This window comes from Temnothorax longispinosus, unplaced genomic scaffold, assembly GCF_030848805.1.
Source record: "Temnothorax longispinosus isolate EJ_2023e unplaced genomic scaffold, Tlon_JGU_v1 HiC_scaffold_13, whole genome shotgun sequence".
Taxonomy (NCBI): Eukaryota; Metazoa; Arthropoda; class Insecta; order Hymenoptera; family Formicidae; genus Temnothorax; species Temnothorax longispinosus.
This window is the reverse complement of record NW_027269815.1, coordinates 435,575-506,946: the sequence shown is the minus strand read 5'-3', so window position 1 is coordinate 506,946 and position 71,372 is coordinate 435,575. Positions and strand designations below refer to the sequence as shown.

The 71,372-nt window shown below is 45.7% G+C and overlaps 6 protein-coding genes and 1 pseudogene across 6 annotated transcripts; 6 read left to right on the top strand and 1 right to left on the bottom strand.

The window, feature by feature from the left end:
• Positions 1-33,597: 33,597 nt before the first annotated feature.
• On the bottom strand, positions 33,598-40,318 carry LOC139823549 (uncharacterized). Its single transcript, XM_071796091.1, has 2 exons — positions 40,000-40,318; positions 33,598-39,925 (listed from the first exon to the last, which is right to left on the bottom strand). The coding sequence occupies exon 2, from the start codon at positions 38,542-38,544 to the stop codon at positions 33,598-33,600; it is 4,947 nt and encodes a 1,648-aa protein (XP_071652192.1). The 5' UTR covers positions 38,545-39,925; positions 40,000-40,318.
• A 318-nt stretch (positions 40,319-40,636) lies between these two features.
• On the top strand, positions 40,637-42,700 carry LOC139823548 (uncharacterized). The gene is made up of 2 exons (XM_071796090.1): positions 40,637-41,150; positions 41,352-42,700. Exons 1-2 carry the CDS (start codon positions 40,637-40,639, stop codon positions 42,698-42,700), a joined length of 1,863 nt encoding a protein of 620 aa, XP_071652191.1.
• A 1,616-nt stretch (positions 42,701-44,316) lies between these two features.
• LOC139823547 (uncharacterized) lies at positions 44,317-48,456 on the top strand (annotated as a pseudogene).
• Positions 48,457-51,213: 2,757 nt separating this feature from the next.
• LOC139823546 (uncharacterized) lies at positions 51,214-53,477 on the top strand. Its single transcript, XM_071796088.1, has 3 exons — positions 51,214-52,217; positions 52,315-52,614; positions 52,889-53,477. The coding sequence occupies exons 1-3, from the start codon at positions 51,214-51,216 to the stop codon at positions 53,475-53,477; spliced, it is 1,893 nt and encodes a 630-aa protein (XP_071652189.1).
• A 43-nt stretch (positions 53,478-53,520) lies between these two features.
• Positions 53,521-54,912, top strand: LOC139823545 (uncharacterized). Its single transcript, XM_071796087.1, has one exon. The coding sequence runs from the start codon at positions 53,521-53,523 to the stop codon at positions 54,910-54,912; it is 1,392 nt and encodes a 463-aa protein (XP_071652188.1).
• An 8,234-nt stretch (positions 54,913-63,146) lies between these two features.
• On the top strand, positions 63,147-63,698 carry LOC139823543 (uncharacterized). Its single transcript, XM_071796086.1, has one exon. It carries the CDS (start codon positions 63,147-63,149, stop codon positions 63,696-63,698), a length of 552 nt encoding a protein of 183 aa, XP_071652187.1.
• A 5,644-nt stretch (positions 63,699-69,342) lies between these two features.
• LOC139823542 (matrix metalloproteinase-19-like) lies at positions 69,343-70,104 on the top strand. Its single transcript, XM_071796085.1, has 2 exons — positions 69,343-69,595; positions 69,695-70,104. Exons 1-2 carry the CDS (start codon positions 69,343-69,345, stop codon positions 70,102-70,104), a joined length of 663 nt encoding a protein of 220 aa, XP_071652186.1.
• The last annotated feature ends 1,268 nt before the right edge of the window (positions 70,105-71,372 follow it).

Genomic DNA, 71,372 nt, shown 5'->3' with positions numbered 1-71,372 from the left:
TGGCGCTGTAATTTAAAAAGAGATATCATTTCTTTTTTGTAATTGTAATAGATCACTTGAAGCACGACTCATTTTTGATAAGGTAACGTAATTTTGTGATGTGTATCACTTGAGTTATAATTTTTTGGAAATAAAAATACTATTGCTTAGGTTTTTTCGAGATTTTTCGAGATACAAAGATTACGTCTACCACTTGTTACTTAGGTTTTTTCGAGGTATGATAATACTACCACTTTGGTTTTTTTTCGAGGTAAAGATACTACTGCTTAGGTTTTTTCGAGATTTTTCGAGATACAAAGATTACGTCTACCACTTGTTACTTCGGTTTTTTCGAGGTAAAGATACTACTGCTTAGGTTTTTTCGAGATTTTTCGAGATACATACAAAGATTACATCTACCACTTGTTACTCTGTTTTTTTCGAGGTAAAGATACTACTGCTTAGGTTTTTTCGAGATTTTTCGAAATACAAAGATTACGTCTACCACTTGTTACTTAGATTTTTTTGAGGTATAATACTACGACTGTTTTTTTTTTTCGAGGTAACAACATATTCACTACTATGCGTGTACTTGGCGCCTTTCTTTACCTTTTTTTTAAAAAAGATAATTTTGTACAGATATCACGCCTTTTTGTAGTATTACGCATTGTATAAACAGTATGTACAGGGTGTTATTTCGAGGTATAATACTACCACTTTGTTTTTTTTCGAGGTAACAACATAATATATATATACTACTATGCGTGTACTTGGCGCATTTTTTTACCTTTTTTTTGAAAAAGGTAATTTTGTACGGATATTACGCCTTTTTGTAGTGTTACGCATCTTAATCTTAACAGAAAAAAATTACACCTTATAAAGAAATGTGTCTGAAGTTGTAAATATATATATATATATATTGTTGCGCCCGTGCCGCGCGCTTCATGCGAGTCGCCCGGTAGTAAATGTCGCGCCGCGAATCGTCCTTAGTGACGTTTGTTTATGTGAATATTGATTTTCTCTGATGCTCAATTTATTATTGATTTTCCTACTAGATGTTCAGTTATATCAGATGTTCTGTTTATACCCGATGTTCAGATTTGCTCTGGGTCTCGTCTCGTTCGGACGTATCAGCCCGAGCTCTTCTTTAATAACGGGAGATTAATAAAAGAGTTTCCTTTTCTAACAACGTGTCCTCTTTTCTTGTGAGAGTCCTGAGAAACGCGCCGCGAGTAAGTGAGTGAGTGTAAACGTGCGGCTGACGTTTGACGAGCGTAACATTTTGGGGGCTCGTCCGGGATCGGACGAGCGAGAGATACGAGCGACGAGCGACGATACGACGGCCATGTCCAGCACAAGGAAGCGGCTGAGGGAAGCGACTCCGCAGTCGGGCGCTACGGAGACGTCGGCGGAAGTTGTGACTCTCCAGGCCATCATACAGGAGATCCGCCAGATGCGCGAGGAACACGCACGTAGGGAGCGCGATTATGCAGAGACGTTCCGCCGCCAGGAGGAGGAGCTCTGCCGTCTCCGTGGTATGATCGGGGGCGCGTGACGCGAATTTCGCAAGGGCGCGGAACGCTCGCGAGGGGGGCGCGGTCGCGGATAGCGCGGCAACGCGAGTTGCGGACGGCCTCGGCGCGGAGACGCGAGACGCACACGCGGGCGAGAGAACTGCGATCATGAGCGGCGCGGAAACGCGAGACGCGCACGCGAGAGAGAGAATCGCAGACGCGTGCGGCGCACAAGTGCGGTCTGTGCGCGCGAACGAAAGTGTCACGGTCGCGAGTGCAAAGCTCGGGTATAAGTTAAAACCCGACACGTACGATGGGACGGTTTCCTTAAATGAATATTTTTCGCAATTAAATTTGATCGCGCGAGCAAATCATTGGGACGACGCGACGAAAACGATCGCGCTGGCGTCAAGCTTGAGGGGAAAAGCGCGTTCGGTGTTGGAAACAGTACAAGATGTCGAGCGTTTGGACTTCGCGGAATTGAAAGCAAAACTTAAATTGCGTTTCGGGGAGGAGCGGCAATTGCAGAATAGTTACGCCGCGTTTACGAATCGTAAACAGAAATTCGGGGAGGATTTGGCGACACTCGGCTCTGAGATCGATAAATTGTCGCGTCTGGCGTACCCCGAGTCCCCGTTCGAATTACGCGACAAGATCGCTTGCGCACAATTTATAACTGCCGTCGCGGATAATTTTATCAGACGAGCGCTACAGATGGAAGGAATTACCTCTCTGTATACAGCCGTTGAAAGAGCCAAGGCATTAAAGATTATTCAAGGGGATAATTGCGAGAGATTTAGGGAAAATTTCAATAAAAATTTCTCGAAAAGGGGAGTAGGGAACACGGTCGAGGAAAATAAAAAACGAGGTGAAGAAAAGAAAAGCGAAGGGAAAGAGAAAGGGGGGAAGGGCTCGAAAGGGAATTGGCGAGGCAGCAGGTTTAGCGCCAGCCGGGGGGAGGAGTGCTGGACGTGCGGTAAAACTGGGCATTACCGATCGGAATGCCCAAATGAGGGAAACGCGGTTTAGTTGAGCTCGAAGGGGTGGGCTCAACTTTTGCGAGAAAGCCCCCAAAAGTTTTTTCGTGTGGAAATTTTGTAGTTAATAAGAATAATAAAAATGATTATTGTTGTAATAAAAATGATTTTCGTTATGATGGTTTATTGGATGGTAAGAGGTGTTCTTTTAAGATAGATACGGGCTCCGATATTTCCATTGTAAATTCCAAAATAGTTGAAGAAATAAAAGAAAGAATTAAAGTAGAGGGTAGTTATATGAGATATCCAACTGGAGAGAGAGTTTCTTTAGAATCTAAAATCAAGGTTGATGTGCAAATTGGTAAATATTCTGTTGAAATTCTTATGTTTGTAGCAGAAATTTCTGACGAATGTTTATTGGGTAAAGATTTTCTGGAAAAAGTGAATTTAAATCATGTTTTCGAATCTTTCTTTTGTTGTGCCGTACCTCTGATTCGAGGGGTCGGCACTGAGTTCTTTGGATCCGCCGGGAGGAAAGGAGGAATAACGTTGCCAGAGTTTTTGTCCAACGATATTTTAATAAAGACCCTTTTCACTTGATACACTAGTTTCGTTGATTTCGTTGCCCTGACTCGCGGGCGTTCACAATTGGATAGGTTACGTTGGTCGTGCGCGATTAGCCTTACGTTCTAGACTGCCCGCCGCTTCTTGGAAGGGCGGGCTTTTTATCTCTTCGCGTATTACTTCCGCGATGCTGACTTAGCTGTCAGCGCTTTTGCTTCCGGGTGAGCGACCTGGAAGCCGCTTGCGACACCCGGAATGCCACCTCAGGTGAGTTTGGCAATATTCGGGATGTGCGCTGACAGCTATGTGTCGCAATTTGGGCACGGCGACTTCCGCCTCACAACACTTTGCTGATTCTGTTTTCAACAAGGAGAAAATATTTAATTGTTCTTGAATAGAGACTTCTTCTGATGGGGACTCATTTATCTTGAAAGAACTTCTTGCGAATAATTCTTTATATTTGAATGAATCTCAGAAAGAAATTTTTGCCCATTTTCTGAGAGATTTTCAGGATGTATTTTCTGAGGAAATAATTGCAGGAAATTGTGATATTATTAACCATGTTATAGATGTGAAAGATTCTTCTCCCATTAAACAGATTCCCCGACGTATTCCATTTCAAATGCGTGAGGAAGTGAATAAAATTATAGAGGATATGAGGAAACAAGGGGTGATTGAGGAATCGCAGAGCCCCTGGGTATCACCCGTAGTTTTTGTTAAAAAGAAGGATGGCTCTGTTTTGTTAATACGCTCGAGCCTGGGTGTCGTGCGTCTCCGCGGTAACCTTCGGTGGGATTCTCGTGGTTGGCGGGGTCGAGAAGGAATAGTGCCTCTCTTAGTTTGAATTCTATATATTTCACGGAGATTGTTCACAAACTGTATTGCGCAAATGCCCGCGCTATTCACAACTGAGTCGCAGCGCGCGAATGACGCAATAATTATAGTCGAATAGTACGCTCGTAACACGCCTGCTTATGGTCACGTCCGACCACGATCTGCCGGAAGGAAACGGTCTCTCAACAGCGAAGGGAGACGAGCAAACCCGAAAAGACCCGAAGGGCCGAGTCGTCGCGACACGTGCGCCGCGCGCTGGTGGCAACCGCAGTGCTCACTAAAAAGAACGAACTTAAAGGTGTCGCGAAAAGTAATGCCCTCCCTTTTAATAAATACGCAACAGGCTCCATCAGATTTTGTGTGGATTATCGTAAAGTAAATGCTGTAACTAAAAAGGATTGTTTTCCTCTTCCCAGAATAGATGAAATTTTTGACCAATTATCAGGTAACATCTGGTTTTGTACTTTAGATTTAAAAAGCGGATACTGGCAGATTAAAATTCGTTCCGAAGATAGAGAAAAGACAGTGTTTTCTATCGGTAGCGGTCTCTGGCAGTTCACTGTTATGCCTTTTGGCCTTTGTAACGCCCCCGCTACGTTTCAGCGTCTTATGGAGAAAGTTCTTAAAGATTTGTTATTTAAAATTTGTTTAGTTTACCTAGATGACGTAATTATTTTCGGTAAAAGTTTTGCTGAGATGCTAAAGAATCTTGAGACAGTGTTTTTGCGTCTTAGAGAAGTGAATTTGAAATTGAATCCTAATAAATGTACTTTTTTTAGTAAAAGTGTAAAATATTTGGGACATATTATTTCGGCGGAAGGCATAACTACTGATCTTGAAAAGATAACTGCGGTGAAAGATTGGCCGGTACCGCATACGAGAAAACAATTACGGAGTTTTTTGGGTTTTTGCTCGTATTATCGGAAATTCGTTAAAGGTTTTTCTTCCTTAGCAAAGTCTCTTTACTCCCTCACAGGAAACCAAACCAAATTTGTTTGGAGGGAGGAGCATCAAAGAGATTTTGAAGTGTTAAAGCAGGTTTTATCTTCTCCTCCGATTCTCTCTTTTCCTAAAAAGGAAGGAGAATTTGTTTTAGATACCGATGCTTCGAATATCGGTATTGGCGCGGTTTTATCGCAAAAACAAGAGGGGAGGGAAAGGATTATAGCTTTTTATAGTCGGGTTCTAAACAAGGCAGAGAGAAATTATTGTGTCACTCGCCGAGAGCTTTTGGCAGTGGTGGACTCTGTGAAATTTTTCCGTCATTATCTTTTGGGACGGAAGTTTGTTATTCGTACTGATCATGTTTCTTTAAAATGGCTTATATCTTTTAAAGATTTGGAAGGCCAGTTAGCCCGATGGATGGAAAGACTCCAGCAGTACGAATTTGAAGTTATTCATCGTAAAGGGGAGTCTCACAAGAATGCTGATGGTCTATCTAGGCGACGGTGTGAAAAATTTGGCTGTTCTTATTGTGAAAAGGTTGAGGAAAGGAGTATCAAGGAACAGGATAAGATGGTTGCTCGTATAATTCTTCAAGGAGAGAGCCCAGAAGTTTGGCGTAAGGAACAGACTGAGGACGCAGAAATTGCATTCTTTCTGCGAGCCAAAGAAACAGGGATCCGCCCACCACGCTCTGAAATTCCTGGTGGGGACGTTTCTTCTCAGATTTATTGGTTACATTGGGACGCTCTGGTTTTAAAGGAAGGAATCCTCTATAAGAAATGGGAAGCTCCAAATTTGAAAACAAGCTTTCTTCAGCTTGTTGTTCCCCGAAGTCGTGTCAAAGAGATTTTGGAGGAAGCTCATGATTCTCCCTCAGGAGGACATTTTGGTGTTAACAAAACTCTGGAAAAGATCCGGCGGCGTTTTTACTGGGCAACCTGCAAACAGGATGTGGAGGAGTGGTGCAAATCTTGCACAGTGTGTATTTCCAGGAGGGGCCCTGCTGGAAAAGGGAAATCCCCTTTACAGATTTATAATGTAAAGGCACCATTTGAAAGAATCCAAATGGATATTCTTGGCCCTCTTCCTATGACCGCATCCGGAAATAAATATCTTCTCGTTGTAGTGGATTGTTTCACTAAATGGGTGGAAGCTTTCCCATTAAAGAATATAAGAGCAAGAACTGTAGCAGAAATTTTTGTTAGTCAATTTGTCTCCAGATATGGAGTTCCTTCGGAGGTGCACACAGATCAGGGAAGGAATTTTGAATCGAGACTTTTTGCGGAATTAATGGATCTTCTTGGGATTAGGAAGACGAGGACTACTGCCTTACATCCTCAATCGGATGGGCAAGTCGAGCGTCAACATCAAACTATTACTAACTATTTAGCGAAGTATATTTCTGGAAATCAAAGGGATTGGGATCAATGGATTCCTATGTTCTTGTTAGCCTATAGATCTTCAAAACACGAAACCACCGGTTTGACTCCTGCGGAATTATGTTTTGCTCGAAATCTTAGACTTCCTTTAGATTTGTTGCAGGGAAATCCACCGCAGCCTCATGGGGAGGAGGAGCAATTTGACGGATTTATTGGAAATCTTAAAGGAAAACTGGAAGAGATCCATTCTGGTGTTAGAGCACGCATGGACGTTAAGTCTTCTCGGATCAAATCCTGGTATGATCGGGGAGCCAGACGAATTCTTTTTCAGGAAGGACAGAAAGTCTGGTTCTACAATCCCCGTAGGATCAAGGGGAAAACCCCGAAATTGCAGAGCAATTGGGAGGGCCCTTTTTGTATTGTGAAGAAACTGAGTGACGTTGTTTACTGTATCCAGAAATCACCTCGTCATAAGAGGAAAATTGTTCATTCGGATAGGTTAGCTTTATTTTCTGAAAGAAAATTGAGTTGAGGTTGTAAAAAAATCGGAGTTCGGATCAAAGGGGTTCTAAAAGCAATAATTTTAGTTTACAAATGAAATTTATAAATATGTGTATAATTAAATAAAGAATTCTGAAACAATGAGTTTTGATTTGATTACGGTATTCTATTTATTCTCAGTTACTGTGTGTGTTACTCTTGTTTTCCTAGAGGAAGTCAGCGGTACTCAGAGAAAGAGATTACTACGGCAGAACATCGGCCGAAGACTCCTCTAAGGAAGTTTTTCTAAGAAGACTGCCTCGCCCACGGTTTTTGAGCTGTGGTTTTCCCGTGGGACGTAGAGCAAATGCTGAGGCAGGGACTTGGGGAGTCTGAAAAGACGCTGGGTCCACACAAGTTTCCCCCCCTTTGTCTGAAGAGTTAGTGGGACGGCGTCGTGGAGGTCGGCAGCGGGGGAGCACATCAAGAGAGCAGAGCTTCTTCTGGGTCTTCTGAAACCGGCGGAGGGGGAAGTCTGGCCAGCTCCCTCCGGAAGAGGAACGGTTCGGGGACCTGTTGTGTGGCTTCTGGGGACCAGGAAAGATGGGGTCCAGAAACTTGGAGCAGCAGCTCAAGTAGGACAAGTTAACCATTGGGTGCCCTGGGGTCCATGGAACAGAAGTTAGACTGCAAGAGACTACCCTCCCGGATTGTCGGGACGACAATCTTGGAAGAGGGGGGGTAGTGTTGCGCCCGTGCCGCGCGCTTCATGCGAGTCGCCCGGTAGTAAATGTCGCGCCGCGAATCGTCCTTAGTGACGTTTGTTTATGTGAATATTGATTTTCTCTGATGCTCAATTTATTATTGATTTTCCTACTAGATGTTCAGTTATACCAGATGTTCTGTTTATATCCGATGTTCAGATTTGCTCTGAGTCTCGTCTCGTTCGGACGTATCAGCCCGAGCTCTTCTTTAATAACGGGAGATTATTAAAAGAGTTTCCTTTTCTAACAACGTGTCCTCTTTTCTTGTGAGAGTCCTGAGAAACGCGCCGCGAGTGAGTGAGAGAGTGTAAACGTGCGGCTGACGCTTGACGAGCGTAACAGTATATATCCGTTTACTCCGCGGTCTCTGTACATCGCCACCGTCGTAATCACACCCGCGATCTATTGTATATATCCGTTTACTCCGCGCTCTCTGTACAGCACCACCGTCGTAATCCCGTCCGCGATCTATTGTACCGTCTCCGCGATTATCTCGATGTATTCACGGTAACTGAATAAAATCCTATTTTGTTTTGTTATATCTTAACCAAGTCTTGTGTCTTCCTCCGCGCCTACTCCGAACCCTGACCCACCGCGAGCTAGATCCGCGCTTCGGAAGCTAGGTTGTTTTATGGCGCCCGAACAGGGACTGGACCGAAAGGCTCAGGCACAAGACACGGGTAAAATGAAGGCGTATTATTACCGGCTGACCAAAGTCGAGCTAATAGTCGAACTCCAGACCCTCGGACTCGACACCGAGGGCACGCTCGAAGAGCTCCGCAACCGATTAAGCCAATTTATCGACGCCCACCCCGAGATGTTCCAGAAAACCGCGTTAGAGAACGACCCCCCGCCGCCCCTGACACTGGTCGTACCCGCCGCGACATCACCGGTGACCATAATTTCGGCCGACCGCCCGGCGCCCCCCGCACCCCTCACCACCCAGATCATGGACCAAATGCGGAAGTGGGGGCTACACTTTGAAGGAAAGGATCCCTGGGCGTTTCTCGAGCGCATCGACGAACTGCGCGCCGCGTACGAATTCTCGGACGAACACTGGCTCCGCGGATTACCCGAACTCCTGCGAGGAGACGCGCTCCTCTGGTACCGCAACAACCGCGACGGATGGTTCGATTGGCACGATTTTATCGCAGACTTTAAGGAAACATTTCTACCGCGCCGGTACCGATTACAGCTCGTTAACGAGATCCGCGACCGTACGCAGAGGGACGGGGAGGCCTACATGAAATACGCGACACACCTACTCACGCTCATGCGACGGGCGGGGGGATATTCCTCCGAGGAGCAGGTCGAGCAATTATATGAAAATTTGCACCCCGACTACCAGAGCCGCATCTGGCGAGGCGACGTCAATAGCCCTCGCGACCTCCAGCAGCGAGCCAGCGAATACGAAAGGCTTCAGCAAAACCGAAAGAAACGCGCCCCCGCGAAAATCAATACCGCCGAAACACCCATCGCCGCCGCCGCGTACAACCGACGGGAATGCTGCTGGAGGTGCAAACAACGGGGACACACCCGATTCGATTGCCGTCGCCCCGCACAGAAGTTCTGCTCCCAGTGCGGCAAGGATGGAGTCTTCACCAAGGACTGCCATCCCCCGCCGGGAAACGCCGCCGGGACCGCGGAAACTCCGGCCGCCCCCCGGTCCTCGACGTAAAATTTTTTCCGCAGCCGCACCTAGAAATCCGAATAGCCGATAAACCGCTTTTAGCGCTGTTTGATACGGGATCCGAAATCTCATTCGTAAACGAGAAAACCGCGCGGCTCGCGCAAAACCTAGGCTTCACGATCATCCCTGACGAAGAGGAGGTGCAACTGGCCAACGGCCACCGCATCGTCCTCCCCGGCCGCGTCCGGATACCCGTCCAAACCACGAGACGCACGATTTGGCATGAATTTTCAATCATGCCGAACTTAGCGAGCGCAGTGCTCCTCGGAGTAGATTTTTGGGCAAAAATCGGCCTCGCAGTACCAGCACCAGCCAAACCGATAACTCCGCAAACCACCCCCGGGACGGCCGCGAGAATACAGTTGCGAGAATTCCTCGAGCAAGAATTACCGCTTTTCGAAACCCTCCGCGGGCCCACCGACCGAACGGCGCACGACATCCGCCTGAAACCAAACGCCAGTCCGATCAAACAAAGATACCGGCCCCGTAACCCGGCCATGCAGGCCGTTATCGACAGCGAAGTCGAGAAAATGGAGCGAGACGGAGTAATAGAACGCTCCCACAGCGCTTGGAGCTCGCACGTAGTCGTGGTCCGAAAGAAGGACGGCAGCTACCGATTTTGTATAGATTTCCGGAGGGTCAACGACGCAACCGAGCCCGACGCCTACCCACTCCCTCAGATTACCGCCACCCTCGATAAACTACGCGGCGCGAAATACCTTACCACGCTCGATCTAAAAAGCGGCTACTGGCAAGTACCGCTCACACCGTCCAGTCGACCCATCACCGCGTTCACGGTACCCGGGAAAGGGCTCTTCCATTTTAAAGTAATGCCGTTCGGCCTGCACTCCGCCCCCGCCACGTTCCAACGGCTTCTAGACTCCGTGCTCGGACCCGAATTAGAACCCCACGTGTTCGTATACCTAGACGACATCATAATAATTAGCGAGACATTCGAAGAACATCTTCGAATCTTACGGGAAGTCTTCCGACGGCTTTGCGACGCGAACTTCTCAATCCGGCCAAATGCCGATTCTGCGTAGACCGCCTACAATACCTAGAGCACATCGTCGACCGCGAAGGAATACGCACCGACCCCGAGAAGGTCAAAGCCGTCGCCCAGTGGCCGCGGCCACAAACCGTAAAGCAAATCCGACAGTTCCTAGGCGTCGCCTCCTGGTACCGGCGATTTATACAAGACTTCGCGACCGTCGCCGCGCCTTTCACCGCGTTAACCCGCAAACACGCCCGGTGGGCATGGGGGCCCGAGGAAGAAAACGCATTCGAACGATTAAAAACGACCCTGACTACCGCGTCGGTTCTCGCCTGCCCGGATTTCACTCGTCGTTTTATCCTGCAAATCGACGCCAGCACAACCGGAGTAGGGGCCGTACTAACGCAAAATTTCCCGGAGGACGAACGAGTCATCGCATACGCAAGCCGAACTCTCAATCAGGCCAAACGGAATTACAGCGCGACCGAGCTCGAATGCCTAGCCGTAATATGGGGAATCCGCCGCATGCGGGACTATCTCGAGGGGTACCCATTCACCGTTCTCACGGACCACCAGTCGCTCCGGTGGTTGCAGAAAATCGACGCACCCACCGGGAGACTGGGCCGGTGGGCATTCGAACTCTAGCAATACGACCTAAAAATCCGCTACAGGAAGGGAGCCCTTAACCGGGTGGCAGACGCGCTATCTCGCCAGCCCACGAGAGCCGCCGTTACCCCCCCGCCCCGCTGCCCCTGGTATCGCCGCACGTTACACGCCGTACAACACGCCCCACGCGAATATCCAGACTACGAAATAAAGGAGGGCAAACTACTCCGTCACGTACTCCACAATCTCGACTTCAAAGAAACACCCGCCGACGAGCAATGGAAAGAGTGCGTAGCCAAAGACCGCCGTCCCGAAATCCTTGTGACGACAGCGACGATGTCCTCACGGTCTCGCCGGCCGTGAAGGAGCGCGCCGTCGCTTTGTTCACTAAAGATCTTACGAAAAATCAATCACGACAAGACTCTCAGAAACCTAGATGGTACACGGAGAGAACTGTTCAAGTTTCACATTGTAGGTTACTTATTTACAATCATACCAACCGCTTTCGCTCGCTAGTATACTGTTGTTGACTGGTTTCCGAATTCAGGATATGAAATACCCTAGTGTAGTTTTTTCGTAAGGATAGGAACTAGCAGAGTATGGTTTAATACCACCACTCAGTAGATGTGATACTTACCAAATATCACTGCAAAAGTGTGATCGGAGCCATACTTCCATCCTAACGCATTCACAGTCTGAGACTGTGAAACGCGTGGATTGACCATTCGTGTCCATGTCCGTCCGTAGACACCGTGTGGCAATGCGAATTACATTTTACACTGTTGAATTACATTTATTTTTCTTTTTAACGAGGGTTGGTTCAAAATCTTCAAGAGGCACCAGATTGATGGCAAACAAAGATGTTTTTTAATGAAGTCGGTAATTCTCATAAATCTTAAAGTATCAAACTCACACTGCTAATCGGTAAGAACCCAATCTGGTGCCTCTTGAACATTTTGAACCAACCCTCGTTAAAAAGAAAAATAAATGTAATTCAACAGATATTAATCTTTCAGTCAAATGTAGGATTTATCGGACCTCATCAAAATTACATCTTTTTAGAAATATATTTTTAAATGCAATAAATATATGCTTGAATTTACATACGTTCGGTGCCTAGCAAAAATAAATATTTATTTGGTTTTGAGTTTTTTTTTCGTACATCTGGGATGTAGGAACAATGTACACGACATACAAAATTTCATTCGACCGCCAGAACACCCTCCAAAAGGGGTAAAATATTTTTCTTTACATAAACCCATTGCTTAGGGTCTCACTCTGTTTAGAGGTTATGTTATTTAATATTATTTCATAATCATTCACTCCAATTTCACGAATTATATTAAATAATTAAAACTATTAACGCTATTTAAAGAAAGTAACCGAAAAAAACCAATACTCGTATTCGCATTGCCACACGGCGTCTACGGACGGACATGGACACGAATGGTCAAACCACGCGTTTCACAGTCTCAGACTGTGAATGCGTTAGGATGGAAGTATGGCTCCGATCACACTTTTGCAGTGATATTTGGTAAGTATCACATCTACTGAGTGGTGGTATTAAACCATACTCTGCTAGTTCCTATCCTTACGAAAAAACTACACTAGGGTATTTCGTATCCTAAATTCGGAAACCAGTCAACAACAGTATACTAGCGAGCGAAAGCGGTTGGTATGATTGTAAATAAGTAACCTACAATGTGAAACTTGAACAGTTCTCTCCGTGTAGCTCGACTAAATAATTCCTCGAAATATTGGGCGCCAGGTGCGATTCCTCGCACCACGATCCACAAGATCGCAATTCTCTCAGGTGTGAGTTTCTTCGGGTAATCGCGGTCGGAGGAGGAGAGGGAACGTAGCGCAGTTAACACACGCAAATAACAATACAAAAATAATGTATTTGACAGAAAAGGTTACGTCAGAATAAATCAGCAAGTTGTTGCAGACTGAATTGGTGAATTACAATCTTAAAGATTACTTCAGAATAAATCGGCAGGTTTCTTAAAAATAAATCGGCGAATTACAATTTTTCTCTCGAACATTTTTCTGCGGAACGCGGAAACTATGAAATACAATAACGCGGAAATTAGCCTAAGGACGCAACTTATAAGACGCAGTTACACGACCGCCATACACAATACGCGATTACACGAACGCACACAATACCTACGCGCGACGACTTCCCAACTGCCGATCGTTCCCAGTTGGTAGTCCCGAAATGACCATCCGCAACGTCTCGCAAATGGTCCCAAAATGGCTAGACGCGGGCCTCCCGCGAAAAGCCCCAAAGCTCCAAGACAGGTGCCTCACGCCCCGGGACGTGATTGCGCGAACATTACTCCCCCGTTCTGCTTCAATACGGTCCACCTCGGCGCGAAGGACACCTCGCTACATTACGCACCATGGTTACACAAAACGCTATTACACGAAACACGAAGACACGACGAAAACTACAACGAATCACCCGGTGACTGTCGGCCGCGTACGATTTTTCGGGCAGGGCGATCCCACATTACTCTGTTGGCCGGGCCCTCCGTCAGTCTTCCATTTAATAATTACTTACTCGGTAATACTCATCTGCACAAACGCGATGCTACAAAATACTTCGCGACACAGTACGCGATTCTCTAAGCATGCGACTCTACACGGCTCTCGGAAGGGCTCCGGCCGTCAGAACGATCTTACGTGTACCCAAACGTGGGTTACGAGGTGCTCGAGTAGTGGCCTTACAAATTCCGCAAGCTCGGCTGCCGGTCCTCTCGGGATGTTGTCCCTCGCCACGCCAACACGACAGTGACGATCCTCTAGCCCGGCGGGATCACGTCGCACAGTGGGCTGAACGGTAAAAAAAACGGACGTATTTGTAGAAAATGATGAAGTTCAAAAATTCAAAATTGCATTAATGGTTATAGTTATTAGTTCAAGTAAGGCTTAAAATTAGTTTTAATAATTTTTTATTTTAATTTTTTCAAACTCGAAGAAAGTTTTCGTAGTTGAAAATAAACACCTTTTATTTACGTGTTGAAATGTTTTATTTTACCTTCATTTCAAATAAGTGCCATGAACACAATTATTGTCCGATTTCAAAAAACCAAAGCTTGTTTTAAAGAAGTGCATGTACGGAATATGAAAAAAAATAATTTGTATACAGTTTTAATATTTAAACAATATTAATATGTAAATTACTTTTTAAACGGAAAATGTTCAAAAATTCGAACAAAATCTAAATTAGCAATTGAATATATGAATGCCTCCGATTCGATCCAAGAAATTCTGCACAGATACTTGTTCAATAAGTATCTGACTACAAGTGCCTATTAATATTTTATCCAACTTTAACCAATTCTTCTCAAAATTAACGCTTTTCGGTTCCTACTCTTCTGTGAGAACTGGTATATCAAGCTAGTCTTTTATATTAGAGTTTTCCTCACTCTCTGTCGAATCCAGAACCACGAACGCGGACGTGGTGAGGAAGCGGTTCCTTTTCTTTTATTTTTTTTAACATTTTAATTTTTTTTACTTTTTTACTTTTGTTTTAACTTTTTTTGTACTTTTTAAACTTTAAGAAGACCATAAAAAGACCTATAAGAACAATAAATTATATGAACAAAATCCACTCGTTGTAACCAAGTAAAAAATACATGAGCGGCAGTTAACCCCTTCGTTGGCATTGACGCAAAAGTGCGTCAAATTTTTCCGTGCCCTGTGTGGCATTGACGCAAAAGTGCGTCAACCTTTTTTTCCTATAACTTGCTTCAATTTGGCATCCAAGTCTTACACGGGGGTTTTTGGGGTCGCTGATTACGAATCTAAATTCAAAATTTGCAAATTCAAAATGGCGGATCCAAAATGGCGGATAAAAATGCAAAAAATTACTTAATTGGGATGAAATTTGCCATTTTGAATTTTCGAATTTTAAGTTCAGATTCGTAATCAGGGGCCCTCAAAAACCTCAGGGTACAAATTTTCAGGATAAAAAATTTTCCTGCCATTTTGGCACTTTTTGTTGATTCTCTCTGCCAACGAAGGGGTTAAGGTTCCCGCCGCGCGACTTTTTATCTTGTACGTGTTAGGATCTTGTTTTTGAGAGAGTCGCACTCCCGCGGGCCACCTAGCGGCAGCCATAGTGGGCTGCGTATGCAGGACCTCGCGGGACGCTCGCGCACGAATATACAGGGTATCTCTAAAGTTTGACCTAGCCCCCTGAATCTCGGAAACGGCTTTAGATATGGAAAAACGTCGAAACATGTGTGCGATTATTTGGAGGGGTTGCTTATTGTATGCCAAAAAATTTCTTAGCCTTCCAGGGGGCGAGGGTGCATCAGATTCGTAATCAGCGATTCAAAAACCTTTCAAATACCGAGTTTTACGTGAATCAGGCGACTTTTAGTAACTTGGGACCAACATTTCATATCCGCCATTTTGGATTTTGAAAATTTAACCTCAGATTCTTATAAAATGACCAAAAAAACATTTCGATACCAATTTTTAGACTGTTTTATTGACATTCCAATGAGTTATTGACATATGTCCACAAATTTGACAATTCAGCCCACTGTGCGTCGGGCCCGCGCCTGCGCGCGCCGTGCTTGCAAGCCCTCCTTGCCGATCAGCCCTATGCGAGCCGAGCGCCTCCCGCTTCCGTCGGCGCCCCTCGTGGCTTCCTCGCTCGCCGGCGGCAAGTTTGAAAAGCCTATTCTCGAGTCCGGCTGACCGGGCCGCGACTCTGGTGCCGGTGTACGACGGCCAGGCTGGCCAGGCCATGGCTCTGTCGACCGGTAGGCAATGCTCCGTGGCGATCTCCCTCCTTCGCGATTCGGCAGGCTTCATCCCGGCGAACATCGGGGCTGATGCGCTCGCCCTGCGAGACGCTCCAAGCAACGTCGGCATATGGGCCCAATCGTGACCCGCCCGCCGGCCAACTCCTACGTAGAACGCCTCCCGTAAACTCCCTTGGCGCGACTCAAGTCGTTACAATTTCCTCCTGGCCATCTACTCGATACCTGAAATCCTCGGAAATAATATAATGCACCGAATTCTAACGCTGTCGTCCCGCCTCGCTCCGGCGGAGACGACATCTCGGACGTTCCCCCCGGTCGAGCTATCGTCTGGACAGGGGACGTGACTATGTCACGTCACATCCTATACCAGAATCACGACGCTCCTACAGCTGGACATCTCGGGATCGCGAAAACAATCGCTCGGGTCGCGCAGTACTACTATTGGCCCGGCATGTTTCGGGAAATAGCGCAATACGTCCGAAACTGCCCAAAATGCTTAAAGCATAAAGTTGCGCAGACACGACCAGCCGGTACGTTACACGCCACTTCCGTCGTCCGCCCCTGGCAACAAGTCACGTTAGACTTAATAGGGCCGCTGCCGCGCTCAAAGGGAGGGCATACATGGCTCCTGACCATGCAGGACCGTTTCTCAAAATGGCTGGAGATGCGTCCCTTTCGTTGCGCCACCGCGCCTGCCGTCACGACGAACATTGCCGAAGCGATACTGTACCGACACGGATGCCCCGAGGTAATCCTGTCAGATAATGGGACGCAGCTCCGGTCCACGAAACTCGAAAAAATGCTAGCCGTACATCACGTGCGGCATGCATATACGCCCGTGCACGCGCCACATTGCAACCCGGTAGAACGAACGAACCGCGTAATAAAGACAATGGTATCCCAATATGTAGACAAAAATCATCGAAATTGGGACGAGCGAATACCGGAGTTGCAATTCGCGTAGAATACGGCGCGGCACGAGGCAACCGGATACACCCCTGCATACCTGGTCTACGGTCGCGAACCGGTATCCCCTCTCAATCGAGACGCCGCACCAAAAACCGTCGCACCGCCGCCCTATGAAACGCGCCGACATCTCGAGGAGGCCTTCGAACTCGCGAGAATACATCTCGCACACGCGTTCCAGCGACAACAAAAGTACTATAATCTACGACGACGAGCGTGGACACCGAAAGTTGGAGACTGGGTATGGAAGCGCGAGTACCCACTCTCCAATAAAGCCGCAGCATTCAACGCGAAACTCGCGCCGAAATTCAGAGGCCCCCTCGAGGTACGACGTATAGTGTCCCCCGCAATTGTGGACCTGCGCGATAAAAGCGGGAAGTGGATCCGACATATCCACGTTCAAGATCTGAAACGCGCGCCAGAAACCCTCCCTCCAGGCGACGAAACCGAAGAAGAAGATGCCGCCGAAACAAACAGCGAGAGTAACGGCGAAACCGACGCCGAAAACAACAGCGACCCCGACAACGACACCGAGGATGACAACAAACCTTGAACATCGCCGTATACCCCCCCCCCGGACACCCGCTAAACAATAAACAGAAAATCGGCTATATAAACGAGCCCCGCAAACGAGATATCACACTCGAGGCAAATTTTCTGCGATGGAGACATCAACGAAAGGGAAAACCATTCTCGAGGAAATCGAGGAACTCCTCGTCGAGCCCGTCGCCTACGACCCGGCCTGCCCGGACTTCGGGGCAACCTGGACGAAGCTATTCGCCACGGGATCCGCCGCCTCCGTTGCCATCGCCGCCGAGACCTCGGGACCCGCAGCCGCTCCGCCGACACGCAAAAACGTGCCGACGGTCGGATGCATGGTTCAAAGGTCGGATCAGCAGCATAAGTGAAAAATGAAGTGGCTGATGACCCCGCCACCGTCAAAGCCTGCTCGCCGCATTTCAGCCGCGACATACCTGGCGCGCAAAACCGCCGCCAAACCGACGCCGCCGCCGATCGCTCCACCGGCCATACCACCGGCCGAACCACCGGCCGCCCTACCGGCCACCCCGCTGGCCGCACCGTCTGCCGCACCACCAGCCGCAGACGCAGGCACTCCGGCCCGTGGGCTCACAGGCAACTCCAAAGATCCCGGTACTCGTGGAGCCAGGCCACGTGATCATGGTGCCCCATGGCGCCGTACACAATACCCGGGAGTGGAAAACCACCGAAAGGGGCTACAGATGGCATGTCCGCTTTAACCACGAGGGGACCGTCCGAAAGATTCGGAAATTACCAGCAAAACCGAAGACCCGGACCTGAAGCGCCAAATTCGCGCTTAAAAAGGAGGGGGGTGATGTAACGATGCGCCCCAAAACGCATCATTCCCGGCGAGCATCAGCCGGATGCCGCCCGGCCGAACACCCGCCGGGCGAGACAACGCACGATGTGCCCTTTTTTAAACTATTCATCTCGCGTTGCATCAGTCCGCAAACGGACTTAGCGCGGCAACCGACTCGGAGCGCCGAGCGGTGCCAAAAACGGCCGAGAGCCACCGAACGCAATCGCGGCGTCGGGGCGCCGTACTTCCCGAACGCTCCGCCGCTCCATCCCGGCGCGCGCGATTGCCGTCGCGTATACCCCCGCCACGCCGACACGCCACCGCGGGCGTATATAAACCGAGCAATGTTGCTAAGTTTTAGATTCCGCCGTGAGCCAGCAAACCGATCCGACTGATTCTCCGCTGCTCACGAATCCCGAAATCCCACAGTCGAACAACCAGGAGGTAGAGAGTGTTCTCTGCCTCTGCCAAGTGAAGCATCTGGGCGGTTGATTCGAACTTCCATCCATGCACCTGTGACACCGGAGTGAACCAGGGTAAGAGAGTCCTTCGCTTACTCGCCAAGGGTCTTGGCCACCCGGTGCCGCCTTCCGCCTACACGATTCGATGCGCCAGGAGATAGAGAGTACTTCTCTATCTCCGCTAAGGGTTTTAGCCGCTCGATATCGCGTCTAATCACGCTCCAGCGCCGCGCGCGCTTACCGCCGACGCTATCCAAGTTTACGATACCGCGTTGTCCACACGGTGGTCGTACACCGTGCCTCAGTGAGCCCGCGCGCCCGCCGATCCGCGAACGCCGCGATCTCTCTATCTATCACCGCCACCGTAACCACGTCCGCGATCTACTGTACAGTCCTGTATATCCATTTCCTCCGCGATCTCTGTATAACATCGCCACCGTCGTAATCACGCCCGCGATCTATTGTATATATCCGTTTACTCCGCGCTCTCTGTACATCGCCACCGTCGTAATCACGCCCGCGATCTATTGTATATATCCGTTTACTCCGCGCTCTCTGTACAGCACCACCGTCGTAATCCCGTCCGCGATCTATTGTACCGTCTCCGCGATTATCTCGATGTATTCACGGTAACTAAATAAAATCCTATTTCGTTTTGTTGTATCTTAACCGAGTCTTGTGTCTTCCTCCGCGCCTACTCCGAACCCTGACCCACCGCGAGCTAGATCCGCGCTTCGGAAGCTAGGTTGTTTTAAAGTTAACAATTGTCCCAATTATTTAAGTCCCGATATTTGCGTTACACTTAAAAGTCGCTTAACGATTATAATGATTTATATTAATGTGTTAGTTATTGTGACGCACGTTTAGATGTTGATTAGCGACTGCCCGCCCGTTCTTAAAATTCGGCGGTGTTTATAATATCGGAGTCGACATTTTGTTGCCAACTCGGGGGCTCTCGAGATAGCGTTGACCTCTCGTTGTCAGCGCCTTGCGCTGACCTTCGCATCAGCGCTTTCGGTCGTCCCGGAGTTGAACGCTCTTGGTTCTGGTGTCGGTTTCCATCGGATGATCGATCGTCCGATGCAATTGTCAGGTTTTTCGGCGGATTTTAGGAATGACTTTAGTCGCTAGGGTCGGATTACACTAATAAATAATTATAACGTTGTGCGTTCACAACAGACCTCTGTTTTTAAAGAAGTCACAAAAGGCATGGATCTGCTTGTTTACCTGCGTGTTTAAAGAGGAAAGAGTAAGCTCGTAGAACAGAGCTCCCGAGTCCGTAAGCACACACGCACACACCCAAATACGCATACACACACGCGCGCTAGAAGCACACACACGAGAATAGAGATATATAGAGATAGAGAGAGAAAGGGAAAGAAAGATCCGGGCCCTAAGCGAGGCCGTAGCACAGCCCACCGCCGCGGCACGGCTAGGAGACCGTTGCGCACTCGTCGAAGCGCAGGGCACTACTTTACTACGCGCTGCCATCGCTTGGAGACGGGACGAGTCACCATCATTCGTGGACGGAGAGCTTCTCTAAAGGCAGCATAGAATGGTTGTCTTACTACGCTCATTATCGAAATATCGACGGAATCTGTTCTCTACGGAAACATATAACAGCAATCAGCTACGTATCGATCCAAGTCAGAGATTGCCTAAATACAAGAATTATATCCACCCTGGAATAAGTAAACGGAACCAAACAGAATAAAGAAAGAAGGAAGGAGGCAATTAACGACCGCCATTTATACGAAACGAGGACTTGTTTTCCCCTTGCTGTACGGTCGAACCTTCATACTGCATTTAAGAAAGTATCTAAGAATACTTATGAATCGAGTTATACGGCTCGAGGTAAGTCACAGATTTTTTTATTGATACCAGGGATTAAATTACAGTAGACTCTCGTTAAATTTGGCCCCCCGTAATCTTTGCATTCCTTCACACATACTTTCACAAACACTAATATCGTGCCTCTTCCATGTCACAATGGGCGGGACTTAATTCGCTATGCAACGCGCGCATCTACACTTAATTGCACTTAGTCACACAGAGTGCAAGTATGTATGTATACATATGTGCAGATATGTAGTAAGGTTATGACAGGTTCTGAGTATCAGTAAGGTTATATTTATATATCTTATTTATCACGAATTTTTAATATTAAAAAAATGGAAAATAATATAAGTAAAAGAAAATACAAGAGTTATACCGCAGTGGATAAAATAAAAATTTTAAAAGAATGTGGAAATGCGTCAATGGCTAAAATTTCACGAAAGTACAACATTAGTACGCAAACCATAAGAAATTGGAAGAAAAACAAGTTACAATTGGAAGAATTAACAAGAAATAAAAATAGCTCAAAAATAAAAAGAGTAAGAAGACCAACCTCTGAAGTTTTTGATAAAGCTTTACACATCTGGTTTCAAGAACTCAGAATGCGAAGCATTCCAATAAGTGGTCCCATTATTAAAGGTATAGATACATCTCATATAAATTAACCTCTGTGTACATACTGTTACATATTTTTCAAAATCTTTTTCAAAAATCTAAAGACTAAAAAAATATTCTTATTACGTACTACATATTTTTCTCAGATCTTAAGTTTTTTTTTCTTATTCTAGCTAAGGCATTAGAAATGTCTAAAGAATTGGATTTTCAAGAAAATTTTGTAGCCAGCACTGGATGGTTGAGCAAATGGAAAGCTAGACATGGAATTCGCCAATTATGTACTTGTGGCGAAAAAAAAAAGCGCTGATACAGATGCTGCTAATAAATTTAAGATAACATTATCTCAAAAGATAAAAGATGAGAATATTAGTTTATCACAAATATTTAATGTAGACGAAACAGGGTTATATTTTAAAATGTTACCAACTAAAAGTTTGGCAGATAAAGAAGAACATGAAGCGTTTGGATTTAAGCAAAGTAAAGATCGTATAACAATTATGCTTTGCTGTAATGCAGATGGCTCTTTAAAATTACCTATAGTTGTAATTGGAAAATATCAAAAACCGCGAGCCATAAAAAATATTTTACACATACTTTCTGTTTATTATACACATCAAAGAAGTGCATGGATGAACAATAATATCTTTGAGTCATGGTTTAAAAATGAATTTGTGCCTCAAGTTACTTCTTTCTTACAAAAAAGAAATTTACCTCTCAAAGCGCTACTTTTTCTTGATAACGCATCATGTCATTCTTCCGCCGAAACTTTACACATTAACGATATTACAGCTTATTATTTACCACCAAACACAACATCATTAATTCAACCATTAGACCAAGGTATAATCGAAAATGTAAAGAGACGATATAGATCCAGGCTTTTATCATCAGTTATAAGTGAGCAGAATAGAAATATTGACATTATTACATATTTGAAATCTATAAATATTAAGGACGCTATATACTGGATAAGTGAGGCATGGAATGATGTTACTGCAAGTACAATTTTTAAATGCTGGAGAAACATTTTACCACAAGAATTTTTTGAAAGCAACGATCAGAGTTTGGTACAAGAAGTCAATAATGAAGAGTTTATTTCTTTTTTTCATCAAATTAATAATTATGAGAATATTACACAAGACGATGTGCAAGAATGGGTTCTACAAACTGATGACATATTTCCTGAATTACCATCTAACAACGAAATTATAAAAAGAGTAATTGCGGATAATACAGAAGGTAAATTACTATCCTTTTAATATTATATCAACATTTTAAATAGATTTTTATTAATCAAAAGAACGATTATAATTATTTTTTTAATATTTAAATTTTTACTTAATTTTCAGACAGTGAGAATAAGGATGAAGTAGAAATAGAAGTAATAAGCACTGCATATGCTATTTCATCAATGAATACGTTGCTATTATTTTTAGAGAAGAATAGCTCATTAATAACCAAAGAAGATTTATCAACATTAATAAAGATTAAAGATAAAATTACAAAAATGAATATTACTCGTACATAACTTTTTTGATTTAATTTTATTCTATACATTTTACTTAATTTCATTTCTTTAATGGTGCAATGTGTAATTGTTCATTAATACTAGCATCGCATTTTTTCGTTCTAAGTTGGTGTGCAATATTATTATTTACATATACCTAATATTTCTTATGCTACCAAAGAAGAAATTATATATTTTCGTTAATACTTTTGTGTCTTTTGTAAAATTAATGTGTTCAATTTCAATGATTTTGTTTTTTTGATTGACACAGTACAACACAAACATTATAATGTAATAATAATTAATATATTTATAATAATAAATATATATGTATATTAATGATTTAAATTGGTGTACTTTGTTTTTTTATTATGCTCATTTATTTGTAGATTTATTAATTTTCTTTTCATTTATATTCATTTATATTAAATTTAATACATGTCAATCTAACCTCTTTGTGTATAGAGGTTAGATTGACGTAGACTGGGCTTTACACCGTAGCGCATAGTGCAGACATTGTGCGCAACTGCATTCGCGCAAGTACACGCTGATTGGCAGTCCCATGCTGTGGTGAGGGTATTCCATAATTTTGGCATTCCGCTCTTATCGCCCCATGAGGTCAAAATTAGAGAGACTCTACTGTACTATGTTATCCGACGATTGTAATCACGTTGCAGTCCCTTCTCGATCTGCTGGTTAAAGAGATCTCGTGACAACGCACATCAGCAATTCACACATAATTCATGACGGGACACGTGGAATAGAATACTTTCTTCTTGCCGTTTTGTAAAATCTATAAGTCGTCGAGTCATTAACCTATTAATATTTACGTATTCAAGTATTTGTATAATCACCGTTCTAATAGTTCTCTCTCTTAATAATTAACGATGTAATATTACGTTTAATACGTTTCTCGAGTCTTTGTATATAATTTAGCGTTATAATTAAGTCTTTCATAATTTCTATTCACATATTTAAATTTGATAAACTAGGATTAATGCGTAATTGCTTTATACTTATTTTCTATCGATAACATCTCTATAAAAGTACGATTGCTTAATTAAAGAGACATCCTTTTCAAAATAGTAAGAGACTACCCATGATATAATTACGCATTGATTCCAAGGCTTTATAATTGAGAATTGTTTAATTTCTTATGTTCTTGTCTTATATGAATATTGATTGATGTGTTCATCGATGCGGCGATCTATTGTATGTGTTATATTATAATATAAGTACATCAACGTTCTATAACACTAATACAACCAGCCTTTAGAAATATTTGATAATTATAAAAATACAGTCCGCTTAATATTTTGAGAATCCAAATTTTTTTTTAAACACTGCGCTATTTATCGAGCAGTTCATTTGAAGCTTACCACATCCCTTTCTACTAAAGTCTTTATGCAGGCCCTGCGTAGATTCATCGTACGAAGATTTTAATAGTATATACGGACGGACTTGGTTAGTGGAGCGAGTGTGTTGTGCATGCGTGTGAGAGTTGCGGATGAATTAGACGAGAGTTTAGTGGGAAATTGGATACGAGGTAGGCGATAAACCGAGAGAAAGGTAGGAAGAAGAGCTTAAATTTAGGATAGGATAATAGATGCAGTAGGAAAGTATTAATTAGTGTAGGAAAAGAGCGTTAAATATTTTAGAGAGAGGAGAGGTTAGGTGAGAGAAAGCGGGAGAAGATCGCTGTGCGTTCCAAAAGGGAGCGAGATTTGCGCCACGCATAGAGTAGGTAGCGACACTAGACACTAGACGGAACGGCCTAAGCATAGAGGTAGCGGTTAAGGAGAGTGGCTGGAAGAAGAGCGTGCACGAGGGGCGCACAGGATGGAGGGAGAGACAGGTGAGAGTGAGAAGGCAGCAATAACGAATAAAGATGAGAATCCGGCTACAGTGTCGGATTGCTCATGCAGTGAGAAAACGGATAAGGAAGTTTTTGCCACACCAAAAGAAGAAAAAAGAGGAAAGGGAAGACTTACAAAGGAGGAGTTAAGAAGGAGAGAAAGATCGGGCTCGCTCAGCATACTGGAGTTTATGACAAGTGATAACAGTACGGCATGCGAGTTAGAAAAAGCCAAGAGAAAAAGAGAGGAAAACGAACAACGTACGATGGAAATTTTCAAGAGAGATAACAAGACAGTGAGAACGCCACCAGGTATGGACAAAGCGAAGGATGGAGCCGGTGGGGTAGGTAAGAAGAAAGAAGAGGAAGGAGTTCTGTCAGCAACAAAGACGGATAAGGAGGACGGTTCGCTACTAGCAGTCTTGAGAGAGATTAGAAACGAAATGAGGGACCTGAGGGAAGAGATGAGAGAGATGAGAGAGAGGATGAACGTCTTAGAAGAAGGTCGGAGAAAAAGGAAGAAAAAGTAGAGGAAAGGATGGATAAGATAGAAGTGAGGCTATCGAAGATCGAACGAAGAAGTGAAAACATAACGGATGAAACGACCAGCGGCAAAATGGAGGAGATCGTGGGAAAGGTGGCGGAGCTGGTGAGGAAGAGAGAAAGAAATATGAAGGAAAGGAAGGAAAAAAAAATAATTTAGTGATCAAAGGACTACATAAAGAGGAAAACAAGAGCTTAATAGACACAGCAGAGACGTTTCTGGAGAGGGAGTTTGGTGCAAGAGCGCGAGTGAAAAAAATGCGGCCAGCAGGCAGAGCAGGAGGAGAGATAATAATAGTCGAAATGGACTGCTAGGAAGCGAAGGATAACATCATGAAGGAGAAGAAGAAACTGGGAAGTAAGAAAATTTTCATTGATCACGATTTGACCTTTGAGGACAGAGAAGTGCAAAGACGGATAAAAGAAAGGGCATGGAAAGAGAAAACAGAAGGGAAATGGGTGAAAATAGGTTTTAGGAAGCTAGAGATACAAGGCAGAAAGTATGTATGGAGCGAGGAAGAAAATAAACTAATAGAAAAGGAAAATTTCTAGAGGACTGCCAAGTTAGGAGAAGAGTATCAGTAAGTCGAGGCATGCAAGAGGACAATAGGCAAACACGAATGAAGGATGGAAAAGTGAAGAAGATGAAGAAAGAAAATGGGCGAAAAATAATTTTTTGGAATGTAGCAGGTATAGAGAGGCAGGACAAAGATTGTTGGAATTACATAGTAGGTTTTGATTTTATAGGACTATGCGAAACATGGTTAGAGGAAAAGGGATGGGATAGAATTAAGGGTAGATTACCAGAAACGCACATTTGGAAAAACATCAACGCTGTAAAGGAAAAAAGGAAGGGTAGGGCAAAGGGAGGATTACTAATAGGTATTAAAAAAGGCTGGATGGCGGAAGTGGAGAATTATGAAAGTACAATGATTACAGAAAGAATTGCGCGAACGAGAATAGTAAAAGGGGAAAAAGGGCTAAATATTTTTACAGTATACAATGTAGGAGCAAAGAAAGACGTTGAAGAAATAATGGCAAAAATAACGGAGCAATGCGAAGGATGCGAAGGAGAGGATATTATTATAGGAGGTGATTTTAATATTAGAATAGGAAACTTAGGAGGTGGTTGGGAGGAGGAGTATGACTTTGAAAAGGAGAGTAAAGGTAAAGTTATAGGAAATTGCGGCGAAAGTTTTGTGGATATGATAAATGAAAAAGGATGGTATTTTTTGAACGGATGTACAGAGGGGGATTGGGAGGGGGAATATACGTATGTGGGTGCGAGAGGGTGCTCGGTAATTGATTATGCAATTGTAAACGATAGTGCGCAAGAGCAAGTGTTGGAATTTAGAATAGGGGACAGGGTGGACTCGGATCATTTGCCTCTGACCTTGTTACTAGAGGAAGAGGAGAATACGAGACAAACGGAGGGGTGTACTGAAGAGGAAGAAGAGGAACGGAATATGTCAAAGAAGATCATAGTTTGGAACGAAGAGGCAAGGCAATTATACAGAGAGAGGACGGAGGAATGGAATGAAACCGAGGACCAGGAAATGGAGTCGGTGGATAGGAAATGGGAGAAATTAAAAAACGGAATCCTTGGAGCCTTAGTGTATAAGGATATTAAGGTAAAGAAGAGAAGGAAAATAGGGCACAAAGATTGGTGGAATAGGAGTTGTACCAGAAAGAAGAGGGAGGTGAAAAGAAAGTACAGAAGGTGGAGATGTGGAAAGGGAAGTAAGGAAGACTATTTGGAAGAAAAGAAATGCCTGAAGGGGTGGTTAGAGAGCAAAAGGATGGAGAAGAGAATGAGGGAAGAAGAGGAATTAAGAAAACTGAAGGACGAAAAGAAAATTTGGAACTATATAAACAGTCGAAGAAAGAAAAAAGAATGGAAAGAGAATAATATTCCGAAAGAGAACTGGAGAAGTTATTTCATGGAGCTGTTAGGTGGGACCGAGATGGTAGGAAGAGAAGAGGCGTTGGAGATGCGTGCCATGGGAACAGAAGAAAGAAATGAAGAGCTGGTTCAAGATACAGATAGTGAGCTGCAAGAAGAGGAAATAGTGAGGGCAGTCAGGAACATGAAGCTAGGCAAAGCTGCAGGTGTCGATGGAATCCCAATGGAAGCATGGCTGTATGGTGGCGCAGCGGTAAGAGGAGGTCTAATTGATCTGCTGAAACTCATTTGGAAGGAAAGCAAAATTCCGACCGAATGGAGAACAAGCATAGTTGTCCCCCTTTATAAAAGAGGGGATAAAGAGCGAACAGAGAACTACAGAGGGATCTCGCTGCTGTGCACTGCATACAAGGTTTATGCCGAAATTCTAAGGAACAGATTGGAGGAAATAATGGAGAGGAAAGGGATGATACCTGACAGCCAAGCCGGCTTTAGGAAAGGGAGGTCCACGATGGATAATATATTTATCTTGAACCATATAGTGCAAAGGGAGAAGGAAAAAAATACGGCAACTGGGAAAGACAAGATTTTCGCAATGTTTGTGGATCTAAGGGCAGCATTCGACAACGTGGACAGAGAAATTATGGAAGATAAGAGATTTTATGGAAGATAATGGAAGAGAAAGGGTTGGATCGCAGTTTAATAAACAGGATAAAAGAAATTTACAAAGAGACGGAGGTGACAATAAGGACGAGGGATGGATTCACAAAGTGCTTCAAGACGAAGAAAGGTGTAAGGCAGGGTTGTGTGATGAGTCCCGCCCTGTTCAATTTATACAACGCGGACATAGATAAAGTTTTAGAAAAGCGTGGTATAGGAGGAGTGGAGCTTGGAGGAGTGAGAGTATGGTCATTAGCATACGCGGATGATATGGTTTTGGTAGCGAAAAATAGAGAGGCTTTACTAGATATGATGAGCATGTTAAAAAGATTCTTAAAAAATAGGAAGCTAGAATTAAATACAGAAAAAACCAAAGTGCTAGTATTTAATAGTAAAGGTAAAAAAGGCAGAATGACATGGAAATGGGACGAAAAAATAATAGAGGAAGTAGATAGGTTTAAATATCTGGGTTTCACGTTTAATAAGAAAGGTAATTATGTCGATCATATAAAAGAGATGAAAAGAAAAGGAAGGATCGCTGCAAATAGGGTATGGGGCTTAGGAGAAAGATTATGTAAAGATGATTTTAGTAGGAGATGGACGCTTTTTAAATACCTAGTGAAAAGTGTGATGGAATACGGAGCAGAGATATGGGGGTGGAGTGAAAAAAAAGGAGTTGGAAAAAGTCATGTTAGATTATGTAAGATGGATATTTAGACTAGATTTTTGCACACCGAGGTATGTAATACTAAGGGAACTAGGATTAGAGAAACTTAAAATTTGTTGGGGTATAAGAGCCATGAGGTTCGAGAAAAGAAGCAGAGGGAAAAAAGATGGAAGTTTAGTAAAGGCATGTTGGGATGAAAAGGACACACGGGATAAAAAGAAAAAAGATTTATATAATTTGGAACGGGAAAGGTTTTATAATAGCAATGGCTGGAGCTCTGAAGCAATAAAAGAATTAAATAATGAAGGTAAAAATACTGAAGGCTTAGTAAGAATAAGGGAACAGGATATTCAAGGACAAATAATAAACAGTAAAATAGTAAAGGCGAGGTATAATATAAGGTACAAAGATATAGAGGTGACAAACAAAACGCCGAGTTATTTATTAAAAGCGAACTTGGATAAAGTGAAAACAGGAGACGAGATTAGAGCGATGGTAAAATTAAGGTGCGGTAATTTTGAGGATGCAAATAAATACTGGCTTGGCGAAGAAGATACGAAGTGTAGATTCTGTAAGTCAGGTAGGGACAATTTAGAGCATTATATAAGCGAGTGCAAGATCACAAGTATGTGGTTTGAGAATTTAGGTAGGAATAATAGAGAACGATTAGAGAACATATGCGATGACAAATTTAGAATGGAAAAAGGAAAGGTGCTAAATAGATTATGGAAAAGGAGAGAGGAATGCTACAAAAAAGATAACGATGTAAATAATGTAAATAATAATGTATTGCGGCTTGTTTTGTAAAGAAGAATGTTGTTTGATGTGTGGATGGATGTGTGAGTTAAGTAGAATTCTAAACCAAGTCCTTTCTTGGCGCATAGCTGAAATAAAGACATATATATAATAGTATATACGGACAACGGAACAAATATTGTTGGAACTCATAACTTACTCCGCAAGATCGACTGGAGTAGGATCCAACAATTCAGCTTGGTGCAGAAGATAGACTGGTGTCTGAATCCTCCTTCGGCTGCCTGGTGGGGAGGATGGTGGGAGTGTTTAGTAAGGATAATAAAAGACCTTCTCAAAAGGACACTTAGGAAAGCTTGTTTATCTTATGAAAAAATGAGCACCATTCTGTGCAATTGTGAGGTTATTATCAACTTGCGTCCCTTAATGTATGTAGCAGAAGACCCAACGCAGCTGAAACCGCTGACACCGATGATGTTTTTACAAGAAACTTCTCAGAGTGAAGTACCTGATTTAATCAAACTAGATGTTAATTTGACTAGAAGGATGCGTTATCGTCAGAATTTGCGAGACGATCTACAGAAGCGTTTTCGTTCAGAGTATTTAGGACAACTATCTCAACGCATAACCAAGAGACATTACGCTTTAGTCAAAGAAGGAGATATCGTTCTGTTAGGACAAGATAACCTGAAATGATTGGATTGGCCGTTAGCACGAGTAGTTAAAGTCCCTGGCCGAGAGACGGTGTAGTAAGGGTAGTCAAAGTAAAGACTGCAGCCGGTGAGCTCGTACGACCTATCCAAAGGTTATATCCATTAGAAATGTCCTCGACGACGAGGACAACCGAGCATTTTGTCGATGCAGCAGACCAGAACAAGGAGAGAGACAAGGACCCCACTTCTCAAGAAATTTCGAAGAATGTCTGGACTAAAAGTGGTCGACTCGTAAAAACACCAGACAGATTAGGCTTTTTCTTTTCTTTTATTTTCTCATAATGTACTTATTTGAAAGTGTTTGAAGTTGAAAGAAATACAGAAAGAGAGAGAGAGAGAGAGAGAGAGAGAAATTGTGTCGGTGCAGCCATCTGTGGCTTTTGTATTGCGGTAGGTCAGGCCGCGCGTTTTGCGTAGGCACATGTGAGTGCGCCAAGAGGCGCCGACCGCGTTGCGTCCCAGGCGTGTGATGCGGCCCGGCGGAGGGAATTCCACGCGTGCGTGAGCATGTCGGGAGGGGGCGTGCAGCCCGGCGAGCGAGCATTCGTCTTACGACTGTCGTGCGATACACTCGGTTTTCGATAGACTTCGAGATAGGCTTCGAGATACGCAGTTTCGTGATTCTTTCGCGTTTAATAATTGTACGCGAGTTGTTGGTGAAGCGAGCACCGCTTACGTGTGTGATACTGAGAACATATAGATTGAATACAATACGCTGCTGACAAAGAAAGTCGACGATCATCGCAGAAAGGCATCCATGGTGGAACGGTCTTGCGAATCATTCATACACGAGGAAGGCAGCCATGTTGAGAACGTGCGAGAAATCCTGTCGAGCAAAAGACGAGAAGCCATTGACGAACTGAGGAAAAAGTCTGATTCTGGCTTGTTTTTTGAGGCCATTTATTATTACTCGCATATCTGAGGTGATGAGAGCTTCGAATACAAGGTAACCGTTTTTTCACATTCATGAGCAGGGACGTTAGAAGTTTGTCTAACGTTACACGAGTGATCCGCAAGGAATTTTCAATTCTCTAACGGTTACGGATTTCTGCTTGCTAAAATCAGAGAGCAAATTGATAGGAATTATTCTCAATTCATTTAATAGTTGTGCACATCTAAAGTCGAGTCAAATAGTAATACTGAGCTCAGTTTAAAATCACTGTAATATCTATTTCTTTGGTTGCAACAAGTTCATTAACAATTCACGGTTGTAAAGATCTCATTTTGTGTAATTGCTATTACTTGATCAATACGAAACATGTAAATTCTTTACGTTATTTCTTTCTTATGCGTACGTGCTTTGCACTTAATAATCGTTTCACATTACATTGTCTGCGATCAAATATATTTACCGTTTGCTTGCGTTTCAGAGAATATCTCCCAATAGATATTGAATTATATTTTCACGTGATAACATTGCGGTGCGTCTTTGCGTAGCATTCACGACTCGTTTATAATAACGTTACTTGTGATAACATCTGTTACCCGTTTTTATATGTTTGATGATATATCTCGATATACTATTCTATGTATTATCACAATGATTATTTTGCGAATCATTAATTATCAATATTGCGTTTGTTTTATGTCGAATTAATGTGTCAATCAAAGATTGAAGGCCTACTACAATTTTAATTCAGTAAACTCAGTGGAAAACTTACTGCTCGTGTCGTATTAAGTGCTTTTGTTGTATTCATTGCCTTTGTCGTTGCTCGTGTTATATGTATAGCTCGTGTTGTAGTAATCGCTCATGATGTAATATATTACTTTGCCGTGATTTATACACAAGTTCTGTAATACTCATAAGTGAGCTGAATACTAAAATGGACGCCGAACGAAACGTCAAGAGACTATTAACAGTATCAATCACTTCATTGATATTTTCAAACAAAAATGATGAAAGTGATAGCTCGCAATCGAGCGAGAGTGAATTTGAAGATGAAGACATTTCCTTAAGGGATATGCAAACATTGTATTGTATACTATAATATTGGGGAGTAAAGTACGTGGAAAAATGATTGCAACCGAAAAAATTACAGATTATGTTGATCGCGTAATTTCCAATTACTCCAATATTACATTTAAAGAGCATTTCAGGTAAGCATTTCAATCTAAACGTTATTAAGTTATAAAGTTGAAATATTATCCATTAACATTCTAGAATGTTTCCGGCAACATTTGAAATGATTTTATCATTAATTGGACCAGCCCTCAATAAGACAAATACCACAATTGGCAGAAAACGTATTTCAGCAGAAAAACAACACAAAACAACTGTATATTGCTTTGTGGTTCATGGCTACTCCCGATTCGTACAGGTACGTAAAATTCCACTTGTATACACTGTTTTTATTTTGTATGCGTGTAACCACCACTATCGTTACATTGTTCGTTACAGTTATTTCATTTTTTATAATGTGGCTTATTGTAGATCCATTTGCGTCAAATTTGGAGTGGGCAAAGCAACAGCTTTTAGAGCCGTAAGACATCCCTGCTTAAAATTATGGATAGAAAATGATAGAAATATGCTCCTTTACGAATCATTTGTGACTTTGGATCCGTTATTTCACATATTATTCCAATAGATCAATTCTACATTATTCCATAATATTCTGTTCTTTCATTCAATAATATTCCATAATATTCTATTCGTCTATTGTACAATATTCCATAATATTCTATTTTCCTATTCTATGATATTCCATAATATTCTATTCTGTTATTTTATAATATTTAATAATATTTTATTCTCTTAGTATATGACATTTAATAATATTCTATTCTTACATTCTATAGCATTTTATAACATTTTATTTTTCTATTCTATAATATTCTGTACTTGTACTGAATGATATTCTATAATATTCTATTTTCCTATTCTATGATATTCAGTAATACTCAAATCTCCTATTCTATGATATTTAATAATATTCTATTCTCTTATTGCATGGTATGCCATAATATTCTATTCATCTATTCTATAATATTCTATATTATTTTATTCTCATATCCTGTGATATTCATTAATATTCTATTCTCCTATTCTATGATATTCCATAATATTTTATTCTTTTATTGAAAACAAATATGAAAGATATGACTACACGGGTCGCGTGACTCACGCGGAGTGGAGGACAAGTAAAAGTGGTGCTGCACGGGGGGAACGCGTTCAATACAATTCAAGGAATAATATTGTTCTTGAATTTATCAGTTCAATTGAATCGCGAGGAATGGAGGAATGTCGGTGAGAAATAAGTTCTGATTGTTCAGTTTAACATTTAATAAAAGAAAGGTAACACAACTATTATTACAACTATGCACTCTATTAATTATAGTAATATGAATCTAAGAAACGGCTAATGCGGAATTTTAGCGAAAGACTGCCACGAGCGTCGCTCCGTTGGGTTCTTTTATCGGTTCTGACCTTCCAGAAGGTTCCCCGTACAGGGAGGGGTATTTCTTGCCGTTAATGAACCTTCTAGAAGGCCAGAGACAAATTGCGCGAATGAGCGTTTGCCAAAAATATGGTTTTAACACGGCGCGCGCTTGTAATTGGGCGAGCGTCGGGGCAGGCTTAAGCTCGCGGTGAGCTCACGTTGCGAGAACGTGTGGTCGCTACGTCACGCGCTCGGGAGCGCGCGCTCGCTTCAAGCGATTCGTCGGCCGCGATATCTGCAGCTTTGTACATCCCGCCCGCCTCGTTAAGTGGAACGAACGAACCGATTTCATTGATAGACGATTCACGATAGTAACGCTAGGTTCGAGGCTATCGCCCACAACACTGCGAGAGGTTACGTCGCGTCGTTTTCTTGTCGATGATAATCAGTGATAATTCTGAGACGAGTGATTACCGCGTATAATGTCGTGGCGAGTGATTTAAGTGATCGAGAATTAACTGAGTTGACGAGCGAAATGACGGCGCGGGACGAACACGGCGGCGGCTGCTCTATTATTTCCTTGAATTTACGGTAAGAATTGATTGAAAGTAAAGCGTTCGGCAGGTGAAATTATGCGTTTATTAATTGGAATTATCTTCTTATCTCGCGAGCTTGGATAGGGAGTAAGACGAGCTTCGCGATGGGGCGTTTGAATTCCGACGTGGCTGTTTTAATTGAGACGACCCGAACGAGCCCGTCGTCACCCGGGTGGACGGCAGTTATACGCGCGAGTGGCCACTTAGCCGGGGACGTATTCTCGTTCAGCATCAGGCACATCTGTCCAGGTTGGTACGCAGTCGCCTCCTTCCACTTGGATCGCTGGGTTAAGCCCCTAAGGTATTCGGTCTGAAACCCGCGACCAGAATTGATCGCGCATTTGCTGCAGGAGCTGCCAACGCGAGAGCCGGCCTGCAGGCACATCTAGCAGAGAGGGCTCAGGCACAGCTGTGAGAGCCGTCCCTACAAGGAGATGCCCCGGGGTGAGCGCAGCACAGTCCTCCGGATCATCCGTGAGCGGGCTCAACGGACGGGAATTGAGGCATGCTTCTATCTGGGTGAGTAAAGTGGTCATCTCTTCGTAGGTAAGTGTGGCATCGCCGAGGACTCTTCGCAGGTGGTGCTTGGCTGATTTAACCACTGCCTCCCACAGACCGCCGAAGTGTGGAGCTCCAGGGGGATTGAATCGCCATCGTACTCTATTGTTGGCCATCTCCTCCGCAATGGATCGTCCTTCCTTCGTGCTAGCGGAAAAGAGTTTGCGGAGTTCAGCATCGGCACCTACAAAATTAGTTCCGCAATCACTAAAAAGTTCAGTGCACATTCCTCGTCGAGAGACGAATCGTTTAAAGGCGGCAATGAAAGCTTGTGAGGAATAATCAGAGGCCACATCGAGGTGTACCGCCCTCGTGCTTAGGCAGACGAAGACCACCAAAAAGCCCTTGGTCGCCTTGTGGCCCCGTCCGGGCGCTGTCCTCAGAAGTATCGGTCCTGCATAATCGACGCCTGTGTATTGGAACGGCCTCGCTGGAGTTACTCGTGGTCGAGGCAGATCGGCCATCTTCTGTTCGGCCAATGCCGCCCGCCATCGCACACAAGTGATACAGCGACGGATGCATTGTTTCGTCAGGTTGCGTCCACGTGGTATCCAGTAACGCTGGCGTACGATACCTAGTGTCAGTTGCGCCCCTCCGTGCAGTGCTCTCCTGTGACAGGCTTCAATGATTAACTTGGTGAGAGCCGATTGAGGCGGCAAAATAATTGGGTGCTTCTCGTCGAAGGAGAGGGTCGCATGTCGTAGGCGGCCTCCCACTCGCAGCATTCCTTCTTTGTCCAGCAGCGGGGAGAGATTGGTAAGTGATCCCTTGCAGTCAACCTTGGAATCTACGGCAATTAAAGATAGTTCCCTTTTGTAGTGAATAGCTTGAACATGGCGAATCCACAATTTTTCTGCGTCGTCGATCTCCGTGGCGGATAAGGGGCGACGGTGCGCCTCTCCTGGATCTCGGCGGCCGGTTCCATTCGACTGGTGCTCCCGAGGTAACCATCGTCGACACCAGGCAGTGACTCGCAGGAGTTTATGGAGTGTCGAGTACTGTGATAGCAGAGGATGTTCCTCGGGGGGTTCGCCAGTGGATGTGGTCAACGTGTGCGCTCGCTGCTCTGTTTGGCACTCGTCGGGCGCTTCGATCTGTTCCACTGCTGCCGAGTTCGCTCCTTCATGCAAGAGGCTCGGACCGTGCCACCATAGTTCGTGGTTGACTAGCTCACTGGGAAACAGACCTCTAGATGCACAGTCCGCAGGGTTGCAACGTCCAGGGAGGTGTTTCCATTGAGCTTCTGGCACTAAGCGCTGAATTTCGGCGACTCGATTGGCCACGTAAGTCTTCCACCGCGATGGATGTCCTTGAATCCAACCGAGAGTTACCTTTGAATCCGTCCATAGGTGCAGCGGTAGATCCTGCAGGCGTAGAACGTCCACCGAGTGTCTCGCGAGTCGCGCCAAGAGCTCCGCCGCGCTGAGTTCCAGTCTCGCCAAGGTCACCTGCTTAAGAGGAGCAACTTTACTTTTCGCAGTGATCAGTGTTACCTTGATCTCGCCGTCCTCGCCTTCAGCTCTCAGATAGAGCACTGCAGCGTACGCGCGCTCTGACGCATCAGCGAAGCCGTGCACCGTCCTCAGGTAATTTGTTGTTCCCTTGGCTAGCGCTCTTGGGACCCTTATGTTTGAGAGCACCGGCAGCTCCGCCTTGAATTTAACCCATCGAGCAGCTTCGTTTTCCGGTAAAGGTTCATCCCAGTCAAGGCCCAACAACCACGCGGACTGGATGAAGATCTTCGCTAGAACGATCGTTGGAGTGAGCCAGCCGAGTGGATCAAAGAGCTGGGCAGTCTGGGATAGAATTGAGCGCTTCGTCACGGCACCCTCCGCCGGTGGTTTGACGGCAAAAGAGAAGCAGTCCCCCAGCGGATCCCAAAGAAGTCCCAGCGCAGAATGCGTGATCCGCTCGTCTGTACAGGCGCGAGACTGGCGTGGCAAGCGATCGTCCTCGGGTATGTTCTCGAGTAGTTCGGTAGAGTTGGCTGTCCACTTCTTCAGGGGGAAGCCGCCCGCCTTGCAAAGACCTCCTAACTGTTTCTGCTTTTCCAGGGCTTCCGCTTTCGTGTCGGCCCCGAAGTAGAATTCGTCCATGTAGGAGTCCTCGAGCACCACAGAGACACCTTTCGGGAAGCGGGCCTGTTCATCGCGCGCAAGCTGACGAAGGGAACTGAGGGCGAGGAATGGTGCGCAAGCTTGTCCATAGGTAACGGTGTTGAGCCGTAAGTCCAGTATTTCGCCGTCCGGATCCTTTCTCCATACGATCCTTTGCAGGTCCCGATCTTCCTTGTGAACGAGGATCTGCCGATACATTTTCTCAATATCGGCTGCCATCGCATAAGTATGCCATCGCCAACGAAGAATTCTGTCGGCTAAGGCTGGCAGCAAGTTAGGTCCGACATGGAGGTGTTCATTGAGCGATGTGCCCGAGGAGACGGTCCAAGATCCATTGAAGACTACTCGGAGGCGCGTCGAGGTGCTGGCGGCTCGGAACACTCCGTGATGCGGGAGGTAGCAGACTCTTGCTGGCAGGTGAGACGATGTCGTGATTCGTGACATATGATTTAAGTCCTCATATGTGCTTATGAAGTCCGTGTAGAGTTCTCTGAACTCAGTGTCTCTCAGGAAACGCCTTTCGGTGCGGAGAAGAGAATGGATCGCCGCGGTACGAGTCTCCGATAGGTCCGGCAGGGTCGAGCGTACAGGCAAGCGAACGACATAGCGACCGTCGGGAGTTCGTTGGTGTGTTCGGGTGAACCATTCTTGGCACTCCTGTTCTTCGAGCGTGAGAGGTGTGGGTGAAATCGGAAGCTCCTCCTGCTCCCAAAATTTCCTGACGAGGGTAGAGAGGGATTCGCCGAGTAGGCACTGGTGACTCGACACCCTTTGATCCTCCTCAACTGGCTTGAATTGACCCAGTAGGATCCATCCAAAAATTGTCTTTTGTGCAACGGGTTGCAAGCGGGTCCCCTTGCGTAATCCCTCGAGCACTATTGATGAATAGACGTCCGCGCCAAGCAAGACGTCGATCGGGTCAGTCGATGTGAGGTCCGGATCTGCGAGCTCGAGTCCTTGAATATGAGGCCATTCATCAAACGGTGCGTCTGAAACACTCGAATATTCGGTGAGCCGCGGTAATATGATCGCGTGTGACGTCACTGATTCTCCCCCCGAGCGCGGTGAGATCTTCAAAACGACACTGCCCCTCGCGACTCCCGTCTGGTCGCCTCCCACTCCGAACACTGCGACTGACGTCTGTCTTCGTGGAAGTTTCAGTCTTTGAGCGAGATTTTCCGTTATGATTGTCGCTTCCGAACCCTGATCGATTAAAACTCGCGCGTCGATTGATCTCCCGTAGCGATCAAGAATCTGAACTCGAGCGGTAGCGAGAAGTACGGACGGTTGAGTACGCGGAGAGTTTCGCGCGACATGCGCGGTTGTCACGCTTTCGGTCTTAGCGGCCTCGGGCTCCGTCGGAGTTTTTCGGAAAGCATCGTGCAGTGAAGTGTGATGTTTTTCGGCGCACACCGAACACAGTCTTTTGGACGGGCAATCGTTGACCTTGTGTCGTCCGAGGCAGTTCTCACAAAGGGAGTTACTGTCGACGTACTGTTTTCGTTCCCGAGCGGGTTTGCCCTTGTATACATCGCACAACATCAGAGCATGCTCCTTCTTACAGATTCCGCATCGCGAGAAACCGGGCTCTCGTTTTTGCACATGATGAGATCGCGAGGCTTTATTTCCCGTTTCCGTAGATTTATTCGCAGGCGTCTCTGATCTTCCCGGCTGAATTGCTTCCAACGTTTGGAGCCGGCGATCGAGGAAGCGCTTAAGAGCTTCATAAGTCGGGGGATTCGGCGACTCGCTGATGGAGTTTTCCCATTCTCGGCGAGTGCGAGCGTCGAGCCGCTCTACTACAAAAAAAACGAAAAGGTCCTCGCTGCTCGATATCGGACGACCGATGCTCTCCAGCGCGCCGGCAGTCGTGGACGCGCCGTTTAGTACTTTCCGCAATTCAGTAGCCGTTTCAGATTTCATTTTTTGCAACGCGGTAAATTTAGTTAAACAAGATCGCACTAGTAGTCTTTTGTTCTCGAACTGTTCGCATAAGATCTTCCACGCGCGTCGATAATTTTCCGCCGTTGTAGGCAAGTTTTTAATTAACGCCTCTGCATCTTCTTTCAGGCTTACCTTGAGGTAATGAAGCCGCTCTACCTCGCTTAGACTGCTGTCCTTGCCGATGAGGGACTGAAATAAGTCTCGAAAGGCGGGCCAGTCTTCATACCTCCCCGTAAATTCTGGCAGCTGGATTCTGGGTAGCGTGGTTCGTGATGCTGACGGATCCGCTCTCGATTCGGCTTGTGGAGTGCGAGAAAGTCGAGTGGAACAGTCGAGTAAGGTCCCCTTCTGATTGAGGTATACCTCTTCCACGAGGCTAAAGAAATCTTCCTTCAGGTAAGAGGTACCGCTCACAGCTTCCCGGTGAACCGTACGAAGAGTTTTATCCTGCTCTTCAAACTTGTTCCAACAGCTCTCGAGGCTGGCCAAACGGGATTGAACGGCGCCAGCGGTGATGTTGGCTTGCCCCAGCTTCCGGAGATTTTCCACCACGCGTGAGATCCTCCCATGTAAATCTCTTTGTCCTTGTATTAAGTCTTCCATTTGATTTTTCTTTTCAGGCATTGCACGGAAGCACAGTTCACAACGAACAGCAAGCACGCACTTTTTATCGCGAAAAGAGGACCGAAGCGGAACTGAATCCGATAGATCCGGCTCGAAGGACCAAAAATGTTCTTGAATTTATCAGTTCAATTGAATCGCGAGGAATGGAGGAATGGCGGTGAGAAATAAGTTCTGATTGTTCAGTTTAACATTTAATAAAAGAAAGGTAACACAACTAATATTACAACTATGCACTCTATTAATTATAGTAATATGAATCTAAGAAACGGCTAATGCGGAATTCTAGCGAAAGACTGCCACGAGCGTCGCTCCGTTGGGTTCTTTTATCGGTTCTGACCTTCCAGAAGGTTCCCCGTACAGGGAGGGGTATTTCTTGCCGTTAATGAACCTTCTAGAAGGCCAGAGACAAATTGCGCGAATGAGCGTTTGCCAAAAATATGGTTTTAACACGGCGCGCGCTTGTAATTGGGCGAGCGTCGGGGCAGGCTTAAGCTCGCGGTGAACTCACGTTGCGAGAACGTGTGGTCGCTACGTCACGCGCTCGGGAGCGCGCGCTCGCTTCAAGCGATTCGTCGGCCGCGATATCTGCAGCTTTGTACAAATATTAATAATGACATATCTAGAAAGCAAGAGTGTTTTATTTTTTAGTGTATTTATTAGATTTCAAGAATACAAATTATATTATTATTTCTTTTAGAACAAAAGGTATGGGCGAGGACCCCCTTCTCAATTTAACGACATTTTTGTAGTAAGGGACGTTAGCGAGTTTAAGAAATTACCAAAGTAAAATGTTGTGTAAATAAAAAAATCATGTTTCACAAAACCTGCGCTTCTAATGTGTGAATAATATATAAACTATTAATAATAATAAAGTTAACTAAAAACATTAGTTCTTTTTTAACCTTTGGCATAGCAAATATTCTGAATATTTTTTAAAAGCCGTAATTTATACCATAAATTAACGTTTCTTAATTGTTATCACTCGATTCGTCAGCACTATGAATAGAGTCAGCACTATGAATAGAGTCCGATGGAGAATAATCATTATTATTCTCATTTTCATTCTCATTTTTTTCATTACTTTTTTCTTCAATTTTTCCTTTTTCAGCATAACTTGTTTGTGAAACTTTACATGGAATTTCACTGTTATCAGAAATATTTTCAGTGTATTGTGCTTCCTCACTGTCATTATTTGTATCGGTCATTACAACAGTACATAACGCAGCTTTGATTTCCTGCTTATTTTTTGAACTTATAGATTGTGGAGTTCTATTCAGTTCACATATTTTGTGTGCAATATGCGTTTCAAAATGTTGGAGTTCCATATCAATTGAAACTTCATCTAGATCACGTTGAGTTATTAAGTAATGTTTGGCTGTAGCTGAAACAAAACAAAAATATATGTAGGAATAATGAACGTTGACGGAGTATTCGGTGTTTGAAATAAAATGTTACCTCTAATGGCTTTTAATTTCTAGGAGTTGCATTTCCAGTCTTCTGTTTGAAACAATACCTGTTACAGTGCTTTCTTTAAGTACGTTGATGCCATAAATAGCAACAGCTAAGTTTTTTATTAACTGCGGTAATGTTTTTGAAATGACGAGAACACTATCATATGTAGATTTGGGTATGTAGACATCAAAGCCAAGATGTACCTAACAATATATTTTAGTATGTAACAGCATGATTTTAATTAACAAAGAATATGTTCAGGTTTTCAGTACACTGGGTGTGCCATAATTCGCGATCAATATTTATATAGCGCTACTCGTAAACAGTGGCACCATAGGGAGTAGTGAAGTGCACCGAATGGTAGATCTTTGGAAATGATACCTCTCACCTCTCATACTCCACCCTATCTCGCCTTCAAGTGGTGGTGCTGTTAACCCCCGTTGGAGCCAGGGTAAACAACCCCTAGGGAAGACGGGGGAACGAAAGAGAAGGGAACTGGTCCTCCAGGTTGGGGGTTGGGCGTGGGGCTAACAACCCCACCTCGGAAAAACCTCTTATTACGAAACCCTCAGAGATGCCTCGGAATGACGGATTTACTGGTGACGGACACAGCAAAAACTTAAGGACCCGAAAACGGAATATGGTATTGACCTTGGCGACGTGGAATGTAAGAACCATGCTACAGGCAGGAAAAATGATGGAGGTTGCTGAAGAAGTACTGAGATACGGATTGGACGTGGTGGCACTACAAGAGGTGAGGTGGAAGGGTAACGGAAGGATAGACAAGAAAAACTACTCCATGTTCTATAGCGGATCCAAAACAAGAACGGGACAACGCGGAACAGGCTTCATCATTAACTCCAAAATGAAGAAAAGTTACCTTGGATTTGAACCACTAGGAGAAAGAATGTGCAAACTAAGGCTTAAAGGCCGATTTAGAAACTTATCCATTATCTCGGCTTATGCGCCTACAGAAGATGCCAATGAGGAGGAAAAGAACGCTTTCTATGACGAACTGGACAGGGAATGCAGCAAGATACCTAAGTATGATGTGCTGATTCTTCTTGAAGATTTCAATGCAAAAATAGGTAGAGAAAATTTTTTACAGCATGTAGCCGGAAAACACTCCTTACATGCTAACACAAATTTAAACGGTAAGATGCTAGCCCACCTAGCAGAAAGCAATGAGTTAATAATCAAAAGCACTTGTTTCGAAAAGAAAAACATATACAAAGGAACGTGGAAAATGCCGGGTACTGGAGTAATCAATCAGATTGATCACGTCCTGGTGTCAAGAAGGCACGCATCGTCGATTATTGATGTGAGGTCAGCATGAGGCCCAAACTGTGACTCAGACCACTATTTAGTAAAGGCTCGACTCAGAGAGAGATTGTCGAATGTTGAATGTGCTAAAGGACTCAAGAAACCGCATTGGGACATAGAAAAGTTGAGGCAACCAGAGATTCTCAACCACTATCAGGACACGCTGAACGGAAAACTGGAAGAAGGACAAGAGAATCTGATAGAAAACAATGTGGTGAAGAGAAAATGGGACGAAATCAAGAAAGCTATCAAGGAGACCGCCAGAGAGACCATAGGAGAGAAGAAGAGAATGAGGAATGAGGAGTGGTTTGATGATGAGTGCAGGGCAGAAATTGACCGAAAGAATACAGACAGATTGCTTATGATTCAAAGGAAAACAAGGCAAAACTATGAAAAATACAGGGAAAGTAGAAGACAAGCAAAGAAAACACTCCGAAAAAAGAAAAAGGCGCATTTGAAGAGATATATGGAGAGAATTGAGGAGCTGAGCACACAGAATGAATGCAGAAAGCTATATCAAGCAACCAAACGGATGATAAAGGAATTCCAACCAAGAACAAACTCATGCAAAGACAAAAATGGGAAATTGATAGGGGAGGAGGAAAAAGTTCTGGAAAGATGGGCGGAGTACTTTGCAGAACTACTGAACGTCCAAGAGAGAAGCGAAGAGAATGAAGAGAACGAGGAAGTGCACATGAAAGTAGACCCAGAGATTACTATGCCTCTACTAGAGGAAGTAGAGGAAGCGGTGAAACGCCAGCGGAATGGAAGAGCTCCAGGAGAGGATCAACTTACAGCTGAGCTATTAAAATATGGGGGGCGAGCTTTAACTAGAAAAATACATAGTCTGATCTGTGAAATCTGGGAAAGAGAAGAAATGCCGGAGGAGTGGAAAATTGGCCTTATATGCCCTATTTTTAAGAAAGGGGATAAGTTACAGTGTGAAAACTACAGAGGGATCACACTACTTAACGTCATCTATAAGATCTTCTCAAGTATACTACTAAAAAGATTGAACGACTATGCTGAGGAAATCCTTGGGGAATACCAGTGCGGTTTTAGACCTGGAAGAAGTACAATCGACCAGATCTTCGTAATGAGACAGTCCATGGAGAAATGTTACGAGTACAATGTCGACCTGCACATGTTATTCATCGATTTCCGACAAGCCTTCGACAGTATCAATAGAGGAAAGATGCTGAAAGCCCTAGAGAAGTATGGGGTTCCCAGGAAGATCATTAAGTTAGCTGAGATGACTATGAAAGGATCCCAAGCTAAGGCCTACATTGGAGGAAAGACCAGCGGAGCCTTTGAGGTAACAACAGGAGTAAAGGTGCTTTTTCATGGGCGTCAGTTGACGCTCGAAATCAAGTTCGGGTAAGTTAGATTAGTATAATGACGCCGATATTCTGACGCGCAATGAAAAAGGTTTTCATGCGTCAATTTTTGGAACTCGCGTCGAGATGCCAGTTGACGCTAGAGGTTGGGAAATCTGAACTTCTCAGCGTCGACGCAGAAACAACATGACGTCACAAAATCGTCTTGACGCGCGACAACTGACGCCCATGAAATCGCACCTTAAGACAAGGAGACGCCCTTTCTGCAGCACTGTTCAATCTAGCCCTGCATGCAGCAATAAAAAAGCTGGAAATGAAAGAAACTATAATAAATAAGTCCAAACAGGCTTTCGCTTATGCTGATGACATAGTACTAATGGCACGGAACTTAGACGCTCTCAAGGAAATGTTTAAGACCCTCGAAGAGGAGAGTCGAAAAATGGGACTTAGAGTTAACGAGGAAAAAACTAAATATATGAAGATGTCAGCGCAGGAACATAGAAGAATGACACAAAACATTTCCTTTGGGCAGTATCACTTTGAAAGCGTAAAATGTTTTAAATACCTTGGTACTGATCTAAACTGCGAGAACTCAATGACAGAGAAGATTAAAAAAAGGATAATGGTTGAAAATAGAGCCTATTTTGCCAATAGTAGACTCTTGAAATCGACCCTCCTGTCCAGAAATCTGAAGCTCAAACTATACAAGACACTTATCAGGCCGGTAGTAACCTATGGAGCGGAAACGTGGACTCTGTCAGCTGACGATGGGAAAGCTCTACGTATATTTGAACGGAAAATCCTAAGAAGGATATATGGCCCTGTGAAGGAAGGTGAAGTTTGGAGAATAAGAACGAACAGAGAGATAGAGTTAGCCATTGAGGAGAAAGACATAGTAAGATTTATAAAGTCACGCCGGCTGGCTTGGCTGGGTCATGTAGAGAGGATGAGTGAGGAAAGACTGCCAAGAAAACTACTCCATGGAAACATGGAGGGAAGAAGGGGACGTGGAAGACCAAGGAAAAGATGGATGCAAGACCTGGAGGAGGACCTGAAGACCATGAAGGTTAGACAATGGTGGGAGAAGGTGCGAAGTAGGGACGGATGGAAGGACGTCGAGAGGGAGGCCAAGGCCCACACCGGGCTGTAGCGCCGAGATCATCATCACTCGTAAACAGTTTTGAGTTAATTTTTTCTTGGCGAAATTGTCGAAGCATCAGTTACAGTTTCGGAAGTACAAGCAACCGAAAAATCAGGTATTTTGACGAACTTAGTTTCGGACAATTAAATAGATAACAAAACTATTTTCTTGGACCAACTTTAAGTGCGAAGTAGGGACGGATGGAAGGACGTCGAGAGGGAGGCCAAGGCCCACACCGGGCTGTAGCGCCGAGATCATCATCATTCGTAAACAGTTTTGAGTTAATTTTTTCTTGACGAAATTGTCGAAGCATCAGTTACAGTTTCGGAAGTACAAGCAACCGAAAAATCAGGTATTTTGACGAACTTAGTTTCGGACAATTAAATAGATAACAAAACTATTTTCTTGGACCAACTTTAAGTAGACTTTAACGGAATTTTAATTTAGAACTTAGTTACAAATGCCTGTTACATTGAAAATTGGGAAAAGTAGCCATAAATAATAACCTCCTTCGACAAAATGGCTCAGGATTTTTCGACTCAATTTTTCATGAAGAATAGAGCTAGGTAAATAGTGGATGCAATCTACCGGACACTCTGTATATTACCTCATTTCGTGCTTTATTTTCATATCCAATTGGAGGCAAACCAACTTGTTCTTGCGGACGTGTCGGATTTTTTTGAAAGTATTTAGAAACAACGTCTATAGAAATAATTATTTTAATAACTAAAATTATATATTTATAAATATCGATAAAAACCAAACTCACTCAACAGTTCATCAAAGTTACTCAAAACTTTTGTATCAACTTCTTTGTTTATTTTAAATATTTCCGTATACTCTTTAATCACTTTTTTTGAAGATTAATGTTTAACGTCATTAAATCGGTAACTATTGCTTCTTTATCTTCTAGTTGCTTCTTCAGTTTCATCTTTTGAGAACGCAAATATTCATTTTCTTTCTGCAGCTTTTCAATCTGTAATATAACACATATGTATAAACATCAACTTATTCATGTACTTACTTTTCATTTCACTGAAATACATACTTTCTTTTCCATATCACTTCCATTATGATCTTTCTTTTGAGCTGGACAATTCTAATAATTAAAAAATTATTTTATTGTTGCAGTCATTTTTAAGAGAAATAAGAGTAGGGGGGATAACCTCCACTTCTACACTCAGGCATGCGCTTGCGGTTAGGGGGGGTCGGGGGGTGCCTCGCTGCCGCGGGGGAAACGCCATAAGCGGTGGGCGAGGGGGTCGAGGGACGGTGTTAAGGGTCATCGGAGGGGGGGCTACGCGGGGGGAAAAGTCCCTATAGGCAATTTACTAGGCAAGGGGGGGAACGCGACGCGGGGGGACGGCTGTTTACTGGTATTTGTGGGGACCTTGTTGGGAGTAAATTCCCTAGGCGGGTAAATAGGGAATATCGCGCCGCAGGGCCGCAAACGGGGCTCAGCGCAGGGACGCGGGCGTTCCGAGGGGGGGCGCTCGGAGCGGCGCTCGCGCCGTTACCGACCGTTTTGGAAAATCGCGCGCTAATTTTTTTCGCTCGCGCGCGTCCGGACTCGCCCGAACTCGTTCGAACTCGTTCAAGGTCGCTCCTCTCGACGTTCCGGGAAAAAAATGCGTTCAAGGTCGTTCGTTGCGTCTCGATCGCCTTTCTTCATTGTTGTTTTATTCTCGGTTCGAAGGTCGTTTTGATCCGCGTCGCGACGGGCTGGACGTGGTTTTCCGGCCCATCCCGGCGTATCGAGATCGAGGGAGACGACTCGTCTCTTCGTCCGCTCGATTCGTACGAATCGCGATTATTTTTTTAACGCGTGTCCGAACTCGTTTGAGGTCGCTCTCGTCGTTTCCTCCTTTTGTTTTTTTCGGAGGATGCGTCGAGCGGTTGTAGTCATTCCGGGAAAGAGCGCATCCGGCAGGGGTACGTCCTCCGTTGAGATAACGAACGGGGGGTATAAATTGAACGGGCGCGCGAACGGCGCGGCAAACGGTGACGCGGACGGGCAAATGTATCGAGGAGAGAGTGGCGCGACGACGCGAAGCGCATCGGAATTTTTATAAGTTAGTGTTTTTTTCTCTTTTAACGTAATATGAGCGACGAGTATGTGCGACTTTGTAGAAGAAGATACGGTCTGGCGGAAAGATACAATATTGAAAAAATCAGCGAACCGCTCGCAAGGAATGAGAATCCGTCCCCGAGGTATGGGGATCCGCGGCGCGTCGACGTAACGAGATATCTGATCCGTCGCGAAATCGGAATCGCCGATCTCCGATCGCAGCGGAAGTTTCTCGATATTTATGTATATGGTGAAATATTAATTTGGCGGGACGAGTATGGGAATATACCAATCTTTGATTTCGACAAGATACGCCCTTAGCGGCGGAAGTGTAGCATTAGCGATGCGTACTCGCTAATGAACGATCGCAGTTATTAAACGCATCGGAATAGTATAAGTTAATGTGTTTTCTCTCTTAACGTAATATGAGCGACGAGTACGCAGAACTTTGCAAACCAACGTTCGATTCTGAAATCAGGAAACCGATCGTGAAAATCAGCGAACCGCTCGTAAGAAATGGGGATCCGTTCGTGAGGAATGGGCATCCGCGACGCGTCGACTTAACGAGATATCTGATTCGTCGTGAAATCGGAATCGCCGATCTTCGATCTCAGCGGAGGTTTCTCAATACTTATGATTACGCTGAAACATTAATGTGGCGGACTGAAGATGGAGATTTTAATTTTGATATAGACGCGTTAGCGGTGCAAATGTAGCATTAGCGATACGTACTCGCGAATGAACGATCGCCGTTATCCATCGTTCGAGGAATCGGACGACGAACTGCGCTGTCGCGAGCCCATGCCTAAAGACCGTGTCAGACTACGCATTGCGGACGCGGATCGGATTGAGATTGCGGATCATCGAATTTGGATTCCTTGTTCACACTACGGATTCAGTTTGCAGTGTGCGCATTTACTCGTTTGCTGTGAAAATGTTTAATTTACAAAGTTATAATTATAATCGATATATAAAAAAAAAGAAATTTATGTTCATGTCTATTGTTATTAATAATGGCTGAGTACGAATCGTGTGAGCAGCGGAGTAAATGGGTTTATAAGTGGATATTAAGAAGAAAAGAAAAAGGTTTGCACCATAATCTTTTTCTGGAACTCTCACTGGAAGACCCTAATCGGTTCAGAAGGTTTGTTATAAATTGAAAAATTTACAACTTAAAAGGGAAACTTAAAATTTGTAACAATAACAACAATTTTTATTACCAATAATCCGACTACCAATAATCTTGGTAGTCAGGTAACATTTCTTTTGAATTTTTATACTTCAAAGTTTTATTTTAAAAAAATTTGATTATTTAGATGTCTCAGAATGGATGCAGACACTTTTAAATTTTTCTTGAAAAAAGTTACTCCTCTAATTAGAAAACAAAATACTCATCTACGGGAAAGCATTCCACCTAGTGAGAGGTTATCAGTTACTTTGCGACATTTAGCAACAGGTAAAAAGCCAAATCGATTAATAATAGTATTTTTTGTAATTAAATCTTTATTTTGTATGTCATTGTAAAAGAGAAACTCAAGAATCGTTAGCTCTCACATTCAGACTTGGTAGAAGTACCATTTCAAACATTGTAAAAGAGGTAACAAGAGCAATAATTATAGTTTTAAAAGAAGAGTTTCTTCGCTTTCCCTAAACTGAGGATGAATGGCGTGTGGTTAGCAATGATTTTGGACAGCAATGGAATTTTTATCATGTAATTGGAGCAATGGATGGAAAGCATTGCGTTATTGATCCTCCTTTACAATCTGGATCTATGTTTTACAATTATAAAGGAGATTACAGTGTAGTATTATTAGCCTTGGTGGATGCTCAATTACGTTTTATTTATGTTGATGTGGGGACTAATGGCAGAGTTAGTGACTCTGGCGTTTGGAACAAGTGCTCTCTAAAAAATCATTTAGTTAGTGGTACTCTGCACATTCCTTCTCCTGCTCCATTGCCATTTACACAAGATAAGTTTCCCTTTGTAATTATTGGAGATGTAGGTTTCCCATTGTCAGAGAAACTTTTAATACCGTATCCAGGACCTCAATGTAGTGGGATGAAAAGCAGGAGAACATATAATTATAGGTATGTAAACTATTCATACTATTTTTTAAAATTTTATGTCAAAAGCTACAACAGTACTGAAATACTTGTTTAATCGTGCGTTGCAGATTATCTAGAGCTCGACGTTGTTCGGAAAATGCTTTTGGTGAGTTGGCTGCTCGTTTCCAAATTTTTCGATCCGCAATGCGCTATAATCCCGATGATGCATCTAAAATTATTTTAGCTACATGTTGTTTGCATAACATGCTAAGAAGCCAGTCTATTGGACGAGCTATGTATATACACCACCTTTCTTTATTGATAGAGAAGATGAAGTTTCAGATGAATTTTATCATGGGGATTGGAGAGCCGAAAATGCAAGAGGCATGATAAATTTAGCTCACCAAGGTGGCAATCGTCATTCAAATCAAGCAATTGCACTTAGAGATAGGTGGTGTAATTATTTTAATACAGTTGGTGCAGTTCCGTGGCAAGAGAGAATGGTTCAGTAAAGTGTTATAAACAAGTTTTAAAATATGTACGTTCCTCTGCTTTAAGAAATTAAATATATTTGTTCATTATTTTATTCATCTCTTATTGCTAGTACAGTTTTAGTAAGATTCTTATTGCTAATACAATAGAAGTTTAATATTTGAATCCACCAACGTAGATTAAACACAAATAAAATAATAATAAAAAAATAAAATAGTTGAACACAAATAGCTTTGACCTTTAACAATATTTAACGTTTCTAGAAATACATAAATACATACTACGATACTAGAATACATTACTGAGACAATTACATAAAATCACATTGTTATGAATGTAGGTTAATGTATGAAATAGTTAATCCTCTGTTATTACAATGAATGCGTTCGGAAACATCATCTGAGATCTCTTATGTATCATTTTTCCTTGTTTAACATTTGGTGATGTTTTCGAACGCAGCTAATGTAATATAATATATGAACATATAATCTTTTCTTTTTGGCAACAAAAAGTATAAATAAAAATTTATAATATGATATAAAAATAAAAATCAACTAACCAAGTATAAGCTTCAAAGCAATATAAATTTCTGTTATATGAAAATTTTTTTAAACCAAACATAATTATTTATTACAAATAAATATGTCTATCTAAACACAACTTTAATATAGATATAAAATTAATATCACAAGCGCTGATCACATTGTATATGACAAGAGTATTATATGTTTATCATTAGCAAGGTACCAAATTACTGCTTATATTGTTGAGTTAGTCAACACTTTCAGGATCTCCTTTTCATAGTGCGCTTGATCCGTAGAAGTCATTGATCGAAGTCTAGATGCAATGTATGCACCAAGCATGTCAAATCTATCCATTTTTGGAGGAGGCACATTTTCTTGAGCCATATTTTTTATAGTATTCACAGCGTCTTGCAGTACTGTAGACTTTTTTGAACTTCCTCGTTTTACATATAATGATTTTCTCAGTAGCATGTTTAATATTCAATGGAGCAGATACAGATCCGGGTGGAGAAGTAACCATTGAAAAACGTGATGTATCATTTATTGCTGTTTGGCACTGGCTGGCACTGTTGCATATAGTCGCATTTGAAGTTGAGTTCGAAATAAAGCTAGGTTCTGGTGAGATACATGATTCAGAACGTACAGATGATGATGTTTTATCATTGTTTGTATTTGTTGTATTGTCAGTTTCAGATACATCAGATGGAATAATCATGAATTGCTAAAAAAATCAAAATACATTGAACAATATTTATAAAAATTAACATTTATTATTATTATATACATTATATATCATCATTATTTATTAATTAAATTAATGAAATAATAGAAAACAATTTAACAAAATAGCATAAAGATGAAAGTTTTACACTTACTTCCATGTTTTCATCGTAATAAACATTTGTAATTCTTGATGAATTTTGCACATCGCTATAAGGATGAGAAACAGGTGAACGATTCGTCTCGCCCCTGGCTACAGGAATATGACTTTGTAAGGAAAGATTTATATTATCAATACTATCAGTTTGTGTGCAAGTTCTTTTTAAAAACAAGAGCAAATCATAATATTCCCATTTTGGTTTGTACATCTCATCTGTTCCTTTCCCACTACAACGAGCTTTCGATTCTTTTATCTTCCTTTCATTTGCACGGAAAGTACTTTCCATATTTTGAAACCGTTTGTGAACCATATCTCCCAAAATAATAAAATTAAAAAAATTTTTTGACAAAATGATTTGTACATAACCTCAACATCTTGGCTCCATATTCAATAACTAATTATTGTGATATACATTTTCACACAACTGTTTTTTTCAAACTTACAAAGTAATCTAACTGTTCGTATTATCATTTACAAAACAATAATGAAATAAGAAAATGAAATAAATAAACTTGATATATCTGTAAAGTTGGGACCTAGAGCTTCCGCTATTTGATCCCAGTGCATTCGCTTTAAATCTGTTCGACGATATTGTTCTACAGTTGTGTCCCATAACAAAGGACGTTGTTTTATTAATTCAATCATTATGCACTCAATATCTTTTGTAAAAATATTACTTTTTGGACTCATTGAACAGAGGATGATTCTGCTTGTGCATAAACAACGAGTCACGTGACTGAAACTCTGCACTTTATTGGCTCGGATCGCGGATTAAGGATCACGAAAATAGAGAGTCGCCTATCTATCGACTTGCAATCCGGATCCGAAGCTGCCTCAACCTGATTGGCTGAATTCTAATCCGCGATCCGCAATCTCAATCCAATCCGCGTCCGCAATGCGTAGTCTGACACGGGCTTAAGTTTTCGTCCGATTCGGACGACGAATCGGCGAGAGTCGAAGCACCGTTGTCGTCAAACGCGTGCGCGTCGGTGGTGAAGGAGGACGCGCGATGGAATCTGGCTACCCATCATCTGCGAAGGGAAATCGGAGCGCGAACTAATCGCGAGCGAGAGTGGATAGAGACGACGGCGGCAAACTCCGAGCGATTATACGCGTTGCCTGCCGCTCGAGTATTATCTTTATTACGAGACGGTGTACGGAGGAGAGAGGATACGTCGGATTCAAACCGCCGGGTCTCGTCGTCTTTTCGACCGAGTGAAATTCAGCGTTCCCGAGGGTGAACCCTTCTGGACGCGATGTGGAAAGAGTGCGACGAGCTGCTCGCCGCGGACGTCCGCGACGCGGACGGGTACCACGCGTGGAGACGACGATGCGACGAGTGTCTCCGGCTCCTGCGGGAGGAGTGTCGAGTCAAACGCCCTGGGAAGCGAGAAAACACGGGAGCCATGACCGCTCTGGTGGCTCTAATAGCGCGATTGGAAGGTTCGAGGGAGGATCTGCGTCGACGATTCGAACGCGCCGTAGGTGCCGGCTTGGACGGAGGGGGCGGCGGTAGCAGCAGCGGCAGAGGTTTCTCGTGGATCGAGATCAACGCGGCGTTCCAACGTCGCGTACTGACCGGCGCTGTGACGAACTCGACGTACATCGAGCCCGCGCGATTTCTCGACGATGCGAAGGGCACCGTGCTTGAAAAAGTGCGGGATAATATGACCGGACACGGGTGTCTGAAGGTCAACGTCATATTCAATGGGGAATTCGTAGCGGACGTTAAGAGCGATGTGAAGAGTATCGCTACGCGGAACGAACAGCTCCTCCCGGGGTCCGATCTGGGCGAGTGGTACGATAGGCACGTGTGCGACGCGATTCTAACGCGGTTGGACGATTTTCAGGAACGCGATAGCGGATGGGTGTTGTCGCGGATACTGAACCTAATCGTGAACGTGAACAAGTGTAATCCCATGCGTGTGGGATGTTGGATCAAATTACCGCTAGGTATAAGACTTAAAAAGGCGGTGGTCAACGTGCGATCGGAGAACGACGCGTGTTTCGCGCGCGCGGTGGTCGCCGCTCTTTATCCCGCCAAGCACAACGCGGAACGATGCGGCTCGTATCCCGATTACGCGACGGTGCTGAATCTCGACGGGATCGCTTTTCCCATAGATCTGAAAAAGATGGGAAAATTCGAACGTCAGAACGACGTATCGATCAACGTGTTTACAACTCGGGAAGGAATTGAAAAGAAAGCTAAGTTTGGACGGGGCGCCGACGACAACGCGATCGTGCCTCTGCGGTTAACCGACGATAAGAGGGACAGGCACGTAAATCTGCTGTATCTGAGCGATACGCTACGCGGCGTCAACAGGGGCCATTTCGCCTGGATAAAGAATCTGTCGCGATTGGTGAATTCGCAATTGACCGCGAAACGGTGCGCGAAGCACGTTTGCGATCGGTAGGTAAAAAAATGAAAAAAAAACATGAGGAATAAGGAAAAAACGAGGTGTTATTTTTTATATACGCATAGTAATCGCTCGCACGTTATTTCGCAGATGTCTACACTATTTTTATACGCGCGATAAGTTGGCCGCCCACAACGTCGACTGCGGCCGAATGAACGACTGCGCCATCGTTCTCCCGAACGAGAACGATAAGTGGCTGTCGTTCGACAATCACGACAGAAAGGAGCGACTTCCCTTCGTGGTGTACGCGGATCTGGAGTGTCTTCTCGAACAACGGGAGAGGGAAAATGTCGAGGGGGGCCCGAGAACGGAAAGATACGCTTATCAGCGTCACGTACCATTCAGCCTGGGCTACTATCTGTGCTGCACCTACGACGATACCGCGTCCGCGTACAGATATCGTCGCGGCGAGGATTGCGTTTTGTGGTTCGTGAACGAGCTTCGCGTTCTCGCGCATCGCGTTAAGAATAAATTTTCCACCAATATAGCGATGGTAGAACTTGCGGAGGACGAGAACTTACGGAGGACGCGAATTTCGGCTCGCGACTCATTGTCACGTGTGCGGGAAATCGTTCCAACCCGAGGACAAGCGCGTGCGAGATCACTGTCACCTAACCGGACGCTACAGAGGTCCGGCGCATTCTCGTTGCAAACTGAATTACAGAAACATTTACGTGATTCCCGTGTTCTTTCACAATCTGTCGGGTTACGACGCGCACTTCATTGTCAAGAAAATCGCGAACGATTTCGAGGGCGGCGTCGATCTGCTGCCGCTCACAAAGAAAAGTTACATATCTTTCTCAAAGATCGTTAAGGAGACGCAGACGGACGGGGGATGGGATCGGTACGTGAAGCTTCGATTCGTGGACTCGTATAAATTTTTAGCGGCGAGTATCGAAACCCTGGCGTCCTATCTGAACAAGGACAAGCTGAGAATAACGCGTTCGGAGTACGCGGATTTGAGCGCGGAGGATCTCGATCTGCTCACTCGCAAGGGAGTGTTTCCGTACGAGTACGTCGACAGCGCGAACAAACTGCGGGAGATCGAGTTTCCACCGCGCGAGGCCTTTTACAGCTCCCTGACCGACGAGACCGCGAGCGAGAGCGACTACGAGCACGCGACGAGGGTCTGGCGACGTTTTTGCGAGCGAGATCTCGGCGAGTACAGCGATCTGTATCTCAAGACCGACGTGCTTCTTCTGGCGGATATATTTGAATTTTCGGGACGCGTGTTCAGCGAGTTATGGGCTTGATCCCGCGCATTACTACACGTTACCGGGGTACACGTGGGACGCCATGCTGAGGTACACCGGCGTGCGTTTCGAGCTGCTCACCGACATCGACATGGTGCTCTTCGTGGAACGCGGAATACGCGGCGGCCTCAGTCAATGTTCGCTCAGGTACGCGCGAGCCAACAACAGGCACGTACCGACGCACGACTCGTCCCAGCCCACTACGTATCTCATGTATTACGACGTGAACAATCTGTATGGCTGGGCTATGAGCGAATCGTTGCCGTACGCGAATTTCCAGTGGCTTGACGACCCTGAGAATTTCGACGTGACGACCGTGCCGGCGGACAGCGACGTCGGTTACATTTTGGAGGTAGATCTCGAGTACCCGCGGGACCTGCACGACGCCCACGCGGATCTGCCGTTGTGCCCGACGCGCGACAAACCGCCCGGTAAGCAACAGGAGAAACTGCTCGCTACTCTCTACGACAAATCGCGCTACGTGACGCACTATCGAAACCTGCAGCAATGTTTGCGACTAGGTATGCGTCTAACGCGCGTTCATCGCGTTCTGCGATTCGCTCAGTCGCCGTGGCTTCGCGTCTACATCGAGCTGAACACCACGCTTAGGACGCGCGCGAGCAACGAGTTCGAACGGAATTTGTACAAACTGATGAACAACGCCGTCTTCGGCAAGACGATGGAGAACGTGCGCGATCACGTGGACGTGCGTCTCGTGACGCGATGGGACGGGAGATACGGCGCGGAGGCGTTGATCGCTAAGCCAAACTTTCACAGCAGGAGCGTCTTCTCGGAGAATCTGGTGGCGATCGAGCTGCGAAGGCTCGAGGTAAAATTCAACAAGCCGGTCTACGTGGGTGTGTCTATTCTCGAGATATCTAAGACGCGTCTCTACGAGTTTCACTACGACTACATGGTGTCGCTCTATCGTGACCGTTGTCGAATTGCTTACACCGATACGGACAGTCTGATCTATTCGCTGGAGTGCAAAGACGCGTACGAGCGTATGAAACGCGACATACACAGGTTCGACACGAGCGATTACGCGGAGAATAACGCGCACGGTATGCCGCGCGTCAACAAGAAGGTGCCCGGTTTGATGAAGGACGAGAACAACGGCGCGATCATGACGGAGTTCGTGGGCCTTAGAGCGAAGATGTACACTTACAAGGTACTCGGACGCGACGACACCAAGAGAATAAAGGGCGTTAAGAGAAACGTAGTCGCGAAGAGGATCACGTTCGAGGATTACGTGGCGTGCCTGCGGAACGCGCGCGAGCTGAAGACGCGCCAGTCCTGCATACGCTCGACGCTGCACGAGGTTAACACCGTGTCGGAGCAAAAACTAGCCCTCAGTCCGCACGACGACAAGCGATACGTGACGTTGAACGGCGAGGAGACGCTTCCGTGGGGACATTACGGAATACCGTTGTAAAAAGGAAACAATATTATATGCTTTAAAAATTGTTTTATCGTAAAAATCAATAACACGTAAGAAACAAACCAACGAATGTGTAAACTTTTATTAACAATAAAGTTAGCGTTGCGCGTGTCTACGAATGTCTAAGTATTTCTTTTTACAATACAGACGCCTTATCTATCCACGAATTGTGCGAACTGTCCATTCCCAGCCACTTCACGAACGCTCGATTGCCGCGCTTGCGCAGGACTTTTTCCACGAGATAGACGTCGGGATTGGAGACGCGTAGTAACTCGTGTTCGTAGAATCCTCCGGCTATCGCTTCTCCGCGAACGTCTTTCAGCAAATACGTAACGGGATTGGTCCTTTGTACTTTGGCTATGCGAAAGATCTCGGTGGTCCAATTGGGAGTGTAGCCTTTTTCGAAGATCGTTTTGAATTTGCTCACGCGCACCGGATCGCCGACTCGAAATTTCGCCGGCGCGGCTATTTTCGCGCGACTGTACACCGTGCGCAGCAGTTTTTCGGCGACGGTGGGCGTCACGTCCGCCGGACGCATTCGGATCGTTCTGTGTCTGCGACGATTGTAATTCGACAAGAGGCGCGGCAGCGAGTCTATCCATCTGTACGATCCCTGGAGCGTGAAGAGCTTCCACATGTCGTTTTTCAGCGTGCGATTGAATCTTTCCACCACCGACGCTTTCATCACCGAATACGTGGATTTTCAGTGATTCACCTCGCGCTCATCGAGGATTTTGCGCACGTCGGCGTTGTAGAATTCCTTTCCTTTGTCCGTTTGCAGATTCCTGGGGTGTCGCGCGTTCTCGCAAAAGATCTTTCGGAGAGCCGTCGCAACCTCCTTTCCGCTTTTGCTCTTAAGCGGGATCGCTCAGGCGTACTTGCTCAGCACATCGATGACCGTCAGAATGTAATTGTGACCCGCGTTTGCGCGCGAATAGGGGCGCATCTCGACCACGTCGGCCTGCCACAGGTCGTCGTAACCGCGCACCACGACGCGGGGGCGAGGAAAGTTTTTTCGCGCCGGCGCGTGCAATTCTTCCACGAGTCTACGTTTTTCCACGCTCATTTTGTTTGAGAAGATTTAAAACGGTCTTGATTGCGATGATTTCAACCTCGTGCCTATCCGCGGTATTTTTCACAGTAACGAACTCTTTTTTAAATTCTTTTATCGCGTCACTCAAAGTCTTTCCGAGTTCCGCGATCGCTTCCTCGACGAAGCTCCTGTTGGCCGCGTCGGCGCCGACCTCCGGCGCGGCTACGCGTCGTATCTTGCGCTCCGACGCGTCGTAGGAATCCTGAGCGTTCAAACGGAGCGCGACGTTTTCCAGCGTCGCGATTCCGCCTCTCAATTCTCTGATCGCGTTGTTATTCTTGATCTCTTCGATTAAAACGCTTTTGAGCTGCCCGATCGCGCCCTCTACGTAGCTCCTGTTCGTCGCGTCGGTGCCGATTTCCGGCGCGGCTACGCACCGTATCCTGTGCTCTCTCGCGTCGTAGGATTCCTCGTTCAAACGGAGCGCGTCGTTCCTCAGCGTCGCGATTCCGCCTCTCAGTTCTTTCGTCGCGTTTTTCTTCTCGATCTCATCGGTCACGACTGTCTTGAGCCGTCCGATCGCGCCATCTACGTAGGTCTTGTTCGCCGCGTCGGTGCCGATTTCCGGCGCGGCTACGTGTCGTATCTTGTGCTAATCCGCTTCGTAAGAGTTTAATCGAATGAAGAGCGTTGCGTCCCTCACCTTTGCTATTTCGTTTTTCAAATTTTTCTCCGCTTTGTTCTCCACCGCCACTATCCTACCGTTCAATTCTTCGGTCGTGCTTTTCTTCGATTGTTTGATCGCGTCCTCGACGTAACTCCTGTTCGTCGCGTCGGTGTCGATCTCCGGCGCGGCTACTCTTCGTATCTTGCGCTCCCTCGCGTCGTAAAAATCTTCGCTCATGAAGAGCGCGTTGTTGCGCGCGTAATTGCGCAGGGACTCGATCGAGGAGCGCAATCTCACCGTGGACGCACCGTCGACTCCGTCGCCGCTGCCCCGATTCGTCAGAGACATGCCGAATTTGTTCACGGACATCGCGCTGGCGGTCGCGCGACTCGCATTGCCGTCGCGACCGACGCAACCGATCAATTTATGACGAAGCTGGCCTCGCGAAGTTCCTCGATTATCGACAGGATTTCGTTGTCGTGAGCGTCGTTGCCGGCCCGACGAGAGGCGTCCAGCAGTCGAAGTCTATTGACCAGCTCGTTGGGATTGTCCCAGTGAACGTAATCGATAGCGTTGTCGGTCAGTGGCATGGCCGACGGTAGCCCGGCACTTTTCGTAGTTCCAACTCTGTGAGACAGGTTTACGAGCGGCGCTATTATATTTTTGTACTTTGGTCCCTTGTTGCCCTTGACGGGATTGTCGGCTTTGCTGCCGCGTTTGTGAGCGCTGGTGGAGAAAAGTATACTCCTGTACGTTAGTTTGTCCTTCTCCGTGTAGATTTTAGCGTCGGGTTTTCCCATGAAGATCAACTCGTACAGGCCGCGCGTGCCTTTGTACCGTCGATGACCATGGAGTCATCCGCGTTCAGCTTAAATCGCTTGTTACCCAGCATCGTGCCTTTCTCGCCGAAATGCACGCCGTAAACGGTGTCGATCTCCTTGTTTTTGTCGCCGCCCAGAAGAGCGCCCAAGTATTCCCGCCCTAACGGTCCTAGTTGGCTAGTCAGAGCGTCGCGACTTTCCGCCGTACTCAAAGATTTCCCGGCAGACGTCTCCAACGTGGGAAATGGAGTCGTCGTATCCGAGACGATCTCGCGTTCTCTGGGTAAAAACTGGGCCGAATCGCCGCGGATCGGCGTGGAGCACATCATGATCGTAGTCGCGGGAGCCGAACTCAACCGTGCCGGACGCGACTCTCTTTTTTCCGCCGTCGTGGTTGTCCTGATTGGCGCGAGTACGTCGTCGTCCTCCCCGTAATCGCGCTCCAGGTCGGCGCCAGCATCGTCGTCGTCGTCGTCGTAGCCGTTCTCGCTGTCCTTCTTCGCTCTCTTCGTCGCTTTCATCTTTTTCGCGAACGTAAAGCCAGCGCCGTCGTCGTCGTCGATCTTGCCCGGTCCTTTACCCCTACGTTCCACGTCATCGGCGAGCCGTTTCAGAGGTTTGACGATAGGGCTCGTACTTCTTTACTAGAGCGATCTCGCTCTCCATTTTCCCGGCCCTGAGAGCGGCGTACTTCCTGCGAATCGAGGCGCGCGTCTTGGCTATCTCTCGCGCGGTTCTCTCCTCCGCGATCGCGCTCATACTCGCGTCGTTCGGCGAGGCGCACTGATCGGCTCTACAGCGCGGCGAAGTCGTGGAAGCCCCGTCTGTACCGTCCGCCTCGCAACGCGCTGTCCTTGTCTATCACGGCGAAACCGTAGGTGCGCCGCCAACACTCGCGACAGAAAGCGCAAAACTCGTCGTACGACATGTCGATGTTCACGTGATCGTCGTACACGTGTCGCAGATTGGTGCCGTCCTGCCTGAACAGGATCAGCAGATTTTTGTTATCGCGCACGAAATGTATCTTGGCGTACGTCTGACAGAGATAGAAGCAATCGATATTCGAATGTCGGCCCATAGAACAGTACTCCCTCATTCTGTCCTGCTTGTCGCAGGCCACGTCGTCGAAGACGAAAACCGAGTCGGGAAGCGCCTCGTCGGGCGGAACGACGTCGCGATTGTCGGAAAACGCGTGATAGCCGATCTCGTCTATAGGCTCGAACAATCGTTCGAGGTATTGATACTTCGGTTGTTGCAGAGATTTCGAGTACACGTATACGTTTTCGAAACGGAGACCGTGCGGTTGTTCCAGCAGGCTCAGCAGAACGTTCGTCTTACCGCAATTGGAGGGACCACAAATGATGCAACGGACGACGTTCGGAAGGAGAGGACCGTGCCGGCGCGATTCTCCGTTTCCTCTCTCGGTCGCGCCCGACCCCGCCATCGTTTTGCGATCCAGATTCGAGACTCCTAACGTCGCCGCCTGTCGCACGAATCGCATGTTTGCCCTCTCTCTTTCTCTCTCGGGTTTTTTCCGCGAGCGCGACTTCCGCTCGGTTCGTTCGCGATGAGTCTCTCGATCGCCGAAAAAAGGGAGGAAAGCGCGGACGTCGTTCCGTTTCGTCGCGCGTGCGCAAACGCCTCGCGCGCGGGTATAAGTAGCGCGAGCGTGTCACCGTATCCGTACAAAAAATTTATTTTCTAAAAGCAACGAATCGTTCGCGCGCATCGATGAGATGTCTCACAACCGTGTGTTTCCCATACTGGTGGACAGTTACAAAATTCTCAATCTAACGGCGGAGGAGTTGCAATACGTTCCGGAGGTCCTTCTGTTGCGTCAATTTGGGAGATACGTGCACCTGTTGTGGGACTGTTTGCCGAACATACCCATGTGCGAATGTCGGACTTCTGCCAGAGTTGTCCGCATGGCCCAGAAGTGGCACAATATTGGCTGCCAAGACTTGATGGGTGGCACTGCCCAGTACGGATAAACCGCTAGATCAGTATTGTGCCAGTCTCGGTGACCAGTACTCCCATGCAACCATACTCTGTTCTGAGGCGAGTCTCGTCTCAGGATTGACCGTGTATAAGGCCAGAAATGATATTGATCTACGACCGAAAGTCGGCTCAGTACTGGGGATGTATTGGGTCGACTTAGAAAATTTTCGCTCGGGACCGGAGGTAACAACCGCGCAAAAACAACACGCCGCGAAAGGACTTAACTTTTTGCTCGAGCGGCGCCGGAGGTAACAACCGCACGAAAGCAACACGCCGCGAGGGGACTTAGAAAGCTTTTTGCTCAAGCAGCGCCGGAGATAACGACCGCGGCGCGGAAGCAACACGCCGCGAGGGGACTTTTCGCTAGAGCCCACGCCGGAGGTAACGACCGCGTTTGTGCCTCTCGGTTACAAGTACCCCGAATTATGGTATCATTCGTCTCGCTTCGCGTTTCGCCTCCGGCGCCCGTAAGCGACCGTGCGTAAGACCGTGCGTCGTCGATCGCTCGGCCGGCCGGTTGGGTACTATAAGAGGTTCGGTGCGCTCGGCGAGCCGAGCGACACGAGCGATACGTACAGACGTGCAAACGCGTTTCGCTTGGTCTGTACGAATGTGTAAAACGTTTGTGGAATACGTACACGAAAGGGGCACGTACGACGAAGTCGATGCGGAGAGCATCGTTTCCCAACCATATTCCGAGGCGAGTCTCGTCTCAGTACTGACCGTGTATAAGGCCAGAAATGATATTGATTTACGGTCGAAAGTTGGCTCAGTACTGGGGATGTATTGGGTCAACTTAGAAAATTTTTGCTCGGGACCGGAGGTAACAACCGCGCGATAGCAACACGCCGCGAGGGGATTTAGAAAGCTTTTTGCTCGAGCGGCGCCGGAGGGTAACGACTGCGGCACGAAAGCAACACGCCGCGAGTGTTATGGCAATCAGTGTTGTCCCCGTACTAGTACTCTGTGTCGGGCCAAAGTTGGCGCCAAGAGTTAGCCCAATACTGGCAATCAGTGTTGTCCCCGTACTAGTACTCTGTGTCGGGCCAAAGTTGGCGCCAAGAGTTAGCCCAATACTGGCAATCAGTGTTGTCCCCGTACTAGTACTCTGTGTCGGGCCAAAGTTGGCGCCAAGACTGGGACCCGTGTTATCATTCCGACATTGCCCCAGTAATGACCCCGATTTTAGCTTGTACTGGCCCAGAATCGTCAGCCAGTACTGGTAACTCTGGCACCAGTACCAAGCCAGCACTGAGCCTTTTTGAAATTCGCACATGGGTATACAAGGGGATCCCGAGGTGCAGAGATATCGCCCGTGCATGCAACACTACAATCGTCCGTGGCAGCAAACGCACATAGACGGTCCGCCGCCGCTCATCAAGGACTGCCACGAGTGCAATCGCTTTCCCCCTATAAACGGTGAGTCATCGACTTCCCGTTTGAAGTAAGAAGAAACGAATCCTCCTCCCGCAACCGCGACCGAATGCGCGGCACCGGTCTACTCAATCGCGCGATAAACGCTCTTCCCTTCGAGCTGCACATACCCGGTTATCAGTTTTGCGGGCTCGGTACGCGTCTAGCGAAGAGACTAGCGCGCGGCGAAGAAGGCATCAATCCGTTGGACGCGGCGTGTCGAGAGCACGACGTCGCGTATTCGCGAAGCGACGAGCTCGCCGAGCGACACGTCGCCGATCGACGGCTCGCCGAGAGGGCGCGCGAGCGCGTTACCGCGAGGGATTCCACGGCCGGTGAGAGACTCGCCGCGGCGGCCGTATGGACGGCTATGAAGACGAAGACGAAGCTGGGCATGGGTATGGAACGCAAAAGGTAAACGAGAAAAGGAACGGGATTGAGGAGAAGCGCGAAGACGAGAAGGAAGAAGCGGAGGATACTTCCGACGGCGAAACGCGGCGGCTTCTTGCCCTTTCTACCGATGTTGGGCGCTCTCGGTTCCTTGATCGGTGGCGCGGCCGGCGTGGCCAAAGCGGTGAGCGCCAACAAAGCGGCGCAAAAACAACTCGACGAATTGCAGCGACACAATCGCGCGATGGAGGGTCGCGGGTTGTACCTCGCGTCGTATAAGAAGCGCAGAGATGGCGCGAGGAGAGTCGTTGAAAAAAAACCTCGCGGAAGAAGGCGACGTTAGCGCATCTATCTCCGTACGGCGTCACGACTAACGAGCAGCTCGATCGATCGGCGCGTCGTCTGCGCATACCGTTTTTCCGCGGGGTGTTTATGCGCGACGCTCTGCCAACGAGGGTGCGACGTGCGGAGTGCGGCTACGTGAATCTCGACGACGGTGGGCCCGGGCACGCATTGGGTCGCTTACGCAAAAAAAGGGAACTCGGCAATCTACTTCGACGCGTTTGGAAATCTCCGTCCGCCGAGGGATCTCGCGCGGTATCTCGGCGACGGTGGCGGCGAGAGCGCGGTCGTGACGTACAATCGTCGCGCGTTCCAGACATTCGATCAGAGAATCTGCGGACAGCTGTGCCTGCGATTTTTTCGCGAAATCGATTGGGGGAGCGGCAGACGATCGACGTTCTCCCGCGATGTCGCTGACGCTCACGTTGACCGGGACCAGCAGCGTTCTCACGGCGAGTCATTTTCCCGCTTTGGATCTGAGCGACGGCAAATACGAGCTGGGTTTGGCGACTTTTGAGACGTACAATTCGATACCGAACGTTACGTCCGCGAACAATCGCTTCTACTACGGCGAGGACGACCGGAGAATCGTCGTTCCGGAAGGCTCGTACGAGCTGCGAGCCGTGAGCAGATATCTGCGCGCCGCTCTTCTCTATCGCGAACGTCGCGCCCGCGAGAGAGACAAAATTAAAGAGAAAGAAGGAAAACCGCAGACCGATGACGCTGGACGGTAAAAGAAAAAAACCGAACGGAGAAGGACGAAGCCGACGACGAGGTTTATCACGTATACGAGGACGAAGACGACGACGACGATGGCGACGGTTATGACATATACGGGGACGACGACGGTGGCGATAGAGTGCTCAATCTTCGCGCCAACGAGAATACCATAAGGAGCGAGATAAAGTGCGCCTACCGAGTGAATTTTACAAAACCGAACAACATCGGTTCTCTTTTGGGTTTCTCGAGCGATCGTATCCTAAAACCGAACAAATGGTACGTTTCCGACGGACCCGTTGACGTCATGAGCGTGAACATAATTCGCATCGAGTGCAGTATCACCGCGGGAGCGTACAGCAACGGACGCTCGGTGCACGCGATACACGAATTTGCGCCGAAAGTTCCACCGGGATATAAACTGTCGGAGACTCCGACGCAGATCATTTACCTCCCGATCGTCGCGCGAAACGTCACCGATATCACGGTGCGAGTCGAGGATCAGAAAGATTGGCTGATCGACTTTCGCGGCGAGGAGATAACGATTAGACTGCACGTACGTCGTCGTCACGGTTATGTGTGTCTGTGTGTGTGTGTGCGCGTATCCCTGAAAAAAGAGCGAGAGGAGGGATGCTCGTTCTGAACGGTTCTAGCGCGAATTGTACGAACGAGCGAGCTAGCCCGTTCTACGACGAGATCGGAAGCGTAGGAAAGAGAAGAGGCGGAGGAGGAGGAGGAGGGGGGAGAGCCGTTCTCAGCAACGCCAACGTCAGGTTCCTACGATCGCTGGGTCTCGTCGTGAGAAACGCGTCACCGCCGCGTCGTTTCTACTACGAGAGGAAAAACCATGGCCGACATCCTGAGTATCGGCGTTGAGCCGATCTTCGACGAGCGCATTGTCGGTATCGAGACTCACACGTATAACCCGTACGTCAACACGACGTTCGGGCACAACGACGAGATACGAATACCCATACAGCAGCAGGATCTGTATACGCTGCCGTGCGACAGTTTCTTGTACGTCGAGGGACGACTCAACGACGACGGCGCGACGAATGAGGAACAATACGCGAAATTAGTCAACAACTGCGTCGCGTTTATGTTCGACGAAATTCGATACGAACTCGACGGCGTGGAGATCGACCGGTGTAGAAACGTCGGCATAACCAGCACGATAAAGAACTACGTGTCGCTGACCATCGAACGAGCCAGAAGACTGCAGAACGCCGGACAGAGTTATCCGACGAGCGAATCGAATCTGAACAACGCGTCCCATGAATTCAACTTTTGCGTACCTTTGAATATTCTTTTGGGTTTCTGCGAGGACTACAGACGCGTGGTGATAAACGCGCGACACGAGCTTATCCTGATACGCTCTCGTAGCGACCACAACTCGTAGATCCGAAGAAGACCGTGCCGAGAGATCCGGCCAAGGATCCTAAAATTACGTTGCTGAAGGTGCAATGGCGTATGCCTCACGCTAAACGACGTGACTAAATTATCGCTGTTGCGAACGTTGGAGAGTGGACGATTTCTAAGCGCGGGCTTTCGCTCTTGGGACCTGTACGAATTTCCCCTGCTGCAGAGCACGACCAAGCATTCGTGGGCCGTGAAAGCCGCGCCGCAATTGGAGAAGCCGCGATACGTCATATTCGCGCTGCAGATCGGACGGCGAAACGAATTCGCGGGCGACGCACAGTGGGGCGAACGCCTCACTTTTCGGTCATTTGCTTATAACTTCTACATTTTTCAATGAAATAACTTGAAATTTGACATAAATAATATACGATTATTATACATTTAGTGTATGAAATCAAAATTATTTAATTAACAATTTTTCATAAAGCGCATAGATGATTTTTTAATTTCTTAAGTACTTTTTAGTTTTTTTTTAAATCGGTTTTATTAAAAAAATTTTTTTTTTAATTTTATACTTTTTTAGTGCTTTATTAATTAATATGAATAATTATTATCGCATATTTCCTTACTGCTCCGTACCCTAATGTTCTAGCGCGTTCTATTTTATGTTCTATTTGATAGTCTTAAACCTCGGGATGTTTAATTTTTGTGAGTTTTATAATAGAAAAGGAACTGTTTTCTTGCTTCTCACATCTATTTCTTGAACTTAATCATCATAATCTACATTATTATCACTGAAATATAATAGACATTTTGCATCTTTAGTTAATTCTTTCTTTTTATGTCCCATAATTTTTCGCGAATTAGATATTATTGGATCTGAAGCAATTATTAAATTATTAAAAATATCTTTATTATTTGTATTCGCGACATTTTTTGCGAATGATTTTTCTATATTTTCTAAAATATTTATGGTTTGCTTCCTGAGCATCTTCAGATAATTGTCGGTACGATAGCATTTTTTATTCCGTACTTCCTCAGTTCTCTTTCTTTATGTCGTTCGGAACATTCTACAAAGCTCTTTGATCTATTAAGAGGCATACGCGTACGTGAAGAAGTAGGAATTAAATTAATACTTCGTTCGGAAAAGAAAATTCACAATTTAACCAACTTTCATACCTTGTAATAAATTTGTTGTAACTGTAAGAGCTAGCTACCCATTTTGACTTCAAATTCTTCGTGGAAACCATGATTTTTCTTTTCAATGCTTCCAACACGACTTTGGGTAATTCAGTATTAATACATGATGTTATGTAGCTTATTAAAGCCTTATAATTTGATAAATCAAGATTATTTGCATGCATACAATTAAAAAGTTGACGATTTGTTCGGAAATTTTCCATTTTGCGAGCGTGTTAAAGTATAATCTTCTATATATTTTATATATTCTATATATTTTTTACTGTATCCTAAAAAGGACGCAAAGTGAATTGTATAAAGCAAAACTTTCAAAATCAAAAAGTCTTTAATCGACTACTGATCGAGAAAAACTGACGAAAAGTTCTTATCTCCGCTGTTTTTATTTCCTCCCCTCCCCTCCCCCCCCTCCCTCTCCCTTCCCTCCCCCCCTCGAGAGAGAACGAAATATTTAACGTAGAGCAATCTTATTGGCCCATGGATTTACAGAATACGTGACAAGTCGATGAACGAGCCTCGCTCGTCGTTATTTTATTATTGACATAATTAATTGTTATAAAATATGGATGTAATTAATCATTACAAAATAGCAATATTTAAACAAATTATATGTCCCCCTTCGTCCCTCTTTTATGAGAAAATAATAGATATTTCGTCCATATTCACTCGACATGATCGAACGGCGTCCGCTGAGCTATTCATGGACGACGTTCGACCATGTTGAGTGAACTTCGACGTCAATTTTCTCATAAAAGACGGACGAAGGCGGATAAACAACCTTATATGTCCAAAAACTAGACACTTTGCCCTATCAAATGACGCAGAGCAAACCTTAATCCATTCTAATCCACAAACTTTCTTCCTGTTTGAATATTGAAGTAAGAACTTTTTAATAGTCGAATATGTCGTGTATGTTTATTAATATATAAAAGTACTCAAATGACATAAAACTAAAATAAATATGTTTTTTGAACCCTAATAAATAAGTTCTGATATGCATTTAACTCATATTCGCAGTTATGCTTTCGGCGGAGGACTTTAGAAAGTAACCTATCGAATTACTAGAATTTCAGTATTCACGAAAATGTCATACTTTATCAGATCATTTTGAGGAAATAACAAGGGATAAAATCAATTATAAGCACATTTATTTATAGTTTAGGATATATATTAACATAAAATCTCATCAAAATTTGAATTATACGTCTTTCATTTTTCGTCCAATATCCGGTTTTTGATAGATTCGCCCCACTGTGCGACGCCTCGAGGTTCGATCATGCGCGCTCGCCAACGTGAAATTGTATCTCAACTCGGAATTCTATCCCTACGACGCCGTGAACGCGGATTTCGAGAGCGAAAAGTTCGCCGTGCTGTACGAGATATACGCGAAATTTCGAGGAGCGTACTACGGGGACAGTCGCGATGACGCGCTCTTCTCCCCTCGCGAATTCGCGCGGGTAGCTCCGCTCGCGGTGATCGATTGTTCCCGTCAAAACGAATCGGTGAAGAGCGCCACCGTGGACGTGCGCATCGAGTTCGAAAACAAGGAAAACGTTCCGCCGAAAACCACCGTCTTTTGTCTCATCGTTCACGATCGCGTCATCGAGTACAGTCCGCTGACCAACGTGGTGCGCAAAATTATTTAACGGAAATTGCGGTTGTGAGGATACCTCATCCGGGAAACGGAAAATGCGATTGTGAGGATACCTCATCCGGGAAACGGAAAAATGTGGTTGTGGGGTTGCTTTATCCCGGAAACGAGGAATATATAAATTCGCGGGTTCCTTCCATCGTTCCTCAGACTCTGTTAGGAACGAGCAACTTAAACGAACGTCTATTCTCTAATTATTTCCAACGCGCGCTGACGCAATGGCAACAGCGGCAACGACGACGACGATCTTCGTCGACCTACAGGGATTCACGGTGGGCGACAGATTCGTCGCGAAGGAGGTGGCCGTGTTGCGAAGCGAGACGCGCGTGCTCGCGCATCACGTGTTTCGCGCGCCGATGAGTTGGGATCTGCTGACGAGCTCCGAGGAAGCAAGGGCCATTTGGTTGATAGCGAACCATCACGGCCTTCGTTGGGAGGACGGTGACACGGACTATCGCCAGGCGAGGACGATCAATCGACGCGCGGTGTGCGACAACCTGGGAGAGTCGTGGGAGAGAGAGGAGACGCCCAGCGCGCAAATCTACGTAAAAGGTCTCGAGAAGAAGAGATGGCTGCAGGAGATTCTCGGCGACGTCGACGCGACGATCGTGACCGTCGACGCGGAGTACGACGACGTCGATCGGTTGGAGTTTCTTCGCGCCGATCGCGCGTTTCGCTGCCGGCGTAACCAACGGTGCTGCGCCATGGAGAACGTGATGAAGTTGCGCGATTGGTGGATCGAGCGACGCGAATGTCTCGCCAGCATCGACTCCGCAAATTTAATGTAAAAAAACATATTATATATTGCTCGTTTAACATAATTACATTTTTAATGTATTGATCATTTTTTCTTATTGTATTACTCGTTTTTTATTTCATATATATTTGTCTATCTATATTGTGTTTACTCGTTTATTTTACTCCATCATATACGTATATCGTTTTATCTATATTTTATTGAATAAAGATCGACATAAAATCTATGAACAACGGTGTTCCTCTTTTCGCATACCTACCCCGTATTTATATACGTACATTATAAGCTACCGAGTGCGCGAAAATGGCCGGTGGCGGGAGCGCGATAATACCGAGTGCGTAATAATGGCCGGTCGCGGGAACGCGATACCTCTTAACGGGATAAACAGAGAGAAAACGAGAGCGCGAGGCGGGTACGACATAACGAGTGAGCGATACGGGAGCGAACGAGAACGCGAGGCGGGTACACGATAACGAACGCTGACGCCGACGGCAAAGCGGATACGAGCGATAACGTTTAGCGCGGGACTAAGTGAGATCGAGCAAGAACGCGGTATCGGTGGAGGGAACGTTGGATGTGATTATTAATTGCCACACACGTATTTATTATTTGTTATATATATATATATATATATATATATATATATATATAATATTTATTATTTGTTTTATACATACTCGGTAGCTTATAATATTATATTTGCTGTACTATATTTACTATACTATATACTACATTATATTTACTACTTTATTTAGTATATATTTATTTGAGTATTATTATACTACTTTATAATCAATATTTATTTTAATTATATATTTTACTCATTTATTGTTACAACTTTTTACTTATTAGATAAGGAAGCCCACTCTTGGGGGACGTCACCGTCAACATCTATAATATCAAGGTCAATATTTCCTCGGCCGCTCTCTTCCTCATCATCATTTTCATTGCCGTCCTTATTATTGCAATCGTCGTGGTCAAAGCGCGCAGCATCGCGGTTAATGCTTCTAATCCTTGCGGCATACAACCGGATGTGGTTGCGCGCTTTTCGCAACAGGGAGACAATAAGTCCTCTGCGTCAAAAATATATATTATCAATAAATATTATCAATAAATACACAGCGTTATTTAAGAAAAATATAATTTAACGTTTGTACACTTACAATCGATCCTGCATATGTGCGTCCTCGTCGACACAAACTGTCAAATGGAGACAAGGCGGCGCTCTTTGCACGATGTTAAAGAGTCGATCCTGCAACTGTAGGATCGCTTGTTGGAACTCGTCCGTAGCCGTAGCCACGTGAGTTACGTGTTTGCATTTCGTCACATATCGCGCACAGTTCGTTCACTTTATCCATTATATGTCTTAGTAGTATACAATAGTTCGCGTAAAAAATAGGGGTAAACTACACCCAAGTCTAGTCGCGAGCTCTTTATATACCGAGAAAGTGCAACAAAGGGGAGGATGTTACGGTAAAAAAATATACTAAGAATAGCATTTTTTGCGTCGAGGAAAAAATACATCGAGGAAAATAATGCATTTTTATCAAACCGACTCGTCCGCCGGAATCGTCGACGCAATTTTTTCCACCCGAGACCCCCCGCTCTAGCCACGACTTCTTTATATCGAAAAAAGTGCAACAAAAGGAGGATATTGTAGTACAAATATAATAATAATATTTTTTACATCCAGGAAACAATGTATTTTATCACACCGACTCATCCGCCGGAATCTTCGACGCATTTTTTTCTCACCCGATACCCCGCCGCCGCACCTATCCGCGCCGAGAAAGCGCGACAAAGGGAGGATTCCGCGGTAAAAAAAAAAAATGTAACAAGAACAGCGTTTTTGCGTCGAAGAAAAATACATCGAGGAAAATAATGCATTTTTATCAGGCCGACTCATCCGCCGGAATCTTCGACGCATTTTTTCTTGCCCGAGACCCCCGCCGCTACCTATCCACGTTATCGCTAACGAGCGTCCTCGCGTAAACGTTCGCATCCGGAGCGCTCGTCGAGATCGCGCTCAAACCGCAACGCGCCGTCATCGCAGTTCCGCCGTCTCTCTCGCTCTCGACGATGTGGCTCGCGCGCGTAATCGCGTTAACCGCGTGTTTTATCGCCGCGAGGTGCATCAATCCCACAATTACGGACGAAAATTACGCGCTCACGTTCGATTACCTGCAAAAATACGGATATCTGTCCAAAGACGTAGACGCGGTTCCGGCTCAGAGACGAAACGACATTCTTCGCAAAGCCTTCGAAAATTTTCAGAATTACTACGATTTACCCGGCGACGGAACGCCCAAAAACGAAACGCTGCAATTGATGAGTAAACCGTGATGCGGTTTCCGAGATATCCTGAAGCACGGAACGAAAGCAAGCCTATCCAAATGGCCGAAGACGCACCTGACGTGGCATTTTTACTTAGCCGACGAGACCGAGCTGAGCACGGCGTGGGCCGCGTTCGACCTGTGGTCGCAGCATTCGGCATTGACGTTCGAACGCTCCGAAACGCCGAATGCCGACATTATAATATCTTGGCGACGCCTACGTCACTATAACACGAATACCAAGGTAAACGGAGCAGTTTGCTCGGATAAATTCGACGGTCCCGGCAACGTGCTCGCCCACGCGTCTCTCCCGACGGACCAAGAGGGGTTCGTCTCCGAGGTGCACGTTGACGGGGACGAGCCGTGGCACATTTACGTCAATAAACATCCCGCGGATAAGTTCTCCCTGCATTACATGCTGACGCACGAGATCGGCCACTCTCTCGGATTGGTGCACAACAGGCGCAAAACATCGGTGATGTTCGCGATACAGCCGGACCAGCAGTAGCCGGTGAAGCTCGACCAAAACGACATCGCCGACATTCAACGTTTGTACGGTGAAAAAAGTACGAACGAGCCCTCGCGTCGGACGCCGGCGCCGCCGCCGCCGCCGCCGCCGCCGTCGCCGTCGCCGTCGCCGCCATCGCCGCCATCGCCGCCATCGCCGGACCTGTGCAGCCTCGATCGCGTGAACGGGATATTGATTTTGGAAAATCGAATGTACATCTCGTACAAGCGTTACGTTTGGTCGATTGATCTGGACGGTAGGACGTACAACGGACCTTTAGCCCTTTCGAATCACATGAGCTTTCTTCACGACAATTACACGCGCGTGACCGCCGCCTATCAATCCCCGTCCGGCGATCTCGTGGTGTTCGTAGATAATTTGGTATACTTGGTTCAATATCCGGAATTTAGTCTGCGGCCAGGTTGGCCGAAGACCTTGCAAGAACTCGGATTTCCCGAAAACACGTTGATCAACGGAGCGGTGAACACCCACAGAGGACGTTTCTTCGTGGTGTTCAACGGTAACGCGGTGGGCGAGATAGACGAATGCGACAAGGACAAGAGAGTCGCCAAATTTACGCCCCTCGAGGCGACGTTTCCCGGAATACCGACCGGCGTGACGTCGATTTTCCGCTACGTCGACGGCAATCTGTACTTCACCACTCGGGCGCAGTTTTACAAATTCAACGAATTTACGAGGACCGTCTCGTCGGCCGGTAAATTCGATCTGCAGATACTAAATATCGTCTGCCCTAGGGCCGAACTGTTGCAGCAGTTGCGCGATCTCCTCGATCGAATCGTACGCCTCAACGATAACTCATTAACGTCAGCGGCGAGCGATTATTCGGACGATGACGACACCGGCGTTCGGCTCGCCGATCTCCGCACCCGCCGAAGGAAGTAGAGGACCGCTCAAATTTCCCACACCACGCCACGCGCGACATAAGTCAGATCTTTCCTACTTATACCGATGTGTCCCCCCAATGCATCAGTGTCGCATCATCGGCCGAATACGACGCGTCGGAAAAAAATCAGAAACGAACGGTTACCGCAGCGCGCAGCGCGAAATGTTCTCGACGTTGGCCGATCGACCCGCGTCGAGGGGTATTTCCCCTCCAGAAACGGCGGATTCGGAGGCGAACGACAACGGCAATAAAATACGAAAGTATCAGTTTGATGGACGATCGTCATTATCGTCCTCATCGCCAGGAGTCGCGTCGCAGCTCTCATCCTCCCACCGACGCGCCCGTCGAGGACGATCGTCATTAT

Excerpts from the sequence above, each read along its gene's own strand:
- LOC139823549 (XM_071796091.1), bottom strand. The coding sequence starts at position 38,544 with ATGCCTGAAAAGAAAAATCAAATGGAAGACTTAATACAAGGACAAAGA.
- LOC139823548 (XM_071796090.1), top strand. The coding sequence starts at position 40,637 with ATGGTATTGACCTTGGCGACGTGGAATGTAAGAACCATGCTACAGGCA. Across the intron at positions 41,151-41,351 it reads TGCTAACACAAATTTAAACG|ACCACTATTTAGTAAAGGCT; the intron begins GTAAGATGCTAG and ends ACTGTGACTCAG.
- LOC139823546 (XM_071796088.1), top strand. The coding sequence starts at position 51,214 with ATGACCGCTCTGGTGGCTCTAATAGCGCGATTGGAAGGTTCGAGGGAG. Across the intron at positions 52,218-52,314 it reads GCGAAGCACGTTTGCGATCG|ATGTCTACACTATTTTTATA; the intron begins GTAGGTAAAAAA and ends GTTATTTCGCAG. Across the intron at positions 52,615-52,888 it reads TACGACGATACCGCGTCCGC|AAACATTTACGTGATTCCCG; the intron begins GTACAGATATCG and ends ACTGAATTACAG.
- LOC139823545 (XM_071796087.1), top strand. The coding sequence starts at position 53,521 with ATGCTGAGGTACACCGGCGTGCGTTTCGAGCTGCTCACCGACATCGAC.
- LOC139823543 (XM_071796086.1), top strand. The coding sequence starts at position 63,147 with ATGGCCGACATCCTGAGTATCGGCGTTGAGCCGATCTTCGACGAGCGC.
- LOC139823542 (XM_071796085.1), top strand. The coding sequence starts at position 69,343 with ATGTGGCTCGCGCGCGTAATCGCGTTAACCGCGTGTTTTATCGCCGCG. Across the intron at positions 69,596-69,694 it reads CGAAACGCTGCAATTGATGA|CCGACGAGACCGAGCTGAGC; the intron begins GTAAACCGTGAT and ends ATTTTTACTTAG.